The sequence below is a fragment of the Somniosus microcephalus genome, unplaced genomic scaffold (assembly GCF_052327205.1).
Source record: "Somniosus microcephalus isolate GS21.2 unplaced genomic scaffold, FLI_Smic_1.0 unresolved_chr6, whole genome shotgun sequence".
NCBI lineage: Eukaryota > Metazoa > Chordata > Chondrichthyes > Squaliformes > Somniosidae > Somniosus > Somniosus microcephalus.
In genome coordinates this window covers 41,618,433-41,690,521 of record NW_028225184.1, presented here as the reverse complement: position 1 = coordinate 41,690,521, position 72,089 = coordinate 41,618,433, and the positions used below count along the sequence as shown (strand labels likewise).

Sequence of the window (72,089 nt, the reverse complement as noted above, 5' to 3'; positions counted from 1 at the left end):
CCCACAGACCACAATCTGACCGAACACACAGACACTAACCCGCTGACCATGAACTGTCCGAACACACAGAAACTGACACACAGACCACAACCAGACCGAACACACAGTAACAGACCCACTGACCACAACCTGACAGAACACACAGAAACTGACTCACAGACCACAACCTGACCGAACACACAGAAACTGACCCGCTGATCATAAGCTGACCGAAAGCACAGAAACTGACGCACTGAACACAACGTGCCCGAACACAGAGAAACTGACCCACTGACCACAACTAGACGGAACACACAGAAACTGACCCACTGACCACAACCAGACCGAACGCACAGAAATTGACCCACTGATCACAACCAGACCGAGCACATAGTTACTGACATACTCAACAGAACCTGACCAAACACACAGAAACTGACCCACTGACCACAACCTATCCGAAAGGACAGAAACTGACGCACTGAACACACCAGACTGAGCACACAGTAACAGACATATTGAACAAAACCTGACCGAACACACAGAATCTGACCCACTGACCAGAAGCTGACGGAAGACTTGGAAACTGACCCACTGAAAACAACCTGAATGATCACACAGGAACTGACCCACTGACCACAACCTGACTGAACACTCAGAAACTGACCCTTTGGCCAAAACCTGACCAAACAGAAAGAAGCTGACCCACTGACCACAATCTGACCGAGCACATAGTTACTGATCCACTGACCACAACCTGAACTAACACACAGAGACTGATCCATTGACCACAACCTGGTCGAACACACAGAAGCCGACCCACAGACAACAACCAGACTGAGCACACAGAAACTGACACACAGACCACAATCTGACCGAACACACAGAAACTGACCCGCTGAGCACAAGCTGACTGAAATCACAGAAACTGACCAATTGATCACAAACTGACTGAACACACAGAAACTGACCCGCTGACCACAACCAGACCGAACACACAGAAATTGACGCACTGATCACAACCTGACTGAAAACAGTGAAACTGACCCACTGACCACAACCTATCCGAAAACACAGAAACTGAGACACTGACCACAACCTGACCGAACACACAGCAACTGACCCACTGACCACAATGTACCAAACACACAGATACTGCCCCACTGACCACAACGTGTCCGAACACACAGAAACTGAGCCACTGAACACAACCTTTCTGAACACACGGATTATGACCTATTGACCACAACCTGACCGAACACACAGAAACTGACCCACTGACACAACCTGGCCGAAAAAACAGAAACTGACCCACAGACAACAACCAGACTGAGCACACAGAAACTGACACACAGACCACAATCTGACCGAACACACAGAAACTGACCCGCTGACCACGAACTGTCCGAACACACAGAAAATGACACACAGTCCACAACCAGGCCGAACACACAGTAAAAGTCCCACTGACCACAACCTGACAGAACACACAGTAATTGACCCACTGTACACAACCTGACTGAAAACAGTGAAACTGACCACTGACCACAAACTATCCGAAAGCACAGAAACTGACACACTGACCACAACCTGACTGAACACATAGAAACTGACCCACTGACCACAATGGATCAAACACACAGAAACTGCCCCACTTACCACAACCTCTCTGAACACACGGAATATGACCTACTGACCACAACCTGACCGAACACACAGACACTGACCCACTGACCACAAACTGGCCGAACACACAGAAACTGACCCACAGACCACAATCTGACCGAACACACAGAAACTAACCCGCTGACCACGAACTGTCCGAACACACAGAAACTGACACACAGACCACAACCAGACCGAACACACAGTAACAGACCCTCTGACCACAACCTGACAGAACACACAGAAACTGAACCACAGACCACAACCTGGCCGAACACACAGAACCTGACCCACAGACCACAATCTGACCGAACACACAGACACTAACCCGCTGACCATGAACTGTCCGAACACACAGAAACTGACACACAGACCACAACCAGACCGAACACACAGTAACAGACCCACTGACCACAACCTGACAGAACACACAGAAACTGACTCACAGACCACAACCTGACCGAACACACAGAAACTGACCCGCTGATCATAAGCTGACCGAAAGCACAGAAACTGACGCACTGAACACAACGTGCCCGAACACAGAGAAACTGACCCACTGACCACAACTAGACGGAACACACAGAAACTGACGCACTGACCACCACATGACCGAACACACAGAAACTGAACTATTGACAACAACCAGACTGAGCACACAATAACTGACATACTGAACACAACCTGATGGAACACACAGAAACTGACCCAATGACAACAACATTTCCGAAAATGCAGAAACTGACCCACTGACCACAACCTGACCAAGCACACAGTAACAGACATATTGAACACAACATGACCGAACACACAGAATCTGACCCGCTTACCAGAAGCTGACCAAACACGTGGAAACTGACCCACTGACCAGAACCTGAATGAACACCCAGAAACAGACCCACTGACCACAACCTGAACAATTACACAGAAACTGAACCACTGACCACAAACTGAACGAACACACAGAAACTGACCCACTGACCACAACCGTAACAAACACACAGAAACTGACACACTGACCACAACCTAACCGAACACACAGAAACTGACCCATTGACAACAACCTGACCGAACACGCAGAAACTGATCCATTGAGCAAAAGCTGACAGAACACAAAGGAACTGACCCACCTTCCACAATCTGACCGAACACACAGAATCTGACCCACTGACCACAACATGACCGCACACACAGAAACAGGCCCACTGATCACAATCTGACCGAACACACAGAAACTGACCCTTTCACCACAAGCTGACCGAACACACAGGAACTGACCAATTTTCCACAACCTGATCGAACACACAGAAACTGACCCACTGACCACAACCTGATCGAATGCACAGAAACTGACATACTGACAACAACCTGACCGAAAACACAGAAACTGATCCAATGACCAGAACTTGTCCAAACACGCAGAAACTGACCCAAAGACCACAACATGACCGAACTCATAGAAACTGACCCACTGACCACAACCTGTCCGAACACAGAGAAACTGACACACAGATTACAATCAGACCGAACACGCAGAATCTGACCCACTGACCTCAATCTGACCGATCATAAGGTAACTGCACCACAGACCACAGCTTGACCGAACACACAGAAACTGACCCATTGACCAAAGCTGACAGAACACACAGGAACTGACCCACCTTCCATAACCTGATCGAACGCACAGAAACTGACCCACTGAACACAACATGACCGCACACACAGAAACAGACACACTGATCACAACCTGACCGAACACACAGAAACTGACCCATTGACCACAAGCTGACCAAACACACAGGAACTGACCCACTTTCCACAAACTGACCGAACACACAGAAACTGATCCACTGACCACATTCTGATCGAACACACAGAAATGGAACCAATGACCACAACTTTTCCGAACACACAGTAACTGACCCACTGACCACAACCTGACTGAACGCACAGAAACTGACCCACTGAAAACAACCTGAACGAACACGCAGAAACTGACCTATTGACCGAAAACTGATCAAAATGACAGAAACTGACCCACTGACCACAACCCGATCAAGCACACAGAAATTGACCCAGAGACCACAACTTGACTGAACACACAGAAACTGACCCACAGACCACAACCTGACCGAACACACATGAAATGAGCCATTAACCACATGCTGACCGAACACACAGAAACTGAACCACTGACCACAATCTGTCCGAACACAGATAAACTGACCCAGAGTTTACAACCAGACCCAACACGCAGAAAGTGAACCACTGACCTCAATCTGACCGATCATACAGTAACTGCCCCACAGAACACAGCCGACCAAACACACAGAAACTGACCCATTGACCAAAAGCTGACAGAACACATAGGAACTGACCCACCTTCTACAGCCTGACCACACACAAAGAAACAGACCCACTGATCACAACCTGACCGAACACGCAGAAACTGACCCACTGACCACAAACTGATCGAACACACAGAAACTGAACCACTGACCACAACTTGTCCGAACACACAGTAACTGACCCACTGACCACAACCTGACCGAACGCACAGAAACTGAACCTTTGACCTCAACCTGATCTAACACACAGAAACTGACCCACTGAACACAACCTGACCGAATACACAGAAACTGATCCGCTGACCAGAAGCTGACAGAGCACAAACAAACTGAACCACTGACGACAAACTGATCGAACACACAGGAAATAAGCCATTGACCACATTCCAACCGAACACGGAGAAGCTGACTCATTGAACACAACCTTACCGAGCACTCAGAAACTGACTCACTGACCACAAAACTGACCGAACTCACAGTAACTGACCAACTGACCACAACCTGAACGAACACACAGTTACTGACCCACAGACCACGTGAACAAACACACAGAAACAGACCCACTGGCCACAACCTGAACCAACACACAGAAATTGACCCATTGACCACAACCTGAACGAACACACAGAAATTGACCCATTGACCTCAACCTGAACAAACACACAGAAACTGACCAATGACCGCAACCTGAACAAACAAACAGAAGCTGAGCCACTGACCACAACCTGAACGAACGCACAGAAATTGACCCATTGACCACAACCTGAACAAATGCACATAAACTGACACACTGACCACAGCCTAACCGAACACACAGACTGACCCCCTGACCACAACCTGAACAAACACACAGAAACTGACCCACTGGCCACAGCCTGAATGAACACACGGAAACTGAGATGTTGACCACAACCTGACCGAGCACTCAGTAACTGACAGACTGAACAACATTCTGACCGAGCACACAGTAACTGATTCAATGACCACAACCTGACCGAACACACAGAAACTGACCCACAGACCACAACCTGAATGAACACTCAGAAACTCACCCACTAACCACCACCTGAGCGAAAGCACAGAAACTGTCCCACTGACCGCAACATGACCGAACACACAGAAACTGACCCATTGATCAAAAGCTGACAGAACACACAGGAACTGACCCACCTTCTACAGCCTGACCGCACACACAGAAACAGACCCACTGATCACAACCTGACCGAACACACAGAAACTGACCCATTGACCACAAGCTGACCGAACACACAGTAAATGACCCACTGACCACAACCTGACCAAACGCACAGAAACTGACCCTTTGACCTCAGCCTGATCTAACACACAGAAACTGACCCACTGAACACAACCTGACCGAATACACAGAATCTGACCCGCTGACCAGAAGCTGACTGAGCACAAACAAACTGAACCACAGACCACAACCTGACCGAACACACAGGAAATGAGCCATTGACCACATGCCGTCCGAACACAGAGAAGCTGACTCACTGAACACAACCTAACCGAGCACTCAGAAACTGACTCACTGACCACAAAACTGACCGAACACACAGTAACTGACCAACTGACCACAACCTGAACGAACACACAGAAACTGACCCACTGACCACAGCCTGAACGAACACACAGAAACTGAGATGTTGACCACAACCTGACCGAGCACTCGGTAACTGACAAACTGAACAACATCCTGACCGAGCACACAGAAACTGATCCAATGACCACAACATGACCGAACACACAGAAACTGACCCACAGACCACAACCTGAGAGAATACTCAGAAACTTACCCACTGACCACTACCTGAGCGAAAGCACAGAAACTGTCCCACTGACCACAAGCTGACCGAACACAGAGAAACTGACCCAGAGATTACAACCAGACCCAACACGCAGAAAGTGAACCACTGACCTCAATCTGACCGATCATACAGTAACTGCCCCACAGTACACAGCCTGACCGAAAACACAGAAACTGACCCATTGACCAAAAGCTGAAAGAACACTGAGGAACTGACCCACCTTCTACAGCCTGACCGCACACACAGAAACAGACCCATTGATCACAACCTGACTGAACACACAGAAACTGACCCATTGACCACAAGCTGACCGAACACACAGGAACTGACATACTTTCCACAGCCTGACCGAACGCACAGAAACTGACCCTTTGAACTCAGCCTGATCTAACACACAGAAACTGACCCACTGACCACGAACTGATCGAACACACAGAAACTGAACCACAGACAACAACCTGACTGAACACACAGGAAATGAGCCATTGACTACATGCTGACCGAACACACAGAAGCTGACTCACTGACCACAACCTGACCGAGCACATAGAAACAGACCTACTGATCGCAACCTGAATGAACACACAGAAACTACCCCACTGAACACAACCAGACCGAACACTTAGAAACTGACTCACTGACCGCAAAACTGACCGAACACACAGTAACTGACCAACTGACCACAACCTGATCGAACATACAGAAATTAACCAATGACCACGTGAACAAACACACAGAAACAGACCCACTGACCACAACCTGAACGAACACACAGAAATTGACCCATTGACCACAACCTGAACAAATGCACAGAAACTGACACACTGACCACAGCCTAAGCGAACACACAGACTGACCCCCTGACCACAACCTGAACAAACACATAGAAACTGACCCACTGTCCACAGCCTGAACGAACACACAGAAACTGAGATGTTGACCACAAACTGACCGAGCACTCAGTAACTGACAGACTGAACAACAACCTCACCGAGCGCACAGAAACTGTCCCACTGACCACAACCAGACCGAACACAGAGAAACTGACCCATTGACCACAAGGTGACCGAACACACAGGAACTGACCCACTTTCCACAACATGACCGAAAACACAGAAACTGACACACTGACCACAACCTGGCTGAAAACCCAGAAACAGAACCACTGACAACAACCTGACCGAGCTCACAATAACAGACTCACTGACCAATAAATGACCGAACACACAGAAGCTGAACCAATGACCAGAAACTGATAGAAAAGAAGAAAAAGGACCCACTGACCACAACCTGACCGATCACACAGAAAATGACCCACTGACCACAACCTGATCAAACACACAGAAACTGACGCACTGAACACAACCAGATCGAACACACGGTAACTGACCCACTAAACAAAACCAGACCGAGCACAGAGTAACTGACCACGGAACAGAACCTGTACGAACACACAGAAACTGACCTGCCGACCGAACACTGATCAAAAAGATAGAAACTGACCAACTGACCACAACCTGACGAATCACACTGAAACTGACCCAATGGCCAGAACTTGACTGAACACACAGTAACTGACCAACTGACCACAACCTCTCCGAACAAACAAACACTGACCCACAGAACACAACCAGTCAGAACACATGGAAAATGACCCACTGACCACAACCTGACCAAGCACAAAGTAACTGACCCACTGACCACTACCTGACCGAACACATAGTAACTGACCCATAGACAAGTAGCTGACGAACACACAGAAACTCAAACACTGACCACAACCAGAATGAGCACACAAAAACTGTCCCACAGACCACAACCTGACCGAAAACTCAGAAACTGACCCACTGAACACAACCTGACCGAACACACAGAAACTGACCCACTGACCACAGCCAGACCGAGCACACAGAAACAGACCCACTGACCACAGCCAGGCCGAATACACAGAAACTGACCCACTGACCACAACAAGACCGAGCACAAAGTAACTGACCCACAGACCACAACCTGACCAAACAAACAAAAGCTGACCCGCTGAATACAAGCTGACCGAAAACACAGAAACTGAACAAATGATAACAACCTTACCGAACACACAGAAACTGACCCACTGATCAAAACCAGACCAAACAAACAGAAGCTGACCCGCTGACCACAAGCTGACCGAAAAAACAGAAACTGAAAAACTGAACACAATCTTACCGAACATACAGAAACTGACCCACTGACCACAACCAGACCGAGCACACAGTAACTGACATAATGAACAAACCTGACCGAACACACAGAAACTGAACCACAGACCACAATCTGATCGAACACTGACCATAACCAGACCGAGCACACAGTAACTGACATACTGACCAATAACCTGACCGTTCACACAGAAAATGACCCACTGACCACAACCTGACCAAACACACAGAAACTGACCCACTGAACACAACCAGATCGAACACACAGTAATTGACCCACTGAACACAATCAGACCGAGTACAGAGTAACTGACCCACGTAACACAACCTGAACGAACACACAGAAACAGACCTGGCAACCGAACACTGATCAAAAAAACAGAGACTGACCCACTGACCACAACCTGACCAATCAGACTGAAACGGACACAATGACAACAACTTGACTGAACACACAGAAACTGATCAACTGACCACAACCTCTCCGAACACAAAAAAACTGACACACAGAACTCAACCAGTCAGAACACGCGGAAAATGACCCACTGACCACAACCTGACCAAGCACACAGTAACTGACTCACTGACCACAACCTGACCAAACACATAGAAACTGACCCACAGACCACTAGCTGACGAACACACAGAAACTGAAACACTGACCACAACCAGAATGAGCACACAGAAACTGCCCCACAGGCCACAACCTGACCGAAAACACAGAAACTGACCCACTGAACACAACCTGACCAAACACACAGAAACTGACCCACTGAACACAAACTGACCAAAGACACAGATTCAGACCCACTGACCAAAACCTGACAGAAAACACAGAAACTGACACAATGACCACAACCTGACCAAACACACATTAAACTGACCCACTGACCACCACCTGTCCGAAAACATAGAAACTGACCCACTGACCAAAACCAGACCGAGCACACAGTAACTGACATACTGAACACAACCTGACCGAAACACAGAAACTGACACACTGACCGGAAGCTGACAAAACACACAGAAACTGACCCACTGAAAACAATCTGACCGATCACACAGAAACTGACGCGATGACAGCAACCTGCTCGAACACACAGAAGCCGACCTACAGACCACAGCCAGACTGAACACGCAGAATCTGACACACAGGCCACAATCTGACCGAACACACAGGAACTGACCCGCTTACCACAAGCTGGCTGAGCACACAGTAACGGACCCACTGAACACAACCTGACCGAACACACATTAACTGACCACTGACCACAACCAGATCGAACACACAGAAATGGACCCACTGATCACATCCTGACTGAAAACAGTGAAAATGACCCACTGACCACAACCTGACCGAACACACAGTAACTGACCCACTGACCACAGCCAGGCGGAACTCAGAGAAACTGACGCACTGACCACAACATGACTGAACACACATAAACTCACCCACTGACCACAACCTTTCTGATAACACAGAAACTGAACCAGTGACAACAACCAGACCGAGCACATAGGAACTGACATACTGAGCGCAACCTGACAGAACGCACAGAAACTGACCCGCTGACCAGAAGCTGACCGAACACTTGGAAACTGACCCACTGAAAAGAACCTGACTGATCACATAGGAACTGACCCACTGACCACAACCTAACTGAACACTCAGCAACTGACCCATTGGCCAAAACCTGCCCAAACAGAAAGAAATTAACCCACTGACCACAATCTGACCGAGCACACAGTAACTGATCCACTGACCACAACCTGAAGTAACACACAGAAACTGACCCACTGACAAAAACCTGGTCGAACACACAGAAGCCGACCCACAGACCACAACCAGACTGAGCACACAGAACCTGACACAAAGACCACAATCTGATTGAAAATAGTGAAACTGACCCACTGACCACAACCTGTCTGAAAACACAGAAACTGAAACACTGACCACAACCGGACAGAGCACACATTAACTGACATACTGAACACAAACTGACCGAACACACAGAAACTGACCCACTGACAACAACCTGACCGAACACACAGAAACTGACACACTGCCCACAACCTGTCCGAAAACACAGAAACTGACCCACTGACCACAACCTGACCGAACACACAGAAGCTGGCACACAGACCACAACCTGACTGAACACACAATGACTGACCCACTGACCACAATGGACCAAACACACAGAAACTGCCCCACTGACCACAACGTGTCTGAACACACAGAAACTGACCCACTGACCACAACCTCTCTGAACACACGGAATATGACCTACTGACCAAAACCTGACCGAGCACACAGTTACTGACCCACAGACCACAATCTGACAGAACACAAAGAAATTAAACCACTGACCACGAACTGTCCGAACACACAGAAACTGACACACAGACCACAACCAGACTGAACACACAGTAACAGACCCACTGACCAAAGCCTGACAGAATATTCAGAAACTGACCCACAGACCACAACCTGACCGAACACACATAAACTGACCCGCTGACGATAAGCTGGCCGAAAACACAGAAACTGACCCGCTGAACACAACCTGCCCGAACACAGAGAAACTGACCAACTGACCACAACCAGACGGAGCTCACAGAAGCTGATGCACTGACCACCACATGACGGAACACACAGAAACTGAACCACTGACCACAACCAGACTGAGCACACAGTAACTGACATACTGAACACAACCTGACCGAACACACAGAATCTAACCCACTGACCACAACCTTTACGAAAAGCCAGAAACTGACGCAATGACATCAACCAAACTCGTAAAATAGATAAGGTATAACCAGTGGATGTGGTGTATTTGGACTTTCAGAAGGCTTTCAATAAGGTCCCACGTAAGAGATTAGTGTGTAAAGTTAATGCACATTGGATTGGGGTAAGGTACTGTCTTGGGTAGTGAAGTGGTTGGCAGACAGGAAGCAAAGAGTTGGCATAAATGTGCCTTTTTCCGAGTGGCAGGCAGTGACTAGTGGGGTACAGCAGGGATCGGTGCTAGGACCCCAGCTATTGACAATATATATAAATGATCCAGAGGAGGGAACTAGATATAATATCTCTAAGTTTGCAGATGACACAAAGCTGGGTGGGCGTGTGTGCTGTGAGGAGGATGTAGAACAACATCAGTACGATTTGTATAGGATGGGTGATTGGGCAGATGCATGGCAAATGCAGCATAATGTGAATACATGCGAGATTATCTACGTCCCTGGCAAAAACAGGAAGGCAGATTATTACCTGAAAGGCAATAGATTGGGAAAAGGGGAAGTGCAAAGAGACCTGGGTGTCCATGTGCACCAGTCGCTGAAGGTAAGCATGCAGGTGCAGCAGGCTTTTAAGAAGGCAAATGGTATGTTGGCCTTCTTAGCGAGAGGATTGGAGTACAGGAACAACGATGTCTTGCTGCAGTTGTACATTCCTTGATGAGACCACACCTTGAGTGTTGTGTGCAGTTTTGGTCGCCTTATCTGAGGAACGATGTTCTTGCCATGTAGATAGTGCAGCGAAGATTCATCAGACTGATACCTGGGATTGCAGGAATGGCGTATGAGGAGAGATTCGGTCGATTTGGCTTACATTCGCTAGAGTTTAGAAGAATGAGTGGGGATCTCATTGAAACTTGTACTATTCTAAGAGGACTAGACAGACTAGATGCAGGAAGGATGTTCCCCATGGCGGGGAGTTCAGAAGCAGGGTTCACAGTCTAAGGATAAGGGGTAAACCATTTACGACTGAGATGAAGAGGAATTTCTTCACCCAGAGAGTGGTGAAACTGGAATTCTCTGCCACATAGGGCAGCTGAGGCCAAAATCATTAAATATATTCAAGTAGTAGTTAGATATATTTCTTGAGGCTAAAGGGATCAAGTGATATGGGGAGAAAGCAGGACAGGTACTGCATTTGGATGATCAGCCATGATCTCATTAAATGGCGGAGTTGGCTGGAGGGGCCGAATGACCTACACCTGCCCCCTCTTCTATGTTTCTATGTTTCTATACTGTTCTAGGAAACCATCCCAGATACACGCTATGAACTCCTCCTCAAGGCTACCTTGGCGAATTTGATTTGTCCAATCAATAGACTACCGAATAAGGTCAGAGTATGCGGAGTCAGGAGATAAGTAGCAGAATAGGTTGCTAGCTGGCTTCAAGACAGAAAGCAGAGAGTGGGAGTAAAGGTTAGCTATTCACAGTGGCAGAAGGTGCGTTGTGGTGTTCCACAACGATCAGTGCTGAGATCACTGCTGTTCACAATTTACATTAACGATTTAAACTATTCAATCAAAACACAATTTCTGAATTTGCAGATGATAAAAAAATTGGGGCAATAGTCAATAATCTGGAGGAGTGCAATCCATTATAGGGGGACGTTAATAAACTCGAAGAATGAGCAAATAATTGGCAAATTAAGTTCAACATAGATACATACGAGGTAATACCTTTAGGTAGGAAGAATAGGGAGGTCACTTATCACTTGGTTGGTTCGAATCTAGGTGGGGTAGAGGAACAACATTTCCACTGATTTCAAATACATACATTCACTTAAATTTGCGACATAGGTTAGCAAGGCCACTTAGAAACAAATCAAGCACTAGGGTTTATTCTAGAAGGACACAACAGAAAAGTAGGGAAGTTATGCTGAGCCTGCATCGAACCTTTGTTGGACTGCATTTAGAGTACTGCTTGCAGTTCTGGTCGCCATATGTTAAAAAGGATTTAGATTCAAGGGAGAAAGGGCAGATGAGATTTACAAGAATGATACAAAAATGTGATGGTATACATATAGGAAAAGATAAAATTGCTGGGTCTCATTCCTCTTGAAAAAGGAAGGATGAGGAGTGAGCTTATAGGGGTCTTTAATATTATGAAAGGTTTTAATAGATTGGATACGGAGAGAATGTTTCCACTTGTGGGGAGGAGCATAACTGGAGGCCATCACTAGAAGAGTGACACCAAGAAATCCAATAGATAATTGAGAAGAAACTTATTTTCCCAAACAGTTGTGAGAATTTGGAACTCGCTTCCAAAGTGAGTGGTTGAACCGAATAGTATTGATGAATTTCAGGGAGGCAGGACATGAAGATGAGGGAGAAGGGAACAGAGTGTTACGCTGACAGATTTAGATTTAGACAGGAGGAGGCTCGAGTGTAGCATAAACGCTGGTATGGACTGATTGGGCCGAATGGCCTGTTCCTGTGCCGTATATCTGATGAAATCCTATGTAATCCTATCGAGTCATCATCTTCCAAAAGTCTCTCGATTGAAGAATTGAACGATTGGATTGGAAAATAGCAAGACGCAGAGCATTATTTAAGAGGGAACGAGAGATCAACGAGGAAATTATGGGCTCATTAGACTGCTCTCAGTTGTGGGGAATGTACAACAATCTATTATTAGGACAGAGTGACAGAGCATTCGGAAATAAATGAGCTGATCAGAGAGATCCAGCATGAATTTGTAACGGTTAAGTCACCTCTGTCGAAGCTAGTTCATCGTTTTGAGGAGATACCTAAAGTGGTAGGTAAAGGACTGTCTATGGATGTTATTTAAATGGAATCTCAGAAGGCATTCGACTAGCTTGTGCATGGAATTGGAGGAAACTTATAGACTTCAAGGACAGGAAATTTACTATATTGCTGGAGACAGATAGTAGTAATAATGGCTCTGTAATCACACTGGCAGGATGTGATTAGTGGTGTCCACCGGGGATCTGAACTGAATCTCAGATTTTCAGTAAATTTAACAATGACTTGAAAGAAGGAATAGGGAGTCGTATATTTAAGTGTGCTGGTGAAATTAATTTAACTGACGCAGTAAATAATGCACTCTTGAGCAGAAAGTTGTAAAGGGACATTGATGGATTGGGTGAGTGGGAAAAATGTAGCAGATGGAATGTAAAGTGAAAAAGTGTGAGATCTTCCACTTTGGACGTAAAACAAGATTCCTGTATTTCTTATTTGGTGAAAAACTGGGGAAAATGGAGGATCGGAAAGATTTAGAAATCAAAGTACAGAAATTAGTAAAATCTAGTGGAAAGGTAGGAACATAATTACAAAGACTAGTGGAATGTTAGCCTTTATCTCAAGATGTGGAGATGTCGGAGTTGGACTGGGGTGGACATATGTAAGAAGTCACACATCAACAGGTTATAGTCCAACAGTTTTATTTGAAATCACAAGCTTTCGGAGCGCTGCTCCTTCGTCAGGTGAAGTGGAGGAATGCATAAAGACACAGCTTATATCTCAATATATAGTTTTATCTCAAGATATAGTTTTATCTCAAGATAGCTGGAATTCGAAGTGGAGGAAGAAAGTTGTAGCTGTACAGAGCACTTGATTACGGAGACATGGTTGCAGCGTGACCAAGACTGGGTGCTGAATATCCAGGGGTATTTGATATTCAGGAAGGAAAGTCAAGAAGGAAAAGGAGGTGGGGTGGCACTGTTAGTAAAGGATGACATCAGAGCAATAGTGAGCAAGGATATTTGCTCAGAAAATCAAGATGTAGAATCAGTTTGGGTGGAGCTAAGAAGCACCAAGGGGCAGACAACATTGGTGGGAGTTGTCTGTAGGCCTCCAAACAATAGTGGATCTGTAGGGGATGGCATCCAACCGAAAAATAGAGATGAGTGCAACAAGGGTTGTACAGTAATCATGGGTGGTTTTAATCTACAAATAGGCTGGCCAAACCAAATTAGCATTATTAGAGTGGAGGATGAATTACTGGAGCGTGCACAAGATTGTAATTTAGGCCAGTACGTTAAGGAGCCAACCAGGGAACATGCTATCCTAGATTGGGTATTGTGCAATGAGAAAGGGTTAATTCATAATTTAGTTGTTATGGATACTTTAGGAAGAGTTACCATAATATGATGCAATTCTTCATTACGATGGAAAGTGAACAATTCCAATCAACCGAATTTTTAACATTACTGTGGAGTAGGAATTCCTGGAGTGTTTACAGGATGGTTTCCTGGACCAATATGTCGAGGAACCAAACAGAGATCAGGCGATATTAGAATGGGTATTTTGTAACGAGAAAGGATTAATTAGCAATCTTGTTGTACGAGGCCCCTTGAGTCAGACGATCATAATATGATCGAATTCATCATTCAGATGGAGAATGACGTTGTCGACTCACAGGCTTGGTACCTAAATTTAAATAAAGGAAACTACGACGGTCTGAGGCGCAAGTTGGGTAGGATTGCTTGGGGAATGTCACTCAAAGGGTTGATGGTGGATATGCAATGGCAAACATTCAAAGACCGCATGGATCAACTACAGTATTTGTTCATCCCAGTTTGGCATAAATATAAAACGAAAAACGTGACTCAACCGTGGCTACCAAGGGAAATTAGGGATAGCATAAGATCCAAGGAGAGGACATATAAATTGGCCAGAAAAAGCAGTAAACGTGAGGATTGAGAACAGTTTAGGATTCAACAAAGCAGCACAAAGGGATTAATTAAGAAAGGGAATATAGAAATAAGAGTAAGCTTGTAGGGAACATAAAAACCGACTGTGAAAGCTGTTATAGATATGCGAAGAGAAAAACATAGGTGAAGTCAATCGTAGGTCCCTTGCAGTCAGAATCAGGGGAATTTATAATGGGGAACAAAGAAATGGCCGACCAATTAAATACATATTTTGGTTCTGTCTTCACAAAGGAGGACACAAATTACCTCCCAGAGATGTCGGGGAACATAGGGTCTGATGAAAGGGAGGAACTGGAAGAAATCACTATTTGTACGGAAATGGTGTTCGGGAAATTGATGGGATTGAAGGCGGATAAATCCCCAGGGCCTGATAATCTACATCCTAGTGTACTTAAGGAAGTGGCCCTAGAAAAAGTAGATGCATTGCTGATCATCTTCCAAAATTCGATGGAACCTGGAACAGTAACCATGGTTTCGAGTGTAGCTAATATTACCCCACTATTGAAAAAAGGTGGTAGAGAGAAAATGTGGAATTGCAGACGGGTAAGCCTGACATCGGTAATGGGGGAAATGCTAGAGTCCATTATAAATGATGTAATAGCAGAGCACTTGGAAAACAGTGACAGGATCGGAAAAATCAACATGGATTTACAAAATGTAAATCGTGCTTGACTAAACTACTGGAATTTTTTGAGGATGTAACTGGTAAAATAGATAAGGGAGAACCAGTGGTTTTGTTGTATTAGGAGTTTCAGAAGGCTTTCGACAAGGTCCCGCTTAAGAGACTAGCGTGTTAATTTAAGCAACATGGGATTGTGGGCAAGGTATTGAATTGGATAGAGAACTGATTGGCAGAGAGAAAGAAAAGAGTTGGAATAAGCGGGTCTTTTTCCGAGTGGCAGGCAGTGACTAGTGAGGTACCGCAGGGATCGGTCCTTGGACCCCAGCTATTCACAATATATAATAATGATCTAGACAAGGCAACTAGATGTCATATCTCCAAATTTGCAGATGACACAAAGCTGGGTGGTCGTGTGTGCTGTGAGGATAATGCTGAGAAACTCCAGGATGATTTGGACAGGTTGGCTCATTGGGCAAATGCATAGCAGATGCAATATAATGTGGATATATTTGAGGTTATCCATTTTGGTGGCAAAAACAGGAAGGCAGATTATTATCTGAATGGCAATAGATTGGGAGAAGGGGAAGTGCAACCAGACCTGGGTGCCCTTGTGCACCAGTCGCTGACGGTAAGCCTGCAGATGCAGCAGGCATTTAAGAAGGCAAATGGTATGTTGGCCTTCTAAGTGAGAGGGTTTGTGTTCAGGAAGAGTGATGTCTTGCTGCAGTTATACAGGGCCTTGCTAAGACCACATCTTTAGTAGTGTGTGCAGTTTTGGTCGCCTTATCTGAGGAAGGATGTTCTTGCAATGGAAGGAGTTCAGGGAAGATTCACCAGGCTGATACTTGGGATGGCAAGAATGACGGATGAGGAAAGATTGGGTCGATTGTGCTTGTACTCGCTGGAGTTTAGAAGAATGAAAGGGTATCTAATTGAAAGTTATAAAATTCTGACAGGTCTGGACAGACTAGATGCAGGGAGGATGTTCCCGATGGTCTGGGAGCCCATAACCAGGGGTCACAGTCTAAGGATAAGGGGTAGGCCATTTATGACAGAAATTAGGAGGAATTTCTTCACCCAGAGAGTGGTGAACCTGTGGAATTCTCTATCACAGAAGGCAGTAGAGGACAATACATTAAATATATTCAAGAAGGAGTTGGATATATTTCTTAAGGCTAAAGGGATCAAGGAGTATGGGGAGAAAGCAGGGGCCGGGTTCTGAATTTGGATGATCAGCCATGATCGCATTGGATGGCAGAGCAGGCTCGAGGGGCCGAATGGCCTACTCCTGCTCCTATCTACTATGTTTCTATGTTTCTATGTTTCTAATCCGAAAGTAGGGTCCTTAATCTAAACAAAGCAAAGTACGAAATATGAGGAGGGAGTTGGATATAATAGATTTGGGAGCTTAATTTAATTGCATGACAGTGGATTGCAATGATTAACGTTTAAGTAATGAAAGCAAGAATTGCAAAAGTTATAAATTCCTTTCTGGTGCAAAAACCGAAAAGAAAAAGCGGCCCAACAATGGATAAGCAAATAAATTTAGGATAGAATTAGCTCCAAAGAGAATCCATATAGAGTTGCCAGAAGTAGCAAGCCTGAGGATTGGGAGCAGCTTAGAGTTCAGTAGAAAAGGACCAAGAGTTTGATAAAGAGGGGAAAATAGAGTATGAGAGTAAACTTGGAAGGAACATAAAAGCGGATTGCAAAAGCTTCCACAAGTATCTAAAAAGAAAACGATTAGTGTAGAAAAATGTAGGTCCCTTACAGCCAGAAACGGGCGAGTTTATAATGGGGAACAAAGAAATGGCTGGGCAATCAAACAATACCTTTTTCTGTCTTCACGTAAGAGCACATTAATAACATCCCAGAAATTGTAGGGTACCTGAGGTCTAGGCAGAACGAGGAATTAAATAATTTAGTATTAGTAAAAAAATAATGCTGGAGAAATTAAAGGGACTGAAAGCCGATAAATCCCTAGCATCTGATAATCTGCATCCCAGAGTACCATAATAGGTAGCCATGGAAATTGTGGATGCATCGGTTGTCATCTTCCATAATTCTATAGATTATAGAACAATTTCTGCAGATTGAAGGGTGGCAAATGTAACCCCACTATTTAAAAATAGAGGGAGAGAGAAAACCGGGAACTACAGACCGGTTAGCCTAACATCAGCAGTAGGTAAAATACTGGAGTCTATTATAAAGGATGTGGTAATCGGACACTTAGAAAATATGAACGGGATTAGAAAATGTCAACATGGATTTATGAAAGGGAAATTGTGTTTGACAAACCTACTGGAGTTTTTTAAGGATGTAATTGGTAGAATAGATAAGGGAAACCTAGTGGATGTGTCGCATTTGGCTTTTCTGGTGGCCTTTGATAAAGTCTCATATAACAGTTTTGTGTGCAAAAGTAAGTATATGTGATTGGGGGTAATATACTGGCATGGATTGTTAATTGGTTATAGACAGGAAACAGAGAGTAGGAATAAATGGGTCTTTTTCGGGGTGGCAGGCAGAGACTATTGGGCTACCGCAGAGATCAGTGCTGCGGCCCCAACAATTCATAAAATATACCAATGATTTGGATGAGGGACAAAATGTATTATTGTGAAGTTTTCTGATGACACAAAGCCAGGTTGGATTGTGATTTGTCAGGAGAATGCAAAGAGGCTTCAAGGCGATTTAGAAAAGTTGAGTGAGTGGGCAAATATATGGCAGATGCAGTATAACGTGGATAAATGTGAAGTTATCCACTTAGGTATGAAAAACAGAACGGCAGAGTACTACTTTAAAGGTAATAGATTGGAAAATGTTGATGGACAAAGGGACCTGGGTGTCCTTGTACACCAGTCGCTGAAAGTAAACATGCAGGTCCAGCAACGGTTAGGAAGGAAAATGGCATGTTGGCCTTCATTGCAAGAGGTTTGAGCACAGGATCAAGGATGTCTTACTACAGTTATACAGGGCCGTGGTGCGACCTCACCTTGAGTACTGTGTGCAGTTTTTGTCTCCTTACCTAAGAAAGGATTTATTTGCCCTAGCGGGAGTGCAGCGAAGGTTCACCAGACAGGTTCCTTTGATGGTAGAACTGCCGTATGAGGAGAGATTGGGTCGACTAGGCCTGTAGTCGCTAGAGTTTAGAAGAATGAGAGGGAATCTCACTGAAACGTATAAAATTCTGACAGGGTTTGACTGGGTGCAGGGAGGATGTTTCCCCTGACTGTGGGGACTTGAACGAGGGGTCGCAGTCTGAGTATACGGGGTAGGACATTTAGAACTGAGATGAGGAAAAACTTCTTCATCAGAGGGTGTTGAACCTCTGGAAATCTCCACCAGAGAAGGCTGTGGAGGCCATAGCACAGAATATATATAAGAAGGAGAGAGATAGATTTCTAGACACAAAAGGCACCAAGGGATATGACGAGAGAGTGGGAATATGGTATTGAGATAGAGGAACAGCCATGATCATATTGAATGGTGGAGCAGGCTCGATGGAACGAATGGCCTACTCCTGCTTATATTCTCTAAGATAGACCCCGTCTGGTGGAACTGCATTCAGTTCTGGGCAGTGGACCATATGAATGATATGAAGGCCCAAAAATTGCGGTCAGTCTCGATGGAGCTGCAGAGAACTGAGACTTGCTCTTCGGCACTGCTTAGTTGTGGGCAGCATATGACATCACTAAGGCCAGGCGTGCAGCCGACAGCCAATGAGTAAGTGAAGACACGCCCACAAAAGCAGTGAAAACTAAGCCACGCCCACATTAACCTCTTTCAGTCTCTTCCATTTTAATTACATTTTAAAAAACTTTCCAAACTTCTAAGAACTTATAAAAATATTTAACTAACTGGTGCTTGTACTTTTTTATATATCCGCCGTTTGTTTTATTTGTTTTCATCAAAACCACAATCTTTTGGGCCCTCGCTATACAACCTCTTGTTTTGACACCCAGAAAAAGTCTAACAATGTTTTGTATCTCCTACAGGTAATGCTGTTGAACTTCAGAAATACATTCCCAGCCATATTTTCAATGTTAATTTCCAGTATCAAAATATATTTTTCAGACATCATTTAGACTGTTAATAAATAAATCTGCTCTCCACGTTATAGAGGGATTATGTTGTTTGTTATAGAAACATAGAAGATAGGAGCAGGCCATTCGGCCCTGCTCCGCCATTCAACGAAATCATGGCTGATCATCCAAACCCCAGCACCTGGTCCCGACAGCGACAGCCATCCCACACAAGCTCGATCCCCGAAACCCCGCGTATTTAATCCCCCCTCACACTAAGGGCCACTTTTTTATCATAGTCAATCAACCTCACCCGCACATCTTTGGACTGTGGGAGGAAACCAGAGCACCCGGAGTAAAACCCACGCAAACACAGGTAGAAAGTGCAAACTCCACACAAGCAGTCACTCAAAGCCGGATTTGAACCTGGGTCCCTGGCACTGTGAGGCAACAGTGCTAACCACTATGCCACCGTGCTTCCTTTATGTTGAAAGTACAGAATTGTTCACTGAAATCTGCTAGAAGTTAGAAGGAGTAAGGATATCGATCAGCAATGATCGAATTGAATGGCAGAAACAGGCTCGAGGGACTGAATGGCCTAGTTCTATTCCTATGTTCCTATATGCTAATTATGGTGTGGTTTGCTGAAGTGCTCACAGTATTCCAGGTGTAATATATATCTTGCTTAGGTCGAAATTGGTTGACCAAACAGCTCCCGACACTGAACTAAATTGCCCAGAGTTTTGCCCACTCATTAAGGTAGCAATGTCCCATTACAACGGTCTGCTGCTATCGCCAGAATATACAGCTTAGTGCCGTCAGTGGAGTTGGATATCTGGAACTTTATGCGTTCCTGTAACTCATAGATCAATGCAGTTAAAACACGAGGCCGCATTACAGAATCCTGGGGACACCACTTGTTACTTTTTGCCAGTTAGATTGCAGACACATTATCGCTGCTCTATGATTCGTAACTGCTAATCAATTCAGTACCAATGTCACTAATTTGTCTTCAATTCCATGCGCTTTACCGGACAAATGCTCGACTTAATATTACGATAACTTATTTTGATCTAACCTGTGTATAATTTTGTTAACAACTCAAGTCCCTTTTTATCCAGCTTCCCTGGCATTCCACTCTCCTTAATTTGCATGAATGATTTATTGGTGAACAATCCACAGCGGCATTCTGTGCCTCTCCTGGCATTCTCTGAAAGGTCCATCGAGATTTCTGTCAATCTTTTCATACAAGCAGCAACGCCCACTCCCGCTCCTGCTCTGTTGCTGATCACGACACCCATCACTCTTGCTGAAGCCTAATCACACAATCTATTTATCCATCCCAGTCAAGTAATTCACCACTAACCCCTTGGGTTGTTCAATGTGTCAACCAGCACCGCTACCAATTTCCATCCGGATTAATTGTTCACTATTATTATAATATGTACAAAGTGTGAAGTGGAAGGATATACGTGGATCAACGTATGTAAGTGAAATCAGGATAACACTTACTACGTAGAAACTAATTTCCGAAATGGGGTTGAAGAGCAGAAGAATCTGGGGGAACAGGGCACAAATCACTAAAATTTGAGACACAATTTAATTAACACATAACAAAACAAAGAACGCCCTGGGATTCATTTCTTAAGGCAGACCACATTGGAGCACTCTCAACAGTTCTGGTCTTAATATTATAAACTGGATATAGAGGCACTGGAGAAGGTGCAATGTATATTTACTACGATGATACCAGACCTGAAATAATGTAACTATCAGAAGAGATTGAAAAGGCTTGGGCACTTTTCTCTAGGTATATAAAGACGAAGGGGTGATGTGAAAAAGCTCTTTAGGATTATGAACGGGTTTGATAGGGCAGTTGTAGAGAACATTTTTCCACTTCCGTGGGAGACCAGATCTAAGGTCCATCAACATAAGATCGTCATTGATGAATCTAATAGGGAATCCAGGAAAAACCTCTTTAACCAGAGAGTAGTTAGAATATGGAACTCGCTAGTTGAGGAGAAGGATATGTTGATGCGGTCAGAAGGAGAGGGTGGGAGTAGGGTCGTGTAGAGCATAACAGCAGACATGGAATTAATGGGTCGAATGACCTGTTTCTGTGCTGCCGTATAATGTAATGCAAACAAACAAGGCAGTTGCAATCCATGTGGGTGATTGCTGAATTGCTTTGATCTATTGGCTTTGCCTGAGACTTGACTCACAATGGCAACATCATGTACCTCACTGAAGCCTCCCGACGTGCTTCCGCATTCTAGCACCTGTGGTAGCACTGTGGCCCTAATCACCAAATCTCAATGCAGACTCTACTCTTGCTCATCTGTTACGTACACTTACATTCACCCCCTCAACATGATCCACGCTCCTGGTCTCTCCACAAGACATAGTTGCCTTAAAAACTCCAGTCCCATCCGAGTCTCTTACTAAGATATGCTTTCTCCCTTTCATCCCAGGACCTGTTCATTGAGCGACTCCTTGTCCTCAGTGTTTTCAGTTCCCATGCCAGTTTCTCTCCCCACCCCGTGTGTTCGGAGCTCGGCTGTGTTCCTAAACCTCTCCCTCCTCTAATACCCAAACCCACCATCACCTCCCCTAGAAATTTTCATCTCAGTACACTCCTCTATTCCTAAGGTCATCCACTCAGCTGCCTCTGATCCTTCAACTCCTTCCCTTGCCCTGCAAAAGAAACCATCCTCTTATCCCGCTCACCCTGCCCTGAACTTGAATTGCATTTTATTTCCTATTATCTCCCATCTCCCCATATGCCCTATCTGAACTCGTTCTGAGCACGAACACCACCTCCTACTCCCTTGACACAAGAGAGCACAAGTACCTCCCTGCTCTGCAGAAAGTGCCAGGGAATATTTACCATTCACCTGTGAGGAAGGTAAGGACCTCGGGTTAAAGTTTCATCCAAGGTTTGGTATCTCCACAGTGCATCACTCCCTCAGTACTGCAGTGGGCGTGTCGGCCCAGATTATGAGCTCCAGTGTTTGGAATGGGGCTCGAACCCACAATCATCTGACTCAGAGACGAGAGAGTGATAAACACTTACTGCACTGAACTTCGCACATCACAAAGACGGAGAATTCTAAGATGTTTCTCCACTCGCTTTGATGGGTTATCCCACCATTTGCTTGCAACTTTAGATGCCCTGAAAAGTGCATTAGCGCCTTCTGTCGGCGAACAACGCCACCACAAAAGCAGGTCACTAACATCAATCCCTTTCTATTTCGGTAGAGCATAAATTCATAGCATGATACCGTCTCTCAGGAACAGAAGTAGTCCACTGCACCCATCATGTCTGTGAAAGCTGTGTGAAAGAGCTGTTCAATTGTGTCCCACACCCCAGGTTTTAAATTAAAGCTGGACATTAGCGCCCTTCAATACATGTCCAATTGAATCATGAGTGTTCCGGTGGAATCTGTATCCAGCACCTTTTCACTTATTGCTTTACCAATCTTAAAATCATCTGAGTGAAGAAATTCTCCGCCGGTCCCTTCTTGTTCCTTTCTCAATTATTTTAAGTCACTGAGCTCTATTTATGGACCCAGTTTCCAGAGGATACAGATTCTCCCTATTTGCTCAAACTTACCCCACTTAATTTAGAATACACCAATAAGGTTCTCCCTTAACCTTCTCTGCACAATCGCAGATTCTGCAATCTCTCCACGTAACTGAAGTCCCTCACCCCCGGATCATCCTGGTAAACCTTCACTTTACCCTACACAAGTCCTTGACATCGTTCTTAAAGTTTGGTGCCCAGAACACTACACTATGCTCCAGCTGCCAGCAAGTCAATGCTTTATAAATGTTTAGCATGATTTTTACCGTAGAACTTCAGCTGAAACCTGAAATTACCCTGAATGAAGAATCTGGCGTGTATTTACCCGGAGAGAACATCACAATTACCTGCAATGGCGACATAAATTCCCCGGGTAGCGATTATACCTTTTATAAAGATGGGGGCAAACTTCCATTTCCCACTACCAGCAGAGTGTCTTACATTGCGTCAACCAGCAGATATCAGCAAGGAGATTACCAGTGCAAGTATGGATACCTTGTCAACGAGCAATGGACCTGGTCCTCACTTAGTGCCTCGGTGTGAGTAACAGTAACAGGTGAGTGAGACGGGCAGCGTTTTTGCAATATCGCAACTGGTAAGTTTTTTATTTATCTGGAGAGACTAGATGAGATGGTTTTGTACCTTAAAGCTGAAAAGAATAAGGGGCGGCTCAATAGAGATGTTCAAAATTATAAGGGTTATCGACAGAGTAAATAAAATAGAAACTGAACCAAAGGCACAGATCTAAGATCATTGGCAAAAGATCCAGAGAGGAACTAAAGAGCACTGTGTTACACGGCGAGATGTTGTGATCTGGAATGCCAAGCCTGGAAGGGTGCTGGAGACATATTGAATAGCAACATTCAAGAGGGAATACATTTTTGATGCATAGTAATGACCTGGACTTGGTTATACAGATCATAAGTCTCAAAGTTGGCAGACGAGAGGAAACTCGGAAATATAGTGAGCAATGAGGAGGACAGTAATAGACCTCCGGAGGACAATTACACAATCCCAAACCAGCGACCTCCACCAACCAGAAGACAGGAGCTTCAGGTGTATGGGAACACCATCACCACCAGGCACCCCTCCCACTCTCAGACCATCCTGACTTGGAAATATATTGTAATTCCTTCATTTTTCATTGCATTAAACCGTGGAACTCCCTGCGGGAGCACTGTGTGAGCACCTTCCCCACACAGATTGCGTCGGATCAAGAAGAATACCCACCCCCATCTTCTCAAGGCCAACTTGATATAGGGAACAAATGACGGCCTTACCATCAGCGGCCTCATCTGGAATGATTCAAAAATATTTTGGGACCACCGAAATAACTCAATTATTTGAAATGCGAATCCGCAGAATTAACGTGGAGGTTCAGTAATCTAACCACATGTTCATCTTCGCTAAATTAGCAGAAATAGCGATGCCCAATTAAGCATTTTCCTTGTTCCGCCTGTATTCCAGAGTAAATTTTCTGGCCTAATATCTGACTTTGGAAAGAGAATCGAAGCTGATTTATTTTCTTTGACTCTGCCATTTGATTTCCTGCATTTCAGCTGTGACTTGAGCTCCAAAGTATTAGATTGTCTGTGAAGCGATTTAGGAGTTGCTGAGTTCCTGAAAGTTTTCTCTTGCTTTTAATCAGGTCCCGAACTCCACTTTTGTGGAATCTCAGTCCCCAATGAAAGGACTTCCCTCCAACGTAGCACAATCACTTTTGAGTGAACAAATGACATGAACAACCGCAGATCTATTTCGAATTGTGCTTTCCGTTAATTTTACCTCAGATCCGCTAACAAAGCCAGTGATGTCTCTTGAACAACCGAGTGGGGTGTATGTAGTAGGAGAGAGGGTCACCATTACCTGCACTGTGACCGGAGATTATCGCAATAAAGCCTTCTACTTTGACAGAGATGGCCCAATGCTGTCCTCTAGCCCAATCGTAACAAAGGGCAACATTGCAACATTCCTGATTACACAGCGTAACCAAAGAGGGCGGTACCAATGCCAATATGGAATCTCCTTCAATGGAAGGCAATTATTTTCCCCGCTGAGTGAGGCTATTACGCTGACAATAGTAGGTGAGTAACAGGGGGCAGAGTTTATTAATATGTCTATGCAACATGCTTGGTATTTTCAAAAATCCATGTGTTATTCACAATACCAAAATGAAATGTTTAACGTTAGGAGAAAGGAATAAAAGCGAATGGCCTTTGATCTCATTGCTCAAAGCTTGACAGGATCCGTGTAACAATGGCCCTGAATACACCGCTGTGCATCTACTGTTATTAACAGCAATACTGAGATATTGCACCTGAAATTTGTCTCGGGTGGAGGAGCAAAAAAGACGAAAGTGAATCGGCTGCACGTTTTTACGCTATCCGATTCCATTGTGTGTGATATTAAACCTACTCGCTCAGCAGAAAACTGGCCGGTGGTCATTTACATTGTCCTGGCTATATCCAGCTCACAGCTTACAGCTCATGGTGGGCAATAGTGAGCAAATCCACCAAGCGGGAAAGAGCTTGTTTCGGGCCGGTTTCACGATTTACACTCCGCCCGATTTTACCATTAATTTACTTCAGTGCAACGTAAAATCGGGTCGGCTGATTGGGTCACAACCTTTCGGAAATTACTTTCATTTGACTTCAAGGAGAGTATAATAGTGTGGGGTGAAAAGCGGATTGCAGAACCGTTCACGCCCGGCGGGATATTGATTTCTTGTTATCCTCACAGCTCATCCTCACAAACCATTAATATCACTTAACCTTCTGGATCAAATATTTGTGAGAGGGGAGATGGTCAGAGTTACCTGTAGAGCCCGATCTCCATATTCAGGGAGCATGTTCTATTTGTACAGAGGAGGGCAAAATAATCCAATCAAAATGGTCAAAGCCAATTCATGGGAATCCGCGATCATCTTTGACATCACGGACAGCATGGGGACTGGGTCAGAAGATTACTCCTGTGTGTATAAGGGAACAATGTCAGAGCGGCAGATAACCTCAGACCGAAGTGATACCGTGGAGGTAACGGTAATGGGTAAGAATCAATTTTTTCACTGTAATACAGTCGGATATCACTGCTTGTCTCTCACATAATGACAATATAGGAGAATGAAACATATGGCCTGCGGTAGCATTACATGGGCGATAGCGATTTGCCGCTCATTTTATGACCCGCCTGATTATGTTTTCCATTTAATTATGTGTACAAAATCAAATTGCGGCCGCCTGATTCAAGGATCCGCCTAAGAAAATGTTTATCACTAGAGGTTCGAACAATCAACGATTAGTGCCACAATGACAGCACGGCGCCAGGGATTTAACCCCACTGAGTGTACTGTCATCTCAAGAAGCTCTGCAAGCTTACAGGAGAATCTGCGTGCTGAGATTTTCAATAAGATCTTGATATGCACGATATTGTAATCTAATTATCTCGTGGGTTTCCATCTCTCTCCCTGCATTGCATTTCGATAGTATTTCAATTCCACGGGACCTTCACCAGCCAGAACGACAAGGGCAGCAGACTCATGGGAGCAACATCCGCTCCAAATTCACATCCACATAAACACTGTGACTACTAGAGCTGGTCGGAGTCAGGGAATTCTGTGGCGAGTGTCTCACCTCCTGACTCCACAAAGCCTTTCCACCATCCCTTTGCACAAGTCAAGAGTGGGATTGAATACTCTCCACATCTCTGGATGAGAGCAGCTGCAACTCAGGAAGCGTGACACAATCCAAGACAAAGCAGGTCACTTGATTGGCAAATTATGCAGCACTTTAAACAGTCACTCTATCCACCACCGGCACAAAGTGGCTGCAGTGTTTACCATCTACAAGTTGCACTGCAGCAAGTCACCAAGACTTCTTCGGCAGCACCTCCCAAACCTGCAACCTCTCCCACCTAGAAGGATAAGTGCAGGAGGCGCATGGGAACACCACCACCTCCAAGTTCATCTCCAAGTCACAAATCAGCCTGACTTGGATATATATCGCTGTTCTTTCATCGTCGGTAGGTAAAAAATTTTGAACTCACGACATTGTTTTGCACTTTGACCACACCGGCCTCGCTAAGGTTCAATTAGAAAATCACCCACACCTTCTGAAGGGGAAACTAGGATTGACAGTAGTTGTTGGCCACGCCAGTGACAACCACAACGGTAAAGATAACGATAATTGCGTGCTCACAAAAACGGCTTAATTATTTGAAATGAGTGACTATCAAAGCCTCGCTAATTTTGGTTCCTCTCTGCCTTCCGTTGGCGGAGGTATCTTACTTGCACTGCTGCCGGTCGCTGTTATGGGAATAATGGAGACTTTTACTCTCTCTGATCTCATCTTCACTTGGGCTAAATTAGCAGCAGTGGGCTTTTCAAAGGAACCTTTTTGTTTTTTCGCTTGTACCCCAGAGTAAAATCTCCGGCCTAAAACCGAACTTTGGAGAGTGAACTGAAGCTGATTTAGGTTCTTTCGCACCGCCATTTGATTTCCTACATTACAACAGCGAAAATACTTTAAAATTACTAAATTGGCTGTAAATTGCTTTGGGACGTTCCAAGATCATGAAAGGCGCTAGAAAAATGCAAGTCTTTTTTTCTTCATAATCGAATCCCCAACTCTCCTTTTGTGGAATCTCTGTATCCGATGTGAAACTGTGCTTCAGCACCGCACAATCATCATTGAGATCCCAACCTTGCACTTTACATGAAAATCCCCAGATGCATTTCTAATTGCACTTTCTATTTATTTCACCACAGCTCCGCTAACAACACCAGTGATAACTCTTGATCAACCGAGTGGGGTGTATGTAGTAGGAGAGACGGTCACCATTTCCTGCACCTTGACTGAAGATTATCGAGATAAATTGTTCTACTTTTACAAAGATAATCAATATCTGCAATCCTATCAAAATATCAGAAAGGACAACATTGGAAAAATCCCAGTTACCAGTAAAGGCCAGGGAGGGCGGTACCAGTGCCACTATAAAACCTCTGTCAAGGGAAGACGGTTAGAATCTCATCGTAGCGAGTCTGTGACGGTCACTGTAGCAGGTGAGTGACAGGGTTCAATGGATTTTGTATGATTTTATCAAGCTCTTGGAATTTTTATAAAATCATGCTTTAATCATTGGAACAACATGAATGTTTTAATATTAGGATAGAGGAAGAAACCGAATGGGTTTTGAACCTGTTGATCAATTCTCGAAAGGATTCATGCAATTCTGGACCTGTGTTCAATTGATGTGAATCCATTACCGACAAAGGGCATTACTGGAGATAAGGCGATGAAATTAGTCACGGGCGGTAGCTCAAAACGGGCGCTAGCGATTCGGCCGCCCGTTTTCAGCCCTGCCTGATAAAGCTTTCCATTTAATTATGTGTATAAAATCGAATCATAAACACTATGTTCAAGGATCCGCCTCCAAAAAAATGTCCCACTTCATGTTTAAACTTTAAATTTTATTGCCACAATGAAAGCACAGCGTGTGGGATTTAACTCCACTGAGTGTAGTGTCAGCTCAAGAAGCTTTCCAGATGGGCTGGCCATAACAGATTACAGGTTTCTCTGTCCGAGAACAGAATCTGCGTGCCAAGACTTTCAAAATGATCCTATTATGTGTGATATTTTAATCGAATTACTTTGTTGGTTTCCATATCTCTCTCTTCATTGCATTTCGTCAGCATTTCACTTACACGGGAACTCCACCAGCCAGAAGGACAAGGGCAGCAGGTGCATGGGAACAACATCCACTCCAAATTCACCTTCAAATAAACACAGTGGCTACTGGAGCAGGTCTGAGGCAGGGAATTCTGCGGCGAGTGTCTCACCTCCTGACTCCACAAAGCCTTTCCACCATCTCCTTGCACAACTCCAGAGTGTGATTGAATACTCTCCACATCTCTGGGTGAGAGCAGCTGCAAATCAGGAAGCGTGACACAATCCAAGACAACGCAGCTCACTTGATTGGCAAACCATGCAGCACATTAAACATTCACTCTGTCCACCACCGGCGCAAAGTCGCTGCAGTGTTTCCCATCTACAATATGCACTGCAGCAAGTCACCAAGGCTTCTGCGGCTGCTCCTCCCAAACCAGCGTTCTATTCCTCCTAGAAGGACAAGGGCAGCAGGTACATGGGAACATCACCGCCTCAAAGTTCCCCTCCAAGTCACACACCATCCTGACTTGGACATATATTGCTGTTCCTTCATCGTTGGTACGTCCAACCCTTACAATTCATTACATTGTTGTGCACTTTGACCACACTGGCCTCACTAAGATTCAATTAGAAGGCCACCCACACCTTCTGGAGGGGAAACTAGGGATTGACAGTAGTTGCTGGACATGCCAGCGACAACCACAATGGTATATATAAAAATAATTGTGTGCTCACAAAAACGGCTAAATTATTTATAAAGTGTGACACTCAAAGCCTCGCTTAGATTGGTTGCTCACTGCCTTCTGTTGGCGGGGGTATCATACTTGCAGTGGTACCAGTCGCTGCTATGGGAATAATGAAGACTTTCACTCTCTCTGATCTCATCTTCACCTTGCTAAAGTAACAGCACTGGGCATTTCAAAGCAACCATTTCCTTGTTCCGCTCGCATCCCCGAGTAAAATCTCTGGCCTGAAACCGGACTTTGGACCGAGAACTTGAGCGGATTTTGGTTCTTTGGCACCACCATTTGATTTCCCACATAACAACAGCGAATACACTTCAAGATTACTAAATTGGCTGTAAACTGCTTTGGGACGTCCCATGGTTATGCATGGCGCTAGAGAAATGCAAGTCAATCTTTTTTTACAATCAATTCCCGAACTCCCCTATTGCGGAATCTCTGTATCCGATGGGAAACTGTGCTTCAACACCGCACAATCATCAATGAGTTCCCAACCTTGCACTGCACGTGGAAATCCGCAGATCCATTTCTAATTGTACTTTATATTTATTTTACCACAGATCCGCTAACTACACCAATGATATCACTTGATCAACCGAGTGGGGTGTATGTAGTAGGAGAGGCGATCACCATTACCTGCAATGTGACCGGAGATTATCGAGGCAAATCGTTCTACTTATACAAAGATAATCAATACCTGCAATCTGATGAAATGGTCAGAAAGGACAACATTTTAACAATCCCGGTTAACAGTACTGACCAAGGAGGGCGGGACCAGTGCAAATATGGGACCTTCGTCAATGGAAGGTGGTTAGAAACTCAGCGCAGTGAGTTTGTGATGGTCACTGTAGCAGGTGAGTGACAGGGAGCAGAGGATTTTAGTATTTTTCCAGCACTCTTGGTATGTTTATAAAATCATGCTTCTATCACTGTAACTGAATTAATGGTTTAATATTTGGAGAGAGGAATAAGACAGAATTGGTTTTAAGAACATAAGGATATAAGACAGAGGAGCAGGAAAGGCCATTTGGCCCTTCAAGCTTGCTCTGCCATTCAGTAGGATCATTCGCAATCTTCTACAGCATCTCCACTGTCCTGCACTATCCACATATCCCTTGATTCCCTTAATATTCAAAAATCTATCGACCTCTGTCTTGAATATACTCAACGACTGAGCCTTCACAGCCCCATGGGGTACTGAATTCCAAAGATTTGTCTTCCAGTCAGTGTAAAACTTTCTCCTCATCTCATTCCTAAATGGCCGAAACCTTAACCTGAGACTGTGGACCTTGGATCTAGACTCACACTTCTCCACATTCTGTTCCATTTGCCCTGTCCCTGCCCACTCACTTTGCCTGTCTATATCACCTGGAAGCCTTCTTGCATTCTCCTCACACCTTAAGTTGCACCAGCTCTGTATCATCAGCAAACTTGAATATATTACAATTGGTCCCCTAATCCAAACCATTGATGTAGATTGTGAAAAGCTGAGGCCCAAGCAAAGATCCTTACATAACCCCACTTGTTACAGCCTGCCAACCCGAAAATGAATCTTTTATTGCAACTCTCTGTTTTCTGTCCGTTAACCAATCTTCAATACATGCAAATATATTATCCCCAATCCCATGAGCCCTAATTCTGTTTAGTAACCTCGTGTTTGGCACCTTATCGAATGCCTTCTGAAAATTCAAATTCACCACCTCCACTGATTCCCCCTTATCAATTCTGCCATTTACAACTTCAAAAAACTCCACCAGATTTCTCATACATGATTTCACTTTCATAAATCCGTGTTGACTCTGTCAATGCTATTTGTATTTTCTGAGTGACCTATTACCATTTCCTCAATAACAGATTCGAACTATTTCCCTACTACTGATGTCAGGCTAACTGGCCTGTAGTTCCTCGTTTCCTCTCTCCCTCCTTTCATACATAGTGGGGCTAGGTTTTAATCTGATTCCTCAACTCTTGACAGGATTCATGTAACATGCCCTGCAATCACTCGCTGTGCACCTGCTCACCGCAAAGGGCATTACTGGAGACACTGTGACATTCCTCACGGGAATTAGCGTAAAACAGGCGAAAGCGAAACAGCCGCCCGATTCACACCCGACAGATTTCTGATTCCATTGCAGGCAATTGAAATGGAAATCCGGCGATGTGTAAAACGTGCTGATGTTGAGCTATCGCCTGCTTTAGGCTACTGTACAAGACGAATTTATACTCCATTGCGTCTGAATGTTGTGCATTCAATCCCGACGAAAAACATGAGCTCACAGTCCATGGCGACACTTGGAGGGTAACTTTAACCACATCCTCCAGGTGGAAAAGAGGCGGATAGGGATCGACCTTCCATTTTACTCTCCGCCCAATTATACCCTCCATTGACTTAAATGGAATCTAATATCGTGCGAGTTTACCATTGTCCCTGTGACTGAGTACTGAGGGAATGCTGTTTGATGGAGCTGAGAGATTGGATATTTAGCGATGTGAAGACAACACATTCTGACAGGGGGCGGCCGGCTATCTCTTAAAATCACGCAAAATCTGACCCTGATTTCCAATTTTACTCACTAAATGTCTGGAACTACCACAGTGGAATGTTTAACGTCAAATGGCTTCTTCCTGCCAAAGTTTTAACTCCACTGAATGTATGGTCACCTCACGAGGCACCGCCAGTGTGGGTGGCCTTGTCAGATTACAGATTCTCAGTCAGATAACCGAAACAGCGGAATGAGATTTACAAAAACATCCTGATACGCAAAATATTTTAACTTAAGTACATTTAAGGTTTCATATCCCTCAATGGATTTCGTCTGCACCTCGAAAACCCTCGACTTCCATCATAAAAAAGGACGATGGCAGTCGTAGCATCTGAACAGCATAATCTCCTAGTTCCACCTTCAAGTCACACACCATCCTGACTTGGAAATATATTTGGCGTTCCTTCATCGTCGCTCGCTCAAAATCTTGGAAGTCCATGCCGAAGAACATTGTGGGAGCATAAATGGGTTAAAGAAGAAGACTGACCATCATCTTCTCAAGGGCTACTGAGTTCGGGCACTAAATGCCAGCCTTGCCAGCGAAGCCCACATCCTACAGCCCAGCAACTCTGCACTGCCTGATGTGAAATGTAAATCCACATAGTTTATGGGAGTTGTTCACTCTTTTTATTCAGGTTATGGCTCGACTAAGTTAGCAGAAATGTGAATTTCAAAGGAAAATATCTTCTCCTGGTATCAAAGATGGTAATTTCAGCGATAAGCCCAGATTTTGGAACAAGATCCCCAACTGATTTATATTCTTTTTGAAACCATCAGTTCCCTTTTTGTCGAATCTCAACTGCCGATACGAACATTTCAATTAAACACGTCACAATCGTTATTGAGTTACCAGCCTTTCATGGCACAAGAACATGCAGAAATCCATTTCTGTTGTTCTTTACATTCATTTACCACAGATGCAGTAACAATACGAAATATATCAACGTGGAAGAGTGTGACATGATATATTTGGTACGAAGAACGAGGAGAGACAATAAAAACTAAAAGCTACAACGCTAAAGTGTATGTGTAACCAGAGAAACCTGGAGGTATTTGTGCACACATTGTTGAAGGTGGCAGGGCAGGTTGACAAAACGGTTATACAAGCATACGGGATCCTGAACTTCTTAAATAGCAGCATAAAGTACAAAAGCAAGGATGTCATAATAAACATTTATAAAACACTTGTTCGGCCTCAACTGGAGCATTGGGTCTAATTCTGGGCACCGCACTCTAAGAAGGGTTGGAAGGCCTTAGAGAAGGGCAGAGAAGATTTACGAGGACGATTCCAGGGAGGACGGACCTCAGTTGCGTGGATAGAGTAGAGAAGCTGGGGTAGTTCTCCTTAGAGCAGAGAAGGTGGAGAGGAAGTTTGATTTGTACAATCAGACCTGCGTCCCCTGGTTACCTACCTTGCTGTTACTGGAAAAACGTTCTCCTTATTTAATCTATCTAAACGCTTCATGATTTTGATCACCTCTATTAAATCTCTACTCAACCTTCTCTGCTCTGACGAGTCAATCACAGCTTCTCCAGTCTCTCAATATAACTGAAATCCCTCTTCCCTGGAACCATTCCGGTAAATCTCCTCTACACCATCTGTAAGGCATTGACATCCTTCCTAAAGTGTAGTGCCCTATTCTGGGACACAGTATTCCTACATGGCGTCTAACCAGTGATTCCTACAGCTTTAGCATATCTTCTTTGACTTTGTAGTCTAAGCCTCTGTTTGATCCAGCTTTTCTTTAAATGTAACCTCAGCCTATCCCGCCACATTCAAAGACTTGTGCATGTGCACCCCAGGTCCCTCTGTTCCTGCACAACGTTTGAAATTGTACAATTTCGTTTAAACATTCCCTCTTAATTCTTTCTACGAAATTGTGTCACTTCACACTTATCTGCATTAGATTTCATCTGCCATGTTTCTCTCAATTTGACCAGTCTCTCTATGTAATCCTGAAATAAAAACAGAACATGCTGTAAATACTCAGCAGGTCAGGCAGCCTCTGTAGAGAGAGAAACAGTGTTAACGTTTCACATCGATGATCTTTCCTCAGAACTGGAAAACTTAGAGTTATAAAACATTTTAAGCAAATGCAGAGGCAGTGAAATGGGGAAGGGAGGAAAGATCAAATGGGAAGGTCTGTGTTAGGTTGGAAGGCAGGAAAGATTAAATTACAGTAGGTCTGATTGTACAATGCAAAAGGAGATGGTATGGGACCAGTAAAGAAACAAAAGCTGGGTCTAGAGGAAGTGTAAATGGGAATAGCAGAATCATGTCCCCTTGATGTGTGTTGATATCATCCTCACTGCTCACTATATTATCGATTGTCTTGTCTTCTCCAAACGTTTCAGTTATCCGCTGTGTACACAAGCCCAGCTCATTCATATTTTGGTTCTCAAGAATAAGTCTATATTGCATTTTGAATCGATGGTCACTACTTGTTCCTTTCGAATTACAGGTCTACCCAAACCAAATATATCAATGGATTCCAATGTTCTTGTGAAGGGTGGAGAAGTCACCTTTAACTGTACAAGCCCACGGGAGCTTCCTGGCATCACATTTTACTTATACAGACATGGAGAAACGAATCACACGGATGTCCAGCATGCTGCTGCAGGGTGTAATTCTCTCACCTTCACCATCAGGAATATAGGTCATTCCGATGGAGGAAGTTACACCTGCCTGTACAAAGCGGATGTGAGCGGAAGGCGGCTAACATCGGCTCTGAGTGACCCTGTACATATAACTGTAGGAGGTGAGTGAGATTCACAGAGTCACTGTATTTATCGGACCCCAGCACAAGGGGTGCTTGCATCATAGTTAGTGTGCATAAGTTGTTCTGTTTAAGGATTAAAACAGGCATGTAAATGACATCAATATGTTAAAATTCTTATTGGATGTTGACTCATAGGCTGCCCACTTTACACCCCGTCATACAGGACTGAACAGGTGGGCGATGTGACATTGCCCACTTTTACGCCAGTGCCCGAATACCCTTTGACTCTTATTCCATTAAGTGTTTGCTACTTACTGCGTGACTGATGGCAGAACTAAAGCGCTAACCATTGGATGGTTTTACTTCTCCAACTCCGATTAAAAGTTTGATTCACTCGCTTTCTTCTGTAGTTCCTCATCGATTCTATAATAGTGCAAGATTAACCCTAGGGAAGCTGAGAAAAAAAAATATTCACGTTACCGACTTTAACAAAAGGTCATTTTAACCTGGTAAGCAATAAGCAAAACAAACAATCTGCTGTTTGAAATATACAACAGTTCAGTCGGCGTCTGTGGAGAGAGCAGGATGTTGTGACAAAGGTCCGCACCTAAAAAATTAGCTCAACTCATTCTCTCCTCGCATGCGCAGTTTTGACCCAATGACCAGAATGAAACTTACAGAATGAAACTGACTAATTTACGTGCAATCTGTTATATTTTTGCCGCCAGCTGGGAACAGTCGCTTTGTCCCAGAACACGGTTAATATCCAATGAAAGAATCAAAGAATGAACGAGGCAACTAATCAATCGAACAATGAGAATCAGCTTCGTGCTGCGTCATGTTCTCCCAATGCATTGTGACGTCAACTGCATGCCAACCCCCCGCCGACTTTATTACTGATTCGCTGATATTGCAGCACTGATTTAATGCGGGTCATTTATTATAAAAAACAGAGGAGGAGAGAACGACTTTGAACATCTGAGGCACGTTTTCGAAACAGTGAAAATCCAAGGAACCGCTAACATTAAGTATCGCGAGTGTTGGAAATGCTATGCCATTTTATGTGAAGAGACAAGGGAATCTGAGGTCCTTCTCCTTAGAGCAGAGAATGTTAAGGGGAGATGTAATAGAATGGTTCAAAATTATGAGGGTTTACGATAGAGCAGATAAGGAGAAACTGATTCTACTGGCAGTAGTGTCGATAACCATAGGGCACAGATTAAAGATCACTGGCAAAACACAGAGGTGAGATAAAATTATTAAATAAACAAGCGAGTTGTTGTAATCTGGAATGCACTGCCTGAAAGTGAGGTGGAAGCAGATTAAATAGTAACATTCCAAAGGGAATCGGACATATACTTGAAAGTGAGAACAAAATGCAGGGCTGTGGGGAATGAGCAGAGGTGTGATACTATTTGTATAGCTCTTTCACAGGCACGATGGGCCAAATGGACTCATTCTTTTCTGTGCAATTCTATGATATTATATCAACCTTTTAATTTCTTATGTATTTTTTCTGCTTTGAAATTCACTCCGGATCCACTGCCTATCGGTGGCTTCTGTTAAGCTGCAGATTATCTATTTTTTGTAGAAACTGTTGTTTAACTTGGTTACGCTGTGTCCCTTTACCTCACTTAGATAAATCCTTTGCACTGGAGGCTGGTGTTGGCTCTGCTGTGGGTCTGATTCTCATCTTTGTTCTGTTGGGTGTGTGCTTCTGGAAGAAAGGTGGGTTAATCAACATGCATTATCCGTTCATTACAGACACGCAGACCATGCTTACTGCCGCCTCTCCATGAACACAGTACTGACAACCTCCTCCAACCATCTCCCACTTCACCCATAAGCTCGGACTGTAAATATTTGGAAATCGTTGACTGACAGGCGAAATAGCGAGGGTCGAAGCAGAAAGGGTCCTGGGTAGAAATGCGTCTTTGGTGGAAGCACATAACGGGAGTATTTTAAATAGCCGCCTGTTATTTGCTCCATCCGATATTTAGTATCATTGATTTCAATAGAATATAGATTTTAACGTAGAATGGGCGGCTCAACGCTACTGCTAATTTTGAGCAACTGCATTACTGGGGTACAAATGTGTCTTACTTGATCGTGCAAGATGGATGATATCGCATTTGCCACCTATGGTATTCCCCATGTATGGAACTGAATGTCCTGTGGGGTGTAGAACTTGCAGAGTGAGCGATACCGCCCATTTTCCTTTACCAGTCAAGTGGAATTCCAACCCACAGTGTCACATTGTAACGAATGAATCGAAAAACTCGGTATTCTTAGACTGGAAGGAGATGGCTGAGAGGTGATGTTGTGGAGGTGGTTAGGGTAGTACATGAGTATGGAGGAGGAAAATCTGCAACACAGCAATGGAGATGGGCGCTGTGTACAATGGAAATCCTGCCTGAATTCGACCGTTTCCCACCGGTGGGTTAATTTAAAAGTACCCCCTTCGGGTTCCTTCATAAAACATTGGGTGGTTGTGTCGGGACAGTTATGGTGCTGGGGCACAGGTTTCTGTGTCCAAAAGACCTTTTCAGCTCATTGACTCTACTCTTATTCCTATTTTGCAAACCATTATTTGGCTCAGATTTCTAACACTTACATTTTCTTCTCAGGGAAGTGGAGAAGCAGCAGAGAAATGAGGTGAGATCATTGACTGTTGAATTGTCAATTACAACCACACCTGGCCAAGATAAAACTCAGATGCAGATGTTCAGGAATAATTGTACCCTGTATACTTCACTTCCTTTTCATATTAGAAAGAAACTCCCCCACTCACACTCACGCACACACTCCAACACGCAATTAGATGTATATACATACATACACTCACAAATTCATATACATATACACAGACTGGTATACATAATCACAGAAATTCACACACAAGGACACATATATTTTCTCATACGTTCAGTGAAAGACACAGATACACGCTCATAATAAAGCATACACTCATTCTCAAACACACACATATTAAAACACACATACACACACTCAAACACACAATCATAATAAAACACACACACACTCAAACACACACACAATCACACAAACTCAACTATATTCAAACACTAATCCAGGCAGTTTTCACTTACTTCAGTAATTTTGTTTGCATCTGCACTACATCCCTTTAAATGTGTTTTTGTTCATTATCTCATTAAACTATAGCCTTTCTCATCTGGGGATCCCATATTAACAACAGCTCAATGAGAGATGAAATCCCTCTTTGTGCTCCCTGAATCGATATCGCGAATCGGTTTGTGATGATTTCATCAAATTCTTATTTTTAGCCCAATGGAAATTCTGCTCGCCAAAAAGATTGTCCAACGGGAGGAAATATTCACAAACTATGTAATGGTGCCACTCCACATGGTGAGAGCAGGAGAGAGGTCCTCATTAATCACCCTAGATGTCAAACTAATCATTAGTTCCAGGGTAACAAGGAATAACCTGGCCTGGGAACAGTTGGATAAACACATGTTCCAGGACGTGGGCAGAGAGATACTTCTACATATAACATGGGATCCATGTCTGAAATCCAATCAATACCTGTATCAAAAATTTAATGATCTGTGCCATCGAAAATAAAATGATTAATTGACGATATATGTTGTTTTAAGGAACACAGCGCCTCCTGGTGACCAAAGCAGTGAGACCCTAACATGTAAGTTCAGTTTTGTATTCGTACATCCAAAATTCTCCTTTGCATTTAGCTTTTCTTGCAGTTAACGAAAAGGAATGAACACAATATTATTGTTACATTTCTAGTAACCGTTTGTAGACATTTTATTGTATTAGCAAGCCAACTGTGAATCACATATACTGTCAATCATTCTGAATCATTTAGTGAATCTGACCAAGAATCAAAATAAACTCTGAATATATATTTTCATCATTCAATGAAAGTGATTTTTCAGACAGGGAGTGATGAGGGAGTGTCGTCAACAGATGCAGAGAGGATAGTCGGAAAGAGGTCGCTGGACCCGGCACATAGATGTAAAACAAACCCCTTTTTTATTCCGACCCACTGTGCTAATTTGTTTCTAATAGGAAATCTGATCATGCATTGTTTTAAATATTTATATATTTACAGTACAGTAGTGTAATAGATGGCAATTGCTGAAGCAAGTGGAGTCGGTAATAGCATCACAGGTTTTTGCAAACATGCTGAGAAGCTGCACCACGCCACCACTGGTGGATAGATGTAATTACAGTATGCCAAATTTCTGTCGCAGTTTTTGATTCCACAAGTGAATCAAGCAGAGGAATTTATCATGAGCAATGTGAAGCAACTAATTACAATCGGAAGTGCGATTTATAAAGAGCACAAAAGATTTGTATGGTATTGCTCATCGAATTCGCAGTGCAATAGGCATGTGGAGTCCGGGCTATGTAGAGTCTTCAAGTGCAGCATTGCAGGGTCATCTTCTTAGGGTGTCAGTCGGAACCGAGGATGACTTGCTTCCACACTAAAAATTAGTTCTCAGGTGACTACACGCTCTGTCAAAGGTGGGGCAGACGGTGGTTGAAGGGGTGGGTTGCTGGGCTGCATGGGTTGACGTGCGCTCCTTCCACTTTTTGCTCTTGTAGGGTAGTGGATTACTGGACCGGGGTTCACAGATGTAATTGAATTCCAATGTTGGCCGTCTTTCCCTTTTGTACAATACTTCACGTTTTTTTGTTATTTAATGTTAAATAGCAAAACCCTTTCAAAGATGTGAAGCTAACACATTGGGTTAGGAGGAGCATCGAACTTCTTCTCCAGTAACGTTTAATGCGTTGTAGTGCCACCCGTGGTTAGATGGTGTAACAACAGTGTGAGACATTTACATATAAAGTTTCCAGAATAAAGGATCACATAGGTTATTATAATGAGAAAAGATTGAACAAAAAGGATGACAACATTTTTACAACAGCAAGTAAGATTTTGTAGAGAGGTAGCAACATGCCTGTATGATGTAAATATTTCGGAATCAAGTGTTTCCTTATTCAAATAGCTAAAGTTATTATCATGGATAAAAATGCATTAATATTCAACAATCGAGAGTTTAGCACTCATTGAGATCACAGGACAACTCTAGATTAGGCAAGCTATCGCTGCATCAGCGATAATCCGAGAAACATTAAGTCATACAGTGAAAATCTACTGCCCATGTCGAGAGAAACCTCAGCCAACCCATCCACTTCCTGGAGAAACCGAGGAATTGAGAAGAGAAACTCAGCATAGGAGGTGCATTCACTTCCTAGTGGATAGTCAAATACCCATTGGTAGTTGCCAATGGCCAGCTAGTTCCCACTATTGAGTGTGGAGATGGTGTCCCATCCATATGATGATAAACAAAACCTCCATAGGAATAAAACTCTTTAATAAAAGAGGGAAATGCTCTAAGTATTTAAACATCAATCCATTTGTTATTGTGTTTTGTTTTGTTTAGATGCTGTTCTTAACCTGCAAACATTGCCGAGAGTAAACGCTGTAAGTTAAAAATGCACTGGGATTTTATTTTTCCATTGATGTGGACTTTTATCTCGCTCATTCCATCTCCTGGAACGATGTGTCCAAATATTTGTTGCCTTCTCCAACAGAGTTCTTCTTCTTTTGAAATATCACAATTGCCTTGTCCAGTAATTAATATACATGAGGACAAAAATGTTTTTGACCACACTTCAATATGTCTTTAAACGGCGACAGAATGATGTCCAATGCAGAATAATGAACGGATCTCTATTTTTCTAAGCGGATTGAACAAATGTATTTGCAATAGAACAATAATATTTGAGGGGTGAGGTGTAGATTTCGGCCCGCTATAGGAACTGAAGGGAAATTACAGAGTTCAATTACCACGAATGCAGCTGCAAACACACTCCTGTACAAGCGAATCTAGGCAGTGTACAGCATTTACAGTTTAACAATTGGTTAATATCTGGAATATGCAGAGCATTTTGACATAAACAAGACCATTTTCTATTTCACCCACTGAACCAACATGCGGTTTCCACGTCTTACACACAACATCCTAGTATCCCACCTGGAAAGTTAAGTTGTCCCTTCATTTTCCGATGCTGTCAGAGATAGGCGCTGGAACTTTTGGCTTAGAGTGGGCCTAAAACAGTGATCTGGATTCAGCCGCCCATTTTACACCTTACTGATGTCCCTTTCCATCGATGTCAAAGTGATCGGTGGCCGAACCCTTATCGTCCCTTCAGCACCTCTGATCAAGTAGAAAATTCCTCCCGCTCTCTGTTTCCATCATGTCCTGTTGCCCTGCTGCTGCTCGAGTGTCCCTTCTTGTTTTAAACAAACAGCATTACCTGAGGTGAAAACTTCATCTGCAAATGTAACCGTTAGCAGACAGTTAATACCCTTTAGAGCAGTGCAATATTCCCCGTTTAATACTGCTCACTCCAACAACGCTGCTTTTGACATTTTTCGGCTTCTGCCTTGGAGCATCAGCTGATAGAATTTCGCTGAACTGTTACCAGAGTGTAGTTGTTCGATTGCATTTCTGACCATTTGCACCATTCCTTTCAGAGTCAGCGAGACACCGTCCAAAACCTCGGTGAGGACTGCGTCCTCTATGCAGCAGTGAAGCTCTAGAAGACCAGGCACATCCATCTCAACAGTACCGGACAATGCCATGGTCATCAGCATTTCACCCATTAAAATATTATTCAGCGAGACTTTGTGTTTGCAAGAAGCCATCTATAGAAATGTAATCTGTGAGAAATGTCTGACCCCACTCCAGGTATTTAGTTTACTTTGTGCGTAATTTAAACAAACATTTTAGAACATGGTAACCAGGAGCCGGCCATTCAGCCCCTCGAGCCTTCTCTATGGAATGAGATCATGGTTGGTCTGAACCTCAACTCGGTTTACCCGGTTTGTGCCTAATCATTTGATACGCTGACCTAACAAAACTTTTCAATCCCTCTCTCGAAATCTCCTATTGTCCCCCAGCACAGAGCCTTTCTGCGGGTAAACTTCTAAATTTCTACAAAACTTCGCGTGAAGATGTGCTTCCTGAATTTGCTTCTGAGCGGCCTACCTCTAATTTTATAATTACCTTGATATAGATTTCATTACCAGAAGAAATAGATTACCTATAGCCAACCTATCAGATAGTGTAAACATTTTAAGAACCATGATTAATTTACACAATAATCTCCTGTACTCAAGGGAGAACAATCCAAGTCAATGCAACCTATCCTCAGAATGTAACTCTCTAAGCCCCGGTAACATTCTGGTGAATCTGCGCTGCACCCCTTCCAAGGCCAATAGATCCTTCCTGAAGAGCGATGACCAGAAATGACCGCAGTATTCCAGACCGGGTCTGACCAAGGATTTGTACAGCTCAAGTTTAAATTCCATCCTTTTTGCCATGTTCCTTGAGATAATTGTGACTGAATCGCTGTTTCTCTGTAGCCGGGCACAAAATGCAAACTTGGCCCCCAGTCCATGAATTTGAATAATCGATTAACCACCGGATTGGGGGCTATCAATTTCGCCAATACTCTCGGCACCACCTTGCAGCAGGAGGGTAGAAGCTGTGTTTTAGTAAAGTAAAACTTCTTACTAAGCTTGCACATTACAGAACGGACCTCACTTTGGGGAAATTAGAATAGATCAGGAAACTTCATGAACATCTTTGCCCTCTCCGCTACTGCTGGAGTTTCCTCCAGGAAGTCAATTCTGCTCTAAATAATTTGGTGTAAAATATGTTTTTGCTCTTACTGCCTGGGTGCTAAGTTTCACCATAGCAGAGCGCCGAATGTTAAATCTGGCGCAGAGTATCGCGCGCACCTTGAGGAATGGGATTGACTTTCCTTTCACTGATAAAAACGGGGTTTATTATGTTAAAACTGTGCGATTCCCCCCTGCCCTGCCAGAGTTTCCTCTCTGCGCTCTGCCCGGGTGATGCTTTGTTGCAGGAAATAATTATAACTGTTAATGGCATGGAAGATGATTTAATAGCTTTATAATAGCATATGCATTTTAGCGTACAGCAATGTCATGTGTTCAATATCTGAATAAAGGCATTACAATTTCGCAGAAGTCTAATTACACAGTAGTGGTGTTTGTTTATTTACTACAAGGTCCCATGAGGTTTGAAAGTCCAATAAAAACAATTTGCATTTATATCCTTTCCTTAAACGGTCCAAGGTGTTTCACAGGAAGGTAATCAGAAAAAAATTGAGATCGAGGTATCTGAGAAGATATATATTCCTTGGCTCACCTAGAGTGCAAAAATCAATCTGTCTCAGCCTTGAATATGCGCAACGAATCAGCATCCACAGCCCTCTGGGGTAGAGAAGTCCAATGATTCATAACCCTCTGAATGAAGTTATTCCTCCTGATCTCAGGAATGAATCTATTGATCCTTCGTTGCACCACTCCTAAGGCATGTATATCCTTGCTCCGATAAGGAGATAAAAATGGCTGAGACGTTAAACCGAGTCCCCACTTACTTTCTCAAGTAGGCATAAAGTATCCAATGGCACTATTCGATAATGCGCAGGGGCGTTCTCCCCTGTGTTCTGGACAATGTTTGTCTCTCAACCAACATCACTAAAACAAATCATCTCCACCTCATAACAATAGAAAATGCTGGAAAAACTCAGCAGTTCAGGCAACATCCGTGGAGAGAAATTTGAGTTGACGTTTCGGGTCGGAACCATTTTTCAAAATTGGAAAGAAAATAAAATCGATCGAAGGCAGGACTGCGATCGACAAAAGAAGTAACAGGGACAATAAAAGGTATTCGAAAGCAAACGAGATGGTTATAGGCCGGTGGAGACAAAAGACAGCTGAGATTAGGTGTGAAGTGAACTAGCAGGCAAGAGACAGCTGCCAGGTGAGAGGGAGAAACAGAAGGAAATGCGGGTGGGAAGGAAGACCCAAAACAAACGGGTGGAAAAAATTATAAGTAAAAAAGTAATAGGGGACGAGGTTATGATCTGAAATTGTTGAACTCGATATTGCGTCCGGAAGGCTGCAAAGTGCCTAATCGGAAGATGAGGTACTGTTCCTCGCATTGCACTTCGTGGGACATTGCTGTGCACAAATTGGATGCCGCATTTCTGACATTGCAACAGTGATTGCTCCTCAAACATACTTCATTTGCTCTACAGTGTTTCCTGAGTTCGTGAAATGGAAGACTTTATTTTTTCTTTCGACTTTAAAAGAATGGAAATACCTTGCCCTTACTAAAGCCCCCACAAAACATACTTTCCGCCCTCTTTCACGTCCACACATCTCCACTAACGGGTGGGTAAACCTATATCGCTCATGATACACTAGCTCCCAAAGATAAAATTACAAACGTTGTGTGGACCAGCGGTCAGCGCTTTGTAAAAGTGAGAACTGAAGATTGGGCTGAAATATGAACTGTGATTCAGAAAGTGGGAGGACCAATCATCGGCAGCCAATGAGGAACAAGAGGGGCTGCTCGCTCACCGTGGACACCATCACATATTCAGGCACTACCCATTGAACTGAGCTGTTTCTGGGAGCCTGAGATTAACTCCTGCTCCGATATAATTAAATGTTTGGAGGTGATGAGTCTGTGGGAGAGGCGCTCAAAGAAGCAAACAGCAGCCCTTGGACAGCAGCGCTCCTCTCTCTGTCCAAGGTTTGCGTGCTTAGCTGTCAGTGTGGATGTAGCTCAGTGGTAGAGCGCATGCTTTGAATGTATCAAGGTCACGTGTTATAATTTTTAGTCTCTCCAAGCACATTATGACTGTAATTATGAAAATATAATCTCTATTTTCTCTGACAGAGAGCCAGCTGCCCAGCGATACTGATGACTCACAGCTTTTAAATACTTTTCTGTTCTCAAGGTTTCTGCTCCTCTTTGAATATTTCAAAAACAGGTCTGTGGCATAAATGCAATGACCAAGGTTTAGTTTCCAAGCTGACATCCGATCTTTGAATCAGCAAGTGAGATGGAAGAACCACAGGGCGTCAAACAGGAACGAGAGCTGTGGCTGCTCGCTCAGCATTGTGACGTCACACAATCTGGCCAGTCTGTGACTGTGGGTGAAGAGCAGTTTCGGCCCACTGAATGTTTCTGGAGCCTCAGCTGTTGTAACCTGCTGCCCTCATAAAGCAACATTCAGCAACTGTGGTTAAAGAAAATGCTTGGAGATGCAACTTAGGCTCGCATACCACTGAGCTACATGTCCGGGGCACCAAGCTAATGATATCAAGGATAGAAGGACTGAGTTCCTTACTTTCTCAATGCCAACATTCATTTGCTGGACTTAAAATAAGCTCCTTTTTTGCTCCAAGTATGTACTGAATATGTGCACCTAATACAACTGTGGGTGAAGAGAAGAAACCAGGGCTCAGCACAGAAGTGTGAAAGGGGCATTGAGCAGGAAGACATGGGGACTCCTTAGGCTCCTCCCTCAGGGAAAAAGGAGACTAAGAGGAGACCTCAGAGAGGCCTTTATCATTATGAAGAGATAACAACATATAATCATAGAATCTTACATCACAACAGGGGCATTTGGCTCCGTTGTGAGAGTGCCGTCTCTTTGAACGAACAATCCAATTTAATCCCACAGCCCACTATTTGTCCCATAACTATCCTTCTAAGAACATATAAGAAATAGGAGCAGGAGTAGGCCATTTGGACCCACGAGCCTGCTCCTCCATTGAATAAGATCATGGTTCATCTTCCACCCCAACTCCACTTTCCTGCACTATCCCAATTCCATCAATTCCTTTAATATCCAAAATTATATCGATCTCTGTCTTGAATTTACTCAAGGATTGAGCATCCACAGTCCCCTGGGGTGATTAATTGCAAAGATACACCACCGTCTGAGTGAAGAAATTTCTCCTCTTCCCAGTCTTAAATGGCCGTCCCCTTATTCTCAAACTGTGACCGCTGGTTCTATACACTGCAGCCAAATGAAACATTCTCGCTGCATCTAGCCTGTCGAGCCCTGTAAGAATTGTATATGTTTCGAGAGAATATAGGCCTAGTCTACTCAACATATATTAATAGTACAATCCCCCTATCCCAGCAATCAGTCTGGTGAACCTGTGTTTGCACTCCCTCTAAGGCACGTGTATTTTCCCTTAGGTAAGGAGAACAAAAGTTTTCACTGACAGTCTGAATGCTTATCCTCACATATAGCATGTACATTGCACTTGTTGACTTGGATCAGTTTCTGAGGATCCTCGTTCTCTATCTCACATCAGTTCCCTTTAGTCAGTCCACTATCAATCAGACTAATCCCGTTGTAACCCTGTAGCTCCCTACGAGGTGTTACCGAGATCTGGAGCAAACTGTTCAGATGCTGCTGCCGACTTCCTTTCGTTAAGTTTCTGCTCATCTCCCCTGTAAACATTAAAAGAAACTACAGCAAAGCAGCAATTGTGAAGGTTTTGTGACCAGACCAAAATCCGATGTCTGAAACAGAAAGTGAGGTGGAAGAACGACAGGGAGTCAAACAGGAACAAGAGCTGTGACTGCTCGCTCTGCATTGTGAATACACACGATCCCGTCAGCCAGCGGCTGCTGTGAGCTGAGATGTTGAGGAGTCCGGGTTGATGAAGAGCAGCTCCGGGCCAATTCAATGCTGCTGGAGCCTCAGATGTTGGAACAACTTGCTGCCCTCATGAAAAGTGGATGTTTAATCTAGTGGATGGGGTGCCGAGCAAGTGCACTGTAATCAAGGGAAAAATTAACGGGCACTTGGGAGCTTTAAATTAGTGAAGTAGAGCCACCACGAATTTGTAAAAGGCAGATCGTGTTTGACTAATTCAATTCAAATTTCTGCTAAAGTAACAGGGCGGATTGATGAAGGGAATGCAATGGATGTTGTCTACATGGATTTTAGGAAGGCATTTGACAAATTACCACTTAGAAGGCTGGGTACCAACATTGCGCCACATGGAATAGGCAAGTTAGATATGGAATTGGCTTAAGGACAGAAAACATCGTGTTGTGGTAAATGGTTGCCTTGCAGACTGGAGAATCGTAGACAGTGGTGTTTCGCAAGTGTCTGTGTTGGGGCCACTGCTTTTTTGAAATGTTTAAATGACCTGCATATTTGTATACAGAGTAGAATTTCTAAAATTGCTGATGACACCAAACTTGGGGGTGGGTGACAAACAGTGGGGTAAATACCAATAGACTGCAACAGGACATAGACAGGCTAGCAAAATGGGAAGACAAGTGGCAGATGGAATTTAATACAGAGAAGTATGAGGTGATGCATTTTGGTAGAAATAACAGGAAGGGGCAATATACACTTCATGGCACAGTTTTAAAGAGTGTGCAGGGAGAGAGGGACCTGGGAATTAATGTGCATACGTCCCTGAAGGTGGCAGGATATATTAGGAGTGTGGTTAGCAAAGCATATGGGATATTGGGCTTCATAAATAAAGGTATTGAGTACAAAAGTACTGAAGTTATGATGAACGTTTATAAAGCACTGGTTATGCCATAACGGGAGTATTGCGTTCAGTTGTGGTCACCACATTTAAAAGAGGAGATTAACACAATAGCAAGGATGGGTATTAGCACTAATTATGTGGTACCCGTAGGGTTAGAGCTGACACTTACCTAGGGGCAGAAAAAGATAGTGGGAGTTGTATACAAACACCCAAAAATTAATACTGAGTTTGGGGCTGACATTAAACGGGAAATTAGAGAAGCGTGCAATAAGGGCACAGCAGTTATCATGGGTGAATTTAATCTACACTTAGATTGGGCTAACCAAATTAGTAACAATACTGTGGACGAGGAAATAGTAGACTGTATACGGGATGGTTTCCTGGACAAATTTGTCGAGGAAACAACTAGAGATCAGACCATCTTAGACTGGGTATTACGTAATGAGAACGGATTAATTAGCAATGGTGTTGTGTCCGGCCCCCTGGGGAGGAGCGATCATAATATGATAGAATTCTTCATTAAGGTGGAGAGTGAAATAGTTGAATCAGAGACTAGAGTCCTGAATTTAAATAAAGGAAACTACGATGTTATGAGGCAGACAAAGGGATTAATTAATAGGCGGAAAATATAATATGAGAGTAAGCTTGCAGGGAACATCAAAACGTACTGGAAAAGTCTTTATAGATATGTGAAGGGCAAAAGATTGGTGAAGTCAAGCGTAGGTCCCTTGCACTCAGAATCAGTGGAATTTATACTGGGGAACAAAGAAATGGCAAAACAATTAAATACATACTTTGGTTCTGTCTTCACAAAGGAGGACACAAATAACCTTCCAGAGATGTCGGGGAACATAGGTTTGAATGAGAGGGTGGAATTCAATGAAATCAGTATTTTTAGGGAAATTGTGTTAGGGAAATTGACGGCATTGAAGGCCGATAAATCCCCAGGGCTGGATAATCTACATCCTAGGCAACTTACAGAGTGGCCCTAGAAATAGTAGATGCATTGCTAGTCATCTTCCAAAATTCTATAGACACTGGAATAGTCCCCATAGATTGGATGGCAGCTAAATTAACCCCACTATAAGAAAGGTGGTAGCGAGAAAACGGGGAATTATAGATCGGTAAGCCTGACATCGGTATTGGGGAAAATGCTAGAGTCCATTATAAAAGATGTAATAGCAGAGCACTTGTAAAATAGTGACAGGATCGGACAAAGTCAACATGGGTTTACAAAAGGTTAATCATGCTTGAATAATCTACTGGAATTTTTTGCGGATGTATCCAGTAGAATATATAAGGGAGAACCAGTGGATGTGGTGCATTTGGACTAACAGAAGGCTTTCGATAAGGTCCCGCATAAGAGATCAGCTTGCTAATTTAAAGCACATGGCATTGGGGGGAATGTATTGAATTGAATAGAGAACCGGTTGACAGACAGGAAGCAAAGAGTTGGAATAAACGTGTCTTTTTCCCAGTGGCAGGCAGTGATTAGTCGGGTACCACATGGATCGGTGCTAGGACCACAGCTGTTCACAATATACATTAATGATCTAGCCGAGGGAACTAGCTGTAATATCTGCACGTTTGCAGACGACACAAAGCTGGGTGGGGGAGTGTGCTCTGAGGAGGATGCAGAGAAACTCCAGTATGATATGGACAGGTTGGGTGATTGGGCAGATGCATGGCAGATGCAGTACAATGTGGGTAAATGTGAGGTTATCAACATTGGTGACAAAAACAGGAAGACAGATTATTATCTGAAAGGCAACAGATTCGGAAAAGGGGAAGTACAAGGAGACCTGGGTGTCCTTGTGCACCAGTCGCTGAAGGTAAGCATGCAGGTGCAGCAGGCGGTTAAGAAGGCAACTGGTATGTTGGCCTTCACAGCGAGAGGATTCGAGTAAAGGAGTAAGGATGCCTTGCTGCAGTTGTACAGGGCCTTGGTGAGACCATACCTTGAGTAATGTGTGCAGTTTCCGTCGCCTTATCTGAGGAAGGATGTTCTTGCCATGGAGGGAGTGCAGCAAAGATTCACCAGACTGATACCTGGGATGGCAGGAATGACGTATGAATAGAGATTGGATCAATGAGGCTTATATTCGCTGGAGTTTCGAATAATAAGGGGGGATCCATTGAAACTTATAGAATTCTAACAGGACTAGACAGACGAGATGCAGGAAGGGTGGTCCCGTTGGTGCAGGAGTCCAGAACCAGGGTTTACAGTCTAAGGATAAGGGGTAAGCCATTTAGGACTGAGATGAGGAGGAATTTCTTCACCCAGAGAGTGGTAAACCTGTGGAATTCTCTACCAGAGAAGGCAGATGTGGCCAAATTATTAAATATATTCAAGAAGGAGCTAGATATATTTCTTAAGGCTAAAGGGATCAAGGGATATCACAGAAAGCAGGGACCAGGTTCTGAATTTGGATGATCAGCCATGATCTCATTAAATGGTGGGACAGGCTCGAGGGGCCGTATGTCCTACTCCCGCTCCTACCTTCTATGTTTATTTGTTTGTATGTTTCTCAGAAGGATGTGAAGACACTTGAGAGGGTGCAGAGGAGATTTAACGGTGATGGGGGATCTTAGTTACAAGGACAGGTTGGAGAAGCTGGATTTTTATCATTACAGCAAAGGAGGTTGAGGTGTGACTTGATAGAGGTGATTATGACAGGTTTGCCTTGGCTACACGGGGAAAGGCTCTTCCCAACAGCTGATGTTACAATGACTAGGGGACACAGATTTAACCTTTTGGGCAAAAGATACAGGTGGGATGTGCGGAAAAACGTTTTGATTGAGCGAGTGGTGACGATCTGGAAGTCGCTGCCGTTAGAAGAGGCTGGAAGTGGAGACACTCAAATTTTTCTAACGGAGACTGGATAGGCACTTGAGGGAATTAAAGTTGCAGGGCTACGGGGTAAGAGCGGGGGAATAGCACTGACTGGATTTCTCTATAGACAGCCGGCAAGGACGCAATGGGCCGAATGACCTCCATCTGTGCCGTTATGATTCTATGACTATGTTTGAAACGATTGCTTTAAGGATTCAATGCCGCATGCTCCCGAACGGAGATAATCGGCCACAGAAATGTCCTTATGACTGTGTAGGTATGAGGTTAATTTAGAACAAATTGTTTATACAATTAAGTTAATTCACATCTAAAAACAGGCTGTGCAGTGCGATTTTGAACTGACTGCGTTTTAAACAGAGTCGTGCGAGTTGAGTGAATCAGGGAGTTAGGTGAGGAGTGGGAGGAGGAGTTCCCTTGCTTCGCCTTTGCTTTTCCTAACTTTTCACCCTGTAGGAATTGGTTCTTACTTTACACCAAGTAACGAGCTCGAGAGCAGGAGCAGTCAAACAACAACTGCGAAACCACTAAAATGACCTCACAACCATGGAAGGAGCTGATTGCTAAGTAGGACCTGGTGACTATATGTACATTCCAGTCGTTAAAGTAAAAGTAAGGTCTATAGATTAGAATAAGTAGTTTTTAAATAATATAAGGTCCCTAGTGTAATTAATGGCCCAGAAATTAGGGTCGGGGGCTTCCCGCGGGTGCAAGCCCCCGACCTACACTTACCTAGCATGCCGACATTTCAGACCTCGGCCTGAGTGGAAGCGTCTGTGGCCCGGTCCAGGTCCCGGCGCGCTGTGCTAGCGTGATCCAGCGACGTAGTTATTTCGATGAGCCAGCTGGGATCACGTGAGTACTGGGCAACTAATCGGAGGTTGCAAAAGTTCATTCATGAGTTTGATAGTAAGAACTGTCAAACTCATGAAAACTCCGGGCGCCCAAAACAGTACTTAAACTTAAAATAAAAGTTAAAAAAATCCCACTAATTAAATGAACTATTAATAACATTAAAAAACTATTTTAAACAATTATTCAAATTTCGGAAAACATTTTTTTTCACGATATCTGGTCCAAAAATACACTTACCTTACTGCAAATTCTACTAAAATAATAAAATTGTGGAAAAAAAATTCTAACTTTAATTATTGGACCACTTACCTTTTGAAATGCAGTCCTTATGCCCAATTTTTACATTTCTAAAATCTAAAGACTTACCCGCACGGAAAAATCTGTAAAAAAAAACGTAAGTGCAAAGTGCACGCAGAGACTCCCTTGTGCACACGTTCGTTCAGAGGTCCGGAAATGCCGGTTTCCCATGCATGCGCTATGCATGAAAGAAACTGGCACTTCCATCGGGTCCACGCGTGGGTACTCCGTCCATACTCACGTGTTGGGACCCGAATTACTGGGCCATTATTCTTTAATTTAAAGAAAGTAAAGGGAGTAAATTAAGAGTAGGGCATGGCAGGGCAGCTCGGCAGTGTGGAGTGCTCCTCCTGTGCCAGGGCGAACATGTGTGCAGGAAGTGTCTCCATCTGCAGCTAGTCGAAATCCGCCTTTCGGATCTGGAGCTGTGGCTGGGGTCACTGCGGAGCATCCGCAAAGCTGAGATCTTCGTGGATAACATGTTTAACGAGGTGGTCACACCGCAGATAAACAGTGCACAGGCAGACAGGGAATGGGTGACCGCCAGACAGAGTAAAAGAACTAGGAAGGTAGTGCAGCAGTCCCTTGGGTCCATCTCCCTCACCAACATATTTTCTGCTTTGGATACTGGTGGGGGAGATTGTTCTTCGGGAATGCAGCAAGAGCCAAGTCCGTGGCACTAGCAGTGGCTCAGCTGCACAGATGGGGAGGAAAAAGATTTGGTGAGCAATACTGATAGGTCATTCGAACGTATGGGGAACAGATAAATATTTATGTGGCTGCAGACGTGACTCCGGGATGGTATTTTGCCTCCCTGCTGCCAGGGTCAATGATATCACTGAACGGCTGTAGGGCATTCTTGAGGGGGAGGGTGAAAATCGGAAGCCATGGTTCACATTGGTACCAAGGACATGGATAGAAAGAGGGATGAGGTACTGCAATAAGAACTTAGGGAGCTAGGTAGCAGATTAAAAGCAGGACCTCAAAGTTTGTAATCTCTGGATTTCTCCCGGTGCCAAGTGCTAGTGAGTATAGGAATAGGAGGATAGAGCTGATGAATGTGTGGCTAAAGAGTTGGTGCAGGAGGGAGGGCTTAAGTTTCCTTGATCACTGGGTCTGCTTCTGCGGAAGGTGGGACCTGAACAAGTCGGAAGGGATGCTCCTGAACCGGAACGGGACCAAAATCCTTGTGGGGAAGCTTGCTAGTACTGTTGGGGGGGTGGTTTAAAATAACTTGACAGAAGGATGGGATACGGAGTGCAGCTATAGAAGGGGTTGCTGCACAGCCAAATATAGAGGAAAAAACAAGTCATCCTGTAAGGCAGAGCAAATATGTAATGGCACAAGGGTGTATGTAAAGGCTGGGTGTCATTTGTATTAAGGCGAGGAGTCTTGCGAGTAAGGCAGCTAAATTGAAGGTGTTGGTGCAACCATGGGGGTAGGAAATTGTTGCTATCACAGAGACAAGGTTGAGGGAGGGGCAGGACTGGCAGCTCAATATTCCGGGGTATAGAATTTTCTGGCGAGACAGAGGGGTGTGTAAAAGAGGCGCGCTTGTCATAATATTAATCAAGGAGTCAATTACTGCTGTATGGAGGGATGATATCTTAGCAGGTTCCTCTAATGTGGCCATATGGGTAGAACTTACAAACGAGAATGGTGCCAGCACTTTGCTGGGAGTGTACTATAGGCCCCCAAACAATCAGGGGGAGATAGAGGAACAGATATGTAGGCAAATATCAGAGAAGTGTAGAAATATTAGGGCAATAATAGTAGGGGATTTCAGCTTACCCAATATTAACTGGGATAGACCGACTGTGAAAGGCTTAGAGGGGCGGAATTCTTTATGTGCATCCAGGAGAGCTTTTTCAGCCAGCATGTAGAAAGTCCACCAAGAGAGGGGGCGGTAACTGGACCTAAATCTAGGGAATGTAGCCGGGCAAGTGGTAGAAGTGTTAGTAGGAGAGCATTTTGGTGACAGTTTCCATAATTCGGTGAGATTCAAGGTAGTCATGGAAAAGCAGAAACATGGACCGGAAATAAAGATTATAAATTGGGGGAAGGCCGATTTTTATATGAAAAGGCAGGATCTGGCCAAAGTGGACTGATATCAGCTACTTGTAGGACAATCCACATCAGAGGAATGGGAGTCTTTCAGAAAGGAAATAAGGAGAGTACAACGCCAACGTGTTCCTGTAAAGGTCAAGGGTGGGTTCAAAAAGCCAAATGAATCCTGGCTGTCAAGCGATATATATGAATGGATTAGGAATTAAGGGGGGCTTTTGGTGGGTACAAAGGACTAAAAAAGTGGAAGCTCTAGAGGAGTATAGAAAAGACAGGGGCCTACTTTAAAAAGAAATAAGGAGAGCAAAGAGGGGGCATGAAAAAACACTGGCGGGCAAAATAATGGAAAATCCCAAGGTGTTTTTATAAGTATATTAAATGGAAGAGGATAACCAGGTAAAGAGTAGGGCCCATTAGGGACCAAAGTGGCAATCTGTGTAGAGAGCCGGAAGATGTAGTTGTGGTTTTAAATGAATATTTTGCATCTGTGTTCACTATGGAGAAGGGTGATGTAGGCATAGAAATTAGGCAGGGGGATTGTGATATACTTGAACAAATGAGTATTCAGAGGGAGGAGGTGCTAGCCATTTAAGCAGACATAAAAGTGGATAAATCCCCAGGCCCTGACGCGATGTATTCCAGGCTGCTGTGTGAGTAAAGGGAGGAGATTGCAGGGGGTCTGATATAAATGGTCAGAACCTCTCTGGCCACAGGGGAGGTGCCAGAGGACTGGAGAACAGCTGACGTAGAACCATTGTTCAAGGAAGTTAGTATGGATAAACCAGGGAATTACAGGCCAGTGAGCCCAACATCAGTGGTCGGGTAATTACTGGAATAAATTCTGAGGGACAGAATTATTCTCCAATTGGAGAGGTAAGGGTTAATCAAGGATAGTCAGCATTGCTTTGTCAGGGGGAGATCATGTCTAACAATTTGATTGCATTTATCGAGGGTGTGACTAGGTGTGTGAATGAGGGTAGTGTAGTTGATGTAGTCTACATGAACTTCAGCAAGGCTGTTGAAAATGTCCCACATGGGAGAATGCTCAAGAAGATAAGAGACCATGGGATCCAGGGTGATTTGGCACATTGCATCCAAAATTGGATTAGTGGCAGGAGACAGTCGATGATGGTCTAAGGTTGTTTTTGCGACTGGAAGCCTGTATCCAGTGGTGCACTGCAGGGATTGGCGCTGGGTACTTTGCTATTTGTTGTTTACATTAATGATTAAGATATGAAGGTAGGAGGTATGATCATTAAGTTCGCAAATGAAACGAAAATTGGTGGAGTTGTAAATAGTGAGGAGGGAAGCCTCAGGCTACACGACGATATAGGCGGGTTGGTTAGATGGGCAGAACAGTGGCAAATGGAATTTATCACTGAAACGTGTGAGGTGATGCATTTTGAGAATAATAATAAGGCATGGGAATACACAATGAATGGTAGGACCCTAGGAAGAACAGAGGATGAGATGGACCTTGGTGTGCATGTATATGGTGCATCCCTGAAGGCAGCAGGACAGTTAGATAAGGTTTTTAAAATGGCATATGGGTTACTTGCCTTCATTAGCCAAGGCATAGACTATAAGAGCAGGGAGGTTATGAAGGAGCTTTACGCTGGTTCGGCCACAGCTGGAATACTATGTGCAGTTCTGGTCACCACACTATAGGAAGGATGTGACTGCATTGGAGAGGTTGCAGAGGAGATTCACCAGGATGTTACCTCGACTGGAGAGCTTCAGCTATGAAGAGACATTGGACAGGCTGGCATTGTTTTCGTTAGAGCAGAGAAGGCTGAGGGGGACATGTTGATGTGTACAAAATTATGAGGGGCATAGATAAGGTTGATATAAAACAACGTTCCCCCTTATTAGAGTGGTCGTTAACCAGCATGCATAGATTTAGGGTAAGTGGCAGGAGGTTCAGAGGGGATTTGAGGAAAAATATTTTCACCCACTGGTTGGTTGAAATCTGGAAATCACTGCCTGAAAGACTGGTAGATGCAGGAACTCTAAACATTCAAGAAACGTTTAGATGAGCACGTGAAACGCCATAGCATACAAGGCTATGGACCAGGTGCTGGAAAATGGGATTATTATAGACAGGGCTTGATGACCGGCACGGACATGATGGGCTGAAGGGCCTCTTTCTGTGCTGTGTAACTCTATGTATTACTCTATTAATGCCATTACAACGACATCTGACCCTCAACCAGAAAACAGTGACATTGCAGCTGATATACATTCCTTTCTGGTGCAAAAGCACAAAAGGAAAAGAGGCACAGCCATGGCTTACAAAAGATATGAAGGATTCTATTAAATCCAAAGTGAAGTCATATAAAGTTGCCAGAAAATCTAGCAAGCCTGAGGATTGGAAGCAGTTTAGAGTTCAGCAAAAATGTGTCAAGAGATTGATTAAGAGGGGAAAAATATAATATGAGAGTAAACTTGCAACGAACATAAAGGTGGATTGTAAAACTTCTGCAAGTCTGTAAAAAGAGAAAGATTAGTGAAGACAAATGTACGTCACTTACATTCAGAAATGGGAGTCATTATAATGGAGAACAAGGAAATGGCAGTGCAATTAAACAAATACTTTGGTTCTGTCTTCATGGAAGAGGACACAGTTAACTTTCCAGAAAAGCGAGGGAACCAAGTGTATAGTGATAAGGAGGAATTAAAGGAACTTAGTAATAGTAAAAATAATAGAGCTGGAGAAATTAGTGGGAATGTAAGCTGATAACTCCCCTGTGTGACAATTATTCCTGTTTAACTTTCCTCTACCTCTCTCAGTTTCTGTCTCCATTTGTACAACAATTTCTCGCAGCTTCCTCTTGCTCACAAACTCCTATCTTTCTCTTAAGTTGTGCTGAATGTGTGCTGCTTTCTTAATTTATATACATGTGCCTTTACTGTTTATGGCTTTCGTCCATGTAATTTCCCTCATTATATTGTTTTCTTTCTATTTTCCTCCATCTTATCTTTTGCCGGTTTCTCTTTCTGCCTTCTCAGTATGTCTGCCCAATAATTTCTCCCTCTCTCGCTCTGTCTCTCTATTCTTCTTTCTCTCTTGTTTCACTATCCATTTCAGCATCTACATCACTTACTCTTTGCATCTTTACCTATATTGATTCGTCTCTTGCAGTGTTTACTTTCTTTACCGTGTTACCTCTGCCTCTCTACGCGCTGCAATCAGTTGAACAAAGATCCAGAAATGGAAAATCGGAGGAAATCCATCGTTTTGCTCTTCAGTATATCTGGCTGTTATATATTATTATGGACGCCCATTGTTGTTTATTTTCTAACTCTCCGTATGCCAGCCCTCTCTTCTTCCTCATCCTCCTGCTTCCCATTGAAACTTTCATTCCCAAATATGTGATCAGCTTTTACATGTACGTTGACGAAACCAGTTTTAATCCTCTGTCCCCTCTATCGCCACCCACTCCCCCCCGCTTTGATGTCGGACTACATTTCCAATATCCTATTTTGGATGAGCCATAATTTTCTCTAAACAAACATTGGCATGGCTAAATGCATCATCTTTAGTCGCAGCCACAAATATTGTATCCTAATCACCAATATCAATCCCTACATTGGGCGTTAGCTGCCAATGACCCTCAGCACCTCTCTGATCATAGGTTCTGCGTTATACACAATAGTCACTCTATAACAAAGTTCACCTAATTCCGCGTCAGTAGCATCGCCGCATCCATCTTGCCACACTGAGCTCAGGCCCAATCTACTGAACTCTCCCCTTAGTACATTCCTCCCATCGCATGGATCAATCTATTAAACCGCCATTGCACTGCCTTGAAGGCAAGTATACCCTTTCTGTATTAAATAGACCAACCCCGTGCGCAGTACTCCAGGTGAGGTCTCACAAAAGCCCTGTAGTACAATTGTAGTAAGAATTCCTTACTCTTGTACTCGACCCCATTTCACTAAAGGCAAACATGCCATTTACCTTTCTAATTGTTTGCTGTACCTGAATGTACAACTGAATTGTCGTTCAAATTACACTTAAAAATGCTTACAACTCAAAGTTGCTGTTTTACTTGAGGGAGCCAAATGCCTCAAAATTCAGTTTTCTGTTTACAGGCTTAATCAGATCCAGTCGAACCATATGCATTTGTTCAAAACTATCACGCTTATAACTTTTTCGCTTACCATTATTGAGGATGAGATAACAGGGCACTTAGAAAATCATAATATGTTTAGGCAGAGTCAACATGGTTTTTTGAAAGGGAAATCGTGTTAAGGAAATTTATTGGAGAATATTGAGATGCAACTGGAAGGGTAGATGAAGAGGAAGCAGGTTATCTGGATGTAGATTATTTGGATTTCCAAAAAGCATTCCACAAGGTGCCACTTACAAATGGTTATGGAAGATAAAGGCTTATTAGGTTGGTGTAAAATACTGGCATAGTTAGAGGATTGGATAACGGGCAGATAACAGAGAGAAGGGAAAAACGGGTCATTTTGCGGTTGGCAGGCTCTTATTAGTGGGGTGCCGCAAGGGTTAGTGCTTGGACCACAAATATATACAATCATAAATAATGATTTACATGAAGGAACCGATTGTAAAGTATTCAACTTGATGCCGATGCAAAGCTAGGTGGGAAAGTCAATTGTGAGGGGGATACACAGATCCTGCAAAGGGATATAGACAGTTTGCGTGTTTGTACAATAAACTGTCAGATGTACTAAAATGTGAGCAAATGTGAGGTTATTCACTTTGGTATAAAGAATAGAAAAACAGAATACATTTAACAGGTGACAAAATATTAAATGTTGAATTTCAGAGAGAATTAGGTGTTATCGTACAGGAATATTAGTTGGTGGGTGAGTAGTTACAGCAGAACCCATGGGGGTTGAGGTTAATTTTTCCTTGTCTTTGCTTGGAGGCTAGTTCCCATGTTAGAATAAAGTTACTCGAGTGAAACTGATCCAAAACCATACATGTTCCAACTGTGGTTTCATACCGCTTTCATTGATTGGGTGAAATCATATATTGGTAAGGGAATATCTGTCACAAGAGCCTTCAACTGCGTCTTAGAGTGTTCAGATCTTAGGACAATAAGAATTGCTGCTGAATGAAATGTCTAAGATATTGTGGAACGCCGTATCACAGTAAATTTCAGATATTGTTTGATGCAGTGAGAGGAAAGTGGCTCCAATTGTCAATCATGCTATTTACACGGCACTCTTATGGGAAGTACTTGTGTCCAGTTTATTTGGCTGGCCTGGTAAGGTCTGTAAAATTATTCCCGCATGAACAACTTGCTGGAAATAGCAATCACTAGCAAGGTCACCCTCTGTGGAGCTGGGTCATGACATTCTTGGACCTCCTTACATTGGAGAGAAAATGGAAAATGGGCGATACGTTTCCAGGTTGCCGCGAGCAACCCATGAATTTAATATTATTTAAATTTATGTTTCGATGCCCGCAGTAGCCCTAACTACAGAAATGAATTGGTTATCTTGGCTCTTTCAGCTGTCGCAGCATCAGCGATGTCACCCACAGACGAGTACTGCTGAGGGGGTGCGAATACTGTCCGGTCTCAATATTTAATGAAGGTTTTCTGAGGAGAAGCAGGCTGGTTACTGGGGGAGTGACGCTGAGTGGTGGTGAAGGATTTTCAGGTCCATTTAGGCAGTACATCAGCCGTTGAGGTAAATTTAGCTGAGAAGAGACAATCTGGGTATTTCCCGTTGAATGAAAGTTACATTTATATTGTGTTAGTTACAGATGATTCAGGTGATGATGTGCGACAGTTCCCTTCTGATGGGAACAGTTGCTCCAATGATACACGATGCTGCATCATCCTTCCAACTGGCCCTAAATCCAGCCAATCAATCATCCTGTGTAACATTAATAATCACCTGGGCATGTTCAGTCAGCATTTATTTTAATTTTCACAGTTAATAACAGGAAAACATTTAATATTATAATCATACATGTGACGTTACATAACACAGTTTGTTAAGGAGAATATATTACAGTAACCTTCGATTTGCAACTTTGCTTAAAATGTTGTACCAATATCAATTGATCCATTAAACAGGTTTTGATCTTTATTGCAATGGCCGATAAACATTGTATGGATAGACATCAGCTATTTCTATTATTTAAATAATTTTGCAATTAAATGCAGTGGATAGTTTACCCCACTCTTTAGCTCCTCTCTGAATTTACCCTGGGTCAGCACATAAATAAATGTGTTTGTGCAGCAATTGAGAACCTGAAGCATGAATCCCACCGATTCAATGTCATTAGCATAATCATACTGAATGATGGTTGTACGGAGAGATAGAGAATAAACAACAATGGTCGTCCATAGCAAAATAAAACTGCCCGATATACTGAACAGCAAAACGATGGATTTCCTTCGGTTCTCCATCTCTGGGTCCTTGTGATTCTCTCCATTGCTGAGGCCCCGGAGTCCCCTGCGGACTCGACTGGACATTAAAATGTGTCTAGCGGTGAGAACATTGAGCAACAAAATCAGAACGAATGGGACACAGGGGATTAACGTAAGATTAAAGATGTCAAACGCTGCCCAGGCGGGTGCAGTAAAAAAGGCTGCTTTCCAGACACAACCCCGGGGTACGTTCTCCATTATATATTCAGGGTCAAATACAAAGTACCAGGGAATGTTTATTAAACAGCCCAGTGCACTCACTACCCCGATAACAACAGCCGCAGTTTTCTCGGTGCAATATTTTGTTTTCAGCTTCGGACAACAAATGGCCACAAATCGATCGAAGGTGAAAACCACTGTGAACCAGACAGAGGTCGCCGTGGCTGCACAAAGCAAGACTGTATTGAGACAGCACACGGGGGTAATTGTCAAGATTGAAACTGGGAAATAAATTTCAACAATGCAGCTTAATATTACATTCGAACAAACTACCAGGAGATCGGCCGTTGCCATGGCCACCAGGTAGCGAGTGATACATTTGGAGAGACCGCACTTTCCTCGGGACAGGATCACAATCGCCGCCAAGTTAACTGCAAGAGATACACAGATCAGTGAGATTTGTTTCCACTCAGACACACTTTATATCCATCGTTATTACAGTTATTTTGAGTGAAGTTTCAGGTTGCTATTGCACTGATGAATGGGATATCATGTGTGCTCTGTTGCTTCCAATCTGCTCCATCGCTGAAGTCGCATCTTTCTCCAATTTCTCTCCTAGCTCCCCTCATGCCCTCTACGAGCTCAACTTGTCTATGGGACCCACCTGCTGCTCACTTGCTCCTATTCCCACCAAACTGCTGACCACCCAACTTCACTTCCTGGCCCGCATGTTAGCTGATATTGTTAATGGTTCTCTCTCCTCACATACTCTCCCCTCCCCTTCAAACATGCTGTCATGAACAACTGCTCAAAAACTATCCTTGAAGCCTGTGTCCTTGCCAAGTACCGCCCTATCTCCAACATCCCTTTCATTACCATGTCCTTGTTCGTGCTGTCTCCTCCCAAGTCCGTGCCCATCTTTCACAGAATTCCATTTTGGACCACGTCATATCAGCTATCGCCCCCTGCCCGACTTCTAAATCGCCCTTACCAAAGTCAGAATTTGTATTCTATGTAACTGTGTCTGTGGTAAGCTATTCCCTCTCTTCCTTTCCGACCTGTCTCATGCCTTTGTCTGGACAAACCACCTCCAACGCCTCTCCAGCGTCATCCAGCTGGGTGGGACTGCAAACGCCTGGCTCTATTCTTATCTATATAACCATAGCCTGCAACGGCTTCTGTGCTCGCTCCAACACTGTTACCTCTGGCCCCATCTTATCATCATCTACATGCTACTCATCAGCGATATCATCTGTAAACACAACGTCTTGTTCAAAGGCACGCCGGGGACACCCAGCTCCATCTCACCACCACCTCTCCCAACACGGCACTTGTCCCCATTTTGTCACACCGCTTGTCAGATTGGATGAGGAAAAATTTCCTGCAACATATTATCGGGAAGACCGAAGTCATTGTATTCGTCCCTGCTTTAAACTCCATTCCCAGCCAAAGACTACATCCCGCCCTGGCAAATTTATGAGGCTGGACCAGACCGTGCACAACCTTGGCATTGTAATTGACCCCGAGTTGAGCTTCCGACCACATATCTTCTCCATCACAAAGACTGCCTACTTCCACCTCCGTAACATCACCCAACTCAGCCACTGCCTCAGCTCAACTGCTGCTGAACCACTCATACATGCTGCGGTGGCCTCTAGGATTGATTACTCCAAATCCCTCCTGGCAACACTATCATCTTCCAACCTCATTAAGCTTGAGCTCATCCAAAACTCTGATGCCTGTATCCCAACTCGCAGCAAGGCCCGTTCACCCAGCACCCCCTGAGGTCGCTGATCTACAATTGCTCCCGGTTCATCAAAGTCTAAATTTTAATATTCTCATTCTTGCTTTCAAATCTCACCCTGGCCTCGCCCCTCCCTATCTCTGTAACTTCTTCCAGCCCTACAATCATCTGAGATTTCTGCCCTCCTCCAATTCTGGCCTCTTGGGAATCCTGGATTTCAATCGATCCACCATTGGCGACCGTGCCTTCCACTACAAAAGCAATATGGACTGGGCGCGGTGAAGGTGTAATAGGGACTGGGCAGGCTGAAGGTGCAATGGAAGTGGGCTGGGCGAATTTGCAAATTAAACTGGGCGGGATGAAGGTGCCATAGGGACTGAGCAGTGTAAATATTCAGTGGAAGTGGCCATGGTGAATATCCAATGGATGATGTGCAGTGGAGCTGCAATGGAGAACAGTCTAGATGAAGGTGCAATGGAAACTGGGCGATGTGAAGTTGCAAGAGTGTCTGGGCAGGGTGAATGTTCAATGGACGTGGGCGGGTTGGAGGTGCAATGGGGAAGGGGCTAGGTGAACGTGCAGTGGGGCACGGACTAGGCAAAGGTGCAATGGGGATCGGGCTGGGTGAAGGTGCAATAGGGACTCGACAGTCTGATTTTTCTCTGGAAGTGGACAGGGTGAAGGTGCAATGCGGTACAGGCTGGGTGAACGTGCAATCGAGAACGGACTGCGTGAAGGTGCAATGGTTACTGGGCGAGCTGAAGGTGCAATGGGGATCGGGCGTGGTGAAGGTGCATTAGGGACTGGGCAGGCTGAACGTTCAATGGAAGTCAGTGGGATGAATGTGCAATGGGGAACAGGCTGGGTGAAGATGCAATGGGGAACTGGCTGGGTGAAGGTGCAACGTTGACTGAGCAGAGTGAAGGTGAAATTGGGACTGTGGGGTGAAGGTCAAGTGCCAGTACAAAGTGAGCCTGATTAAAGAGAAAATAATAACTAAAGGTATACATTGAGTACATTACAGAGACAATAAAGGAGAGGAAGGCAAATGCCAACACGATGTTAGGAAATAAGCCAATATACAATTAGGAAATCAATGTCGAATTACAAAATTAAATTATCAATCAATATAAAAATAAATATTTCAGAATTCTATAAGCATAGGAATAGGAAAATAGAGATATGGCCACTTAGGAATGGACAGGATAAACTCTAAAATAAAAGCAGTGAAATGAAATAAATTGAACAGTTCTTTTACCTCAGTTTTTACCAGGGCCACAAACATGGTGGGCGTGAAATTATCCGAGGAATTCAAAATGCATACCAAGGCTTCTAAGATAGACAGGAGCGAGGTCTTCGATTAGAAGTGCATGTAACACGGGCAATACAGTAATCATGGTTGACTTTAATGTACATATAGACTGGACAAATCAAAAACCACTAATGGTGTGAAGGACGAATTCTTGGAATGCATGCAAGATGGTTTCCTCGATCGATATTTGGAGGAACCAACCAGGGAACAGACTCTGCTGGATCTGGTACTGTTAATGAGAAAGGGCTAATCAATAATCTTGTGTTGAAGTGTCCTTTACTGACAAATGACCATAATATGATTGAATTGTAATACGTTTGAGAGTGATGTCGTCCAATCTGAAACTAAATTCTTCAGTCTCAACAAAGGAAACTACAAGGGAATGTGGGACAAGTTGTGCATGGTAGATTGGGAGGCTATACGAAAAGGTACGAAGGTGGAAATACAATCGCTAACATTCAAGGTAATAATGCATATTTTGAAAAAAAACATATATTTCTCTATGGCATAAAAACCCAAAAGGAGGAGTGATCCAATCATGGCAAACAAAATAAAATGAACTAGTATTGAGTCAAAGTTGGAAGCTTAAAAAGTTGCCAGAAAAAGGGGTCAGCCTGAGAATTGGGATTTTTTAGAAATCTGCAATGGGTGACCAAAATTTGATAAAGAAAATGAAACTGTAATATGAGCAAAAACTAGCGAAAAATGTAAAACCGGATTGTAAATGCTTCTCTAGGTATGTAAAAAGGCAAAGTCTGGCGAAAGTAAATGTAGGTCTTTTACAGTCAGAGACGGGAGAATTTATAATGGGGAATGAGGAATTGGGAGAGAAATTAAATAAATACTTTGTTTCTGTCTTCACGAAGTAAACCACAACAAATCTCCCATAAATACGAGAAAACGAAAGCTGTGGCGAGAATAAGGATCTTTAAGAAATTATTTTTAGTAAAAAAAAACTGTAGTAGCAAAATTAATGGGACTAAAATTCGATAAACCTCAAGGAATGGATGACCTGCATCCCAGGGTTTTGCAAGAGGTGGCCATTGGGATAGTGGACGCATTGCTTTTCATCTTCCAAAATTTTATAGATTCAGGAACGGTTCCTGCAGATTTGAGGATAGCAAATGTATCCCCACTACTTAAGAAAGTGCGGAGAGTGAATACGGGGAACTACAGACCTGTTAGCCTCACATCAGTCGTTGGGAAAATGCTGGAATATATTGTAAAGGATGCAATAACTGGGCACTTAGAAACGAATAGTAAGATTGGGCAGATTCAACATGGATTTATGAAAGGGAAATACTGTTTAACAAACTTATTGGAGTTCTTTTAGGATGGAATTAATGCAGCAGGCAAAGGAGAACTGGTTGATGTGTTGTATTTGGATTTTCAGAAGGCTTCGATAAGGTGACACACAAGAGGTTGGTGACCAAAATTTGGACACATGGAATTGGGGGAAATATACTAGCCTTGATTAAGAATTGGTTAACAGACAGAAAACAAAGAGTAGGGAAAAACGTGTATTTTTCAGGATGGCAGGCTGTGCCTAGAGTGGTACCGCAAGGACAGTGCTTAGGTCCCAGCTATTCACGTTCTATGTCAATGTTTTAGATGTCACATTTCCAGATTTTACTGATGTCACAAAGCTAGGTGGCAGTGTCTGTTGCGAAGAGGATGTGAAGAGGCTTCAAGGGGCTCTCGACAGGTTCAATGAGAGGGCGAGAACAGGGCAGATGGATTATAATGTGGATAAATTTGAAGGTAGAAAAATCAGACAGGCAGAATATTTCCTAAGTGGTGAAAGATTGGGGAATGTAGATGCTCAAAGGGACTTGGGTATCCTTGTACATGTGTCACTAAAATGAATGTGCAGTTGCAGCAAGCTATTAGGAAGGCAAATGGTATGCTGGCCTTCATTATAAAACGATTTGCGTACAGGAGTAAAGACGTCTTACTCCAATTATATAGGGCATTAGTGAGACCGCACCTGGAGTATTGTGTACAATTTTGTTCTGCTTACCTAAGGAAGGATATAATTGCCATAGAGGGAGTGCAAGGAAGGTTAACGAGATTGATTCCTGGGATGGCAGGACGGTCGCATGAGAAGATATTGAGTAAACTAGGCCTGTATTTGCTTGAATTTAGAAAAATGAGAGGGCATCTCATTGAAGCATACAAAATGATTTCAGGGCTTGATAGGGTGGATGCTGGGAGAATGTATCCCTTGGCTGGGGAGTCTAGGACCTGGGGCACAGCCTCAGGGTAAAGGGAAGGCCATTCAGGACTGAGACGAGAGGACATTTCTTCACACAGAGGTTGGAGAATCTTTGGAATTGTCTGCCCTAGAGGGAAGTGGAGGCTCAGTCACTGGGCGTATTCAAAACAGGAGTCGATAGATTTCAGACTAGTAAGGCCATCAAGGGATATGGCGATAAGGCCGACGCATGGAATTGAGGAAGAAGATCAGCCATGAACTCATTGAATGTTGGAGCAGGCTCGAGGGGCCGAATGGCCGAGTCCTGCTCCTTTTTCTTATGTTCTTATGATAAACTAAACATATGTATAGAGGATAAATCCCGTGTCTGGAAGGACTATTTCCACTCACAGTCAAAGCTAAGGAAGAGACAGCAGAGGCACTGCATATAAATATATGTAAACATTCTTAGAACTTTCATCCAGTGCGCTTAACAAGGGTGAGAGGAGAGGTATAGTAATCTTCGCTCAAACATAAAAAAGAAATTTCTCTTGAAACCGAAACATAATAAAGTCTAGTCAGCACGGATTTCAAACGGGAAGCTCCGACTTGACCAACCGTACTGCGTTATTTGAAAAACTAGCAGAGGAGATAATGGTAAGGTGGTGAATATAATATAAATAGACATTTATAAGAGCTTCCACCGCCATAGTGGACTCGTGACTAAGGTACGAGCCTGTAGACTCAGTGGAAAAGTGGCCGAATGGATAGAAAAACTGGATGCTCAATAGAAAACAGAGAGTAGATGTTAAAGGTAGTTGCTCAGACTGGGGAAATGTGGGAAGTGGTGTTCCACAGGGGTCACTATTGGTTACAATTTACAGTAGTGGGTTGGACTTGGGAATCAGAAATATAATATCAACATTTGTGGATGACACCAAATTATGGGGTATAGTTAACACTGCGGATGTTTGCGACAAAATTCAGGAAGATATTAACAAAATGGAATCATGGAGAGATAATGATAAATGATTTTCAGTAAATAGAATGTGAGGTTGTGTATTTTGGTAGGTGGAATAAGTAGGGCACATGAGACTTGGAAAATAAGAGTCCAAATGGTGGGAGAAGATAAGGAGTTTAGGGCTACAAATTCACAAAGAGATGAAAGAAGCCATTAAGCGTACAGTCAAAGCAACGGAGTTCATATCTAGAGGAATGGAAAGCAATAACAGAGGAGATGTGTTAAACTTATATTGAACCTTGGAGAGACCACACTTTGAGTGCTGTGAACAGTTATGATCTGCTTAGCCCAATAAGAGGATAGAAGCACTGGAGAAAGTGCAAAAAATATTAGAAAGTGGAACTCGTTAAAATTAATTAATGCTATGACTGATCTGATCTTGGCCTCGAATCCAATTACCTGCCCGCTCCCCATAACCCTTGATTCCCCTATAATTCAAAATTCTGTCTATCTCCACCTTGAATATATTCAATGACCCAACATCCACAGCTGTCTGACGGAGAGAATTCCAAAGGTTCACGACCAGCTGAGAGAAGAAATGCCTCCTCATCTCCAATTAGAAACTATGCCACCCTTGTTCTAGATTCCCCCACGCGAGGAAACATTATCTGTGCATCTACCCTGTCAAGCCCACTTAGAATATTGGCCCAGAAATTCGGTTTGGTGGCTTCCCGCGGGTGCAAGCCTCTGACGTGCACTTACCTAGCATGCCGGCCGTTGAGATGTGGGCCTGCGTGGTGTTCCGATCCTGTGCCTCCTCCAACTGCCGGCGCGCAGTGCTTGTGTATCCCAGGGGCGCAGTTAGTTCGAGTCAACCCCCTGGGATCACGTGGGCCATGGAGAGCCAATGGTAGCAGGGTATGCTTCATTCATAAGTTTGACAGGAAGAGCTGTCAATCCTATAAATACTATAAGCCCCAAAACGTAACTAAAATTTCAAATAAATTAAAAAAAAACATTGCATTTTTAAAATAACTATAAATTACATGAAATAACAATTTTAAACAATAATTTAAATTTTTGAAAAAATTAATTACATTTTCTAACGGGGCTAAAAATAAGCTTACCTTTCTTTGAAGTATTTAAAAATAATAAACCTGTGGAAAAAATGTCATAACATTGATTAATGCACCACTTACCTTTTTAAAAGCAGGCCTGAGGACTGCACTTTACATGTCTAATTTCTGGAGACTTATCTTCTGGAGAAACCTGGAAAAAATAGTAAGTTAAATGTGCATGCGCTGCCTCTCCCACGCACGCGTTCCACCTCTTAACCCCATCTTTCAGGGGAATGGAAGTTCTGCTTTCCCGCGCATGTGCAGTGCACACACGAAAACGGCACTTCGATTGGGCCCACGGGCGAGTACCCCGGGCGTACTCAACCGTGGCGACCCGAATTTCTGGGTCATTATAAGTTTCAATAAGATCATTTCTCAATATTCTAAACTCCAATGAGTATCGGCCCAACCTGCTCAAATGTTCTTCATAAGACTACCCCCGATTGAAATGGGAATGACGGACTTGCTCTACAGAGAACTGGCACGCACTCGATGAGCCGACTGGCCTCCTCTGTTGCCGTTATGGCTCTATGACTCTATGCCATGCAGTATTTGCAGAACTTTGCAAAGATGCATGTAAGTGGCAGTTGGATAACTATAGGAGTCAAAAATTAATAGAATGATATGTTAGTGGAGTGAGATGAGGAAATGCGGGAAATGGCTCGTGTGGAACATTAATCTGTTGGGCAGAATGGCCTGTTTCTATGCTGTAAAATTGTACGTTATCCCATTCTATGTAAGGGGAACCTGCGGGGTGTAGGTACAATGGAAACAGGGCAGGAGGAAGGTACATGGGGTATGGGTAGGTGAAATTGCATTAGGGACTCGGCATGGTGATGGTGCAATGAGTACTGCACCTGGGGAAGGAGAATTGGGGACCGGAAGGTGTAAAGCTGCAATGGGGACGTGGCAGGAAGAAGGTACAATTGGAACACGTGTTTCCTACAGTCTAAAATCGGGCTTGCTGTACGGTAGATAAGTGAGAAAGAAGTAATGAGTTGTTGATAGTGCTGAATCATTGTGATATAGTTAGAGGTGGACCCAATAAGAGTAAGGATGCAGCAAGAGGACATGAATAGCGACCACTGGAGGGAAGCCAGGAGCAGATATTGGGCACGGATACGAGGATAGGCGTGTTTTCATACATAGAAGCCGAGAAACCTTTTACATTCACCTGTGGGGAGGATCTGAATATGGTGCTGGGCCTAGGCTCCGCACTGCTGTCTGTCAGATATCAAATATGTTGCTGATGTTGACCACAGAGACTTATCTTAGCAACGTTTTAATAACTGCGGATAAAACACGCGATAATTTGAAGCAGAATTCCCTACCTCCCCCCAGACTACGCCACCAGGCTGAATTAAAATGATAGCAAAATATTGCTGATGCTGGAAATCCGAAATAACAACAGAAACCTCGTCATCCGAATAGGCAGTTTACAGCCTCCCGGACTCAATATCGAGTTCAACAAATTCACATCACAATCTCGGCCTCTATTAATTTTCTATATATTTTTAATCCACGCCTTTGATTGTGCCTTCCCCCTTTTTCTCTCCCACATGCTAGCTGTCTCTTATTCTGCCAGCGCATTTCACACTTCATCTAGAGCCGTCTTTAGTCTCTTCACTTGTCCTATTACCACCTCGTCTCGTCTTGAATATATCCTAGTGTCTCTTCACTTCGCTTTTGTTCTTTCATCCCCTCCCCCATTTCCCATCCGCCAAATGGCCTTTTAATCTATCTCATTTCCTGCCTTTCTTTCTCAGTTCTGATGAAGGGTATCGACCTGAAATGTTGAATCTATTTCTCTCTCCACGGATGTTGCCTGGCCTTTTCTTTCCATATATCTATATTACATTCACTAGATAATTGAGTGCATAATTCAGTTGGGAATTCTGTTGATAATTCAGTGCTTAATTCGGTGGATAATTTAATAAATAATTATTTTGATGATTCGGTTGATAGTCGTTTGGAAAATTCTTTTCCAGCGGTTTCTGTTGTTAGACCAAAGAAAAATTGAGTTTGATTTAAAGTGGGATTAAATTAGTAAAGTGAGAAGTAATATTATGTGAACGACAAGCAGATATGTCCACAGACCTTTCATTGGTTCTGCAATTTCGAGAAATTCATTCTAATGGATTTCATATATATTTATCCCATAAATTATAAAATAATTACCTACTGAATTATCCAGCGCATTAAACACTGAAGGAGTCAAATAATTGTCATCGAAAACATCGATTCAAATATCAACCGAATTAAGTATTGAAATATACAAAGAATTTTCCAAACGACTATCAACCGAATCATCAAAATAATTATTTATTAAATTATCCACCGAATTAAGCACTGAATTATCAACAGAATTCCCAACTGAATTATGCACTCAATTATCTAGTGAATGTAATATAGATATATGGAAAGAAAAATCCACTCATTTATCCACCGAATTAAACAATCCAAATATTTATCCACTCAATTATTTATCGAATTAAGCACTGCAATATCCAAAAGATTAACCACTCAATATTCTATAGAATTAAACACTGAAATATCCAATAATTATCCTCTCAAGTTTCTATCGAATTAAACACTGAAATATCCAAATAATTATCCACAAAATTATCCTCCGAATAAACACTGAAATATCTAAAGAATTACCAGCTCAATTATCCATCGAATTAAATACTGAAATATCCAAAGTATTATCCTCTCAATTATCCACCTAATTGAACTATGAAATATCCAAAAAATTATCCACACAATTATCCATCGAATTGAACACTGAAACATACAAATAATTATCCTTTAGTTATCTATAGTATTCAACTCTGAAATATCCAATGTATTAACCACACAACTACCTAGCGAATGACACATTATATTATACAAAGAAGTAAGCACTCGATTATCCACTGAATTATCAACCAAATTAAATACTGCAATCTCCAATGCATTATGCTCTGAACTACTCACTGTTCTTTCAAAATTCAACCTATTTTTGAACTCCTGTTGATTTGTAGTGTGGTAATTATATCAGGTTCAGCAGACATACGTTTCAGTTTCCTGGGGTTCACTCTTGTAATGGGCCTACTTTGATTAACCCTATTGCTGTTAAAGAATGTATTTGTATTTCTACTTCCACATCTGTTCAGCAGGAATGTGCGATTCACAATATAAACAGAGATTAGCACTTTCACATGGCTTCTGATAAAATCCCAAAGCGCCCATGAAGATCTGAAGCGCTGCCCCGTTTGTTGTAGCTGAAGCAGCAACCGAGCAAGATCCAATGAACACATTTTTTGGTGGCGCTGGTTTAAAGTCGGCACGCTGGCCACAAAAAGGGGAAAACTTGGAGAGCAGTCCCTCCTGCAAAGGCTCCTGGTTTAAAAGGGGAAACGTGGTTCCTCACCCTTGACAATGCAGCACCAACTAAAGGAAATGTCTGTTTCTTGCAAGTTTATATAGCAGAGTGAAACTTCAACAGGCAACTTTCTGAATTAAATATTGGCAGCTGGTACCAAGGCCAGCTAAAAATATACATATTGTAAAGAATTTTACAATTTAACGTATAATTTAATAATACTTTTGTAATCAGCAATCCCACTTTCTAAAGTGGCAATTTATGTTTATCACTGAAGGACAGGTAGTTGACAAGATGTAAAATCGGACCGTATACTTCCCAAGGCAATTCAGTTATACATTAAAGGAAGTTTGAAAGTAAAACACCATATCAGGAAATATAGAGCAACACTGGACTGAACTGAATAGTGAGATCCGCAGAATTGCTCAAGGTAAATATATGAATGAATATTGCTTCAATAGATAAATAAACACAGTCACTGAAATTCCTTTAACATTTACAACTTGTTGTGCTGGAAAACATTCCTGAAGTTTTCGCTGTATAACAGTCAAAAGAAATATCACTGAAATAGAAATAATGTTATTGGGTAGTGCATCCCTTCTTTCCAATACAGAAACGCCACTGAGCATCAATAAATACATTCTTTATTAGTTGAGAGTGACTTTTGGAGAAAGCGAGCATAGCAGCGTGATTCAGTTCTATTTAGTTATTAAAGTGTTGCAGATTTAAGTCAGACGACCCTATTTCTCAATGTTTTAGTGTCCTTTTATCCGGAACCCAGATTGCATGCCATTCTTTTTAGAAGAAGCATGGTATCATCACTGGAGACTGCAGTGTGAAGGAAGACACCACGTTAATTAAGCAGGGAACATTCGGGTTAATCTGACAGCAAACCTCACATAACTGTGCTACCCAGAGAATAAGAAAAGCACATTTTGCCAGAC

General features: G+C 43.4%; 2 protein-coding genes and 1 long non-coding RNA gene across 3 annotated transcripts; 2 read left to right on the top strand and 1 right to left on the bottom strand.

Annotated features, from left to right (window-relative positions):
- The first annotated feature begins 24,111 nt into the window (after window positions 1-24,111).
- LOC147087232 (Fc receptor-like protein 5) lies at window positions 24,112-37,182 on the top strand. The gene is made up of 6 exons (XM_085978126.1): window positions 24,112-24,199; window positions 25,505-25,798; window positions 28,477-28,770; window positions 30,681-30,974; window positions 35,126-35,422; window positions 37,022-37,182. The coding sequence occupies exons 1-6, from the start codon at window positions 24,112-24,114 to the stop codon at window positions 37,180-37,182; spliced, it is 1,428 nt and encodes a 475-aa protein (XP_085834252.1).
- A 1,833-nt stretch (window positions 37,183-39,015) lies between these two features.
- LOC147087231 (uncharacterized) lies at window positions 39,016-43,443 on the top strand. The gene is made up of 3 exons (XR_015075601.1): window positions 39,016-39,062; window positions 40,834-40,874; window positions 41,931-43,443. It is a non-coding gene; the product is annotated as an uncharacterized LOC147087231 (long non-coding RNA).
- A 16,337-nt stretch (window positions 43,444-59,780) lies between these two features.
- On the bottom strand, window positions 59,781-61,370 carry LOC147087230 (putative G protein-coupled receptor 139). Its single transcript, XM_085978125.1, has 2 exons — window positions 61,300-61,370; window positions 59,781-60,930 (listed from the first exon to the last, which is right to left on the bottom strand). Exons 1-2 carry the CDS (start codon window positions 61,368-61,370, stop codon window positions 59,997-59,999), a joined length of 1,005 nt encoding a protein of 334 aa, XP_085834251.1. The 3' UTR covers window positions 59,781-59,996.
- Between the last annotated feature and the right edge of the window lie 10,719 nt (window positions 61,371-72,089).

Bases quoted from the DNA above. Each gene is read 5' to 3' on its own strand.
- LOC147087232 (XM_085978126.1), top strand. From the start codon at position 24,112: ATGGGGGCAAACTTCCATTTCCCACTACCAGCAGAGTGTCTTACATTG. The intron at 24,200-25,504 runs GTATGGATACCT...ATTTTACCTCAG, and splicing joins CAAGGAGATTACCAGTGCAA to ATCCGCTAACAAAGCCAGTG. The intron at 30,975-35,125 runs GTGAGTGACAGG...TTCGAATTACAG, and splicing joins TGTGATGGTCACTGTAGCAG to GTCTACCCAAACCAAATATA.
- LOC147087230 (XM_085978125.1), bottom strand. From the start codon at position 61,370: ATGGGCACGGACTTGGGAGGAGACAGCACGAACAAGGACATGGTAATG. The intron at 60,931-61,299 runs GTACTTGGCAAG...ATGGATATAAAG, and splicing joins GGGATGTTGGAGATAGGGCG to TGTGTCTGAGTGGAAACAAA.